This window comes from Adiantum capillus-veneris, chromosome 15 (assembly GCF_014529385.1).
Source record: "Adiantum capillus-veneris isolate H3 chromosome 15, ASM1452938v2, whole genome shotgun sequence".
Classification (NCBI taxonomy): domain Eukaryota; kingdom Viridiplantae; phylum Streptophyta; class Polypodiopsida; order Polypodiales; family Pteridaceae; genus Adiantum; species Adiantum capillus-veneris.
The window spans coordinates 38,078,797-38,150,885 of record NC_140945.1 but is presented as its reverse complement, the minus strand read 5'-3'; the positions used below and the strand labels follow the sequence as shown (position 1 = coordinate 38,150,885).

Sequence of the window (72,089 nt, the reverse complement as noted above, 5' to 3'; positions counted from 1 at the left end):
TTGCTTCTAGCATATTTAAGGGTATGAGTGGTGGCATTTCATCCCCCTCAGGTGTTACCCAGGTTGTCCCCATGTTTCCCCAAGTGTCTATGGTTGATGCTAGGTGGACCCAATCCAAATTGTTTGACTCAATCATCCCAGGTAGTACGTCCATATAAGGAAAATCTTCCCCAACATCAGTGTCCGCTTTACACCTATAACAATACTACAATGGGGCCGAGTGAACTGTGGTGTCAAATCTATGATCAATTATAAACATGTTTCCTAGAGGTGTGCTCTACCAGTTACAAGATCCACTCGAATGACAGAATCTTGGAACTGCAAGTAGACATGGTTTTTAGAACAGTCATGCACCATTTTCGCTTCCCTCATGAAAGGATGTCCTAAGATCATCTCAGATGCCATAGTGTGCTTCGAGAAATCCATAACAATGAAGGTAATTTTTATTTTATGTCCAAAGACCTTGATCTTGAGATCTTCTAGCATCCCAATAGGTTTAACAATAGACCCATTGGCCATCATTACTACTATGGTTGTGGTCCCAAGGTGAGGTCTTCCCATAGTTTCCCAGCAATTTTTAGTCACAATGCTAACCCCAGTGCCACCATCAAGGATTCCCTTCACAGTTAATCCCTTAGTAGTGATTGGTATGGTCGCATTGGATTCATCGCCCTCAAAGTATTGTCCCAACTTGTTAACAGGTATTTCTACAACAAGGTTCTCATCTAGGTTGGGTTGTGGATCTAAGTGTTCCTCCTCTATTGGCATCTCCCTAGCTCCATCCATTTGTGCAAATTGTGGTAGCCCAAACTTCAGTTCTCCATTGAGGAAAGCTCGAAGAGCTAAGAATAGCTCAGGGTCTCCATATAGTTTGGACATGATGGTGATTCTAACTTCGGAAGCCATGAAATCCATCAATTTGGTAATATTTAACGGTACCTTTTGGGCTTCAGTCCTTGACGTGGGGAAGATGGGATCTCCATTTCTTCAATAGGGTCAGGTAGTCCCTCTATAATCATTATTTCCATCAAGAAGTGAGTACGCCCACTTTCCCAGGACTTTAAGTCACTTTCTTCTTGGATGACACTAGGTATGGCTAAGGGTCTATGGACTTGGTGAGGTTGTTGTTGCATAAGGAACACTGTGTCTGTAATCCGGATATGCCTAGGTGCTGGCTCTAGATCCCTTTGGGTATCTTCTACCAAACTCCTTAATTGCTTGACTCGCTCGATCTCCTCTGAAGGGTTTGGATAAGTTCCTATCTTCTTCTTGGATCTTGGCCATTGTGGCTCATGAAGATCTTCCTTGTTGGTTTCTATCTTAGTGGTTGTTTTGGTCTCCATGGTTTCACCTGAATCAGAATCCTCTTCAATGTCGTACATATATACGGGGTCGTCACCAGTACCTATGTTGGTCTTTGAACTGGGGTCTGACTTCACTGCTTTTTGCGATCTCTTCGTTCATGTTTTCTTCCTTTTTTGAGATTGGGCAATTGATGGCGTGTCTCTTTCCTCAAGAATTTAATTTTGTTTTTGGAGCATCGATCGTGTGAGTACATTTACTGGTACCACAGGTGTACTTTGTGATGGCTCCACGATAACGTCAATCAAGTTTAATGGCGTGATCTTCGGCGCATTTGGATTATTTGGACATTGGGCAATCAAATGATCTCTGCCACATCGATTACACATGAGTATCGGCATTGTAGACTTGCTCACTTGATTGGTTTGCATTAGTGTGGCATTTTTTTGTAGCCTGAAGGACACTCACCCACACAATGTGGACCTCCACACTCATAGCATTGAAGAGGGGGTCTCTTAGCAGTGCAATTGATATTTTGGCCTCTTGCAGCAAGAGCAGCTACTTGGTAGACATGTTTGACTTATCCCCAATAGTCCTTCATGTAGTATTGTGGACTTTCTTCAAGCGCATCAATCCCATAGGCAATATTAGGGTCTATATCTTCCTTGCAGCCTTCCAAACAAGCAATAGATAACTCACAACCCACTTGATTCATTGAAGTGATTCTCGGATGTGGTGGTTGCGGTCCTAGCACTGGAGGTGGTAAGGGTGTTGTTTGAACAACATTTGGGGCCCTAGGGACCACATGTTGTGATGTTTGTTCAAGAGGTGGGGCCGACATCAATGCAGGCACTCGAGGTGTGTCTGTCCATGCTAAGGTTGGTCTATTGGCCATCGCGCGCTTAAATACTATGCAATCCTTAGCTTGATGACCATACCTCCCACATGCATTGCAATTCCCATTGAATTTTACTCTAAAAGCAGGGCATTCACTGGTACTATGCGATCCATAGCATACTGAGCACCATTGTTGCTCCCTTCTTGGATACATATGATTGTTTTGTGGAGCACGATTGTCTCTAAGACTCTCTTGAATAGCCTTGGTGAGATCTACTAAAGTCATCTCAGATATCTTTGGCTCCTTAGCAATAGGCTTTAGTGTCATTGGTTGATGCCCCGATGCTTGTGAACAGACACTCTTTCTCCTTGAATCATTAAATTATCCTCCAATTGAATCACATTGGTGGTGACTGCTTTCCAAGTGGCGATACCTCTAATGACTAGGCCGTTGTAGATATCTTCATGTCGTAATTCCCTAATGAATCTATCAAGAAATTGATTATTATTGAAGCGCTCATTTGGATTACAACCAGAATTCAAATGCTTCAAGCGACTAATAAAGTCTCTCACCGACTCTCCTTCCTCTCGTTGGGCTTTCTGGAGTTGAGAGGCTACACCCCAAAGCACTCCCTCTCGTATGTATTCTTTCAAGAACAATCTCCTAAGAGTAGGGTAAATCGTACCAATCCCCAGCCTTCCTACTTAAGGTTAGGCTTAAAGCATTACTCTTATGCAGGTCATTATGTTCTCCTAGAGAATCACATATTTGTTCAAACACTTCGATATGCTTTCTCACATCCCCGTCTCCACTAAATTTTTATGTGAGATTGACTATTTGTACTGCCTTACTTCTAGGCTCTCTATCAGGCGTGTTACGCGTATTCTTAGCAATGGATCGATCGATAGCTTGAGCAAATGTTGCCAAGTCACCTAAGTGAGCAGGCACCATGGGTGAAGGCGCTCCAAAGACTACATGTGGAGTAGGTATGGGCATTGGGCTTGGCGCATAGGAAGCCCTTGGGTTCCACGTTTGGTACGGTGTTGTGCCATGTGGCAGCCCAAAGTTCATATGTGTGGCTCTAGGCATAGCAGACGTCGGATGTGACATGCTAATGCTAGCCGGTATGGTCCCATGGAAATAAGAGCTTGGGTATTGTGGTTGTGGAGTATAGGTTGTTGAAACAATGGGAGGGGTAGGGACTACATGAGTACGAGGACCCATAGGTGCATATGAATGATACACTCTTGTAGGTACTGTTGCAATCATTGAGCTACCATGTAGCGGTGCTTTACTAACAAATGAGGTCCAGGGCGTGTTTCTTGGCATGCCCATCATTGGGGTAGGCATGGTAGCCATGGTGTCATCAAGGGAAAGATGAGCTAGACTTGGAAAAGTAAAGCTATCACTTGTGGGCTCAGATTGCACTGAGACCCTTAGCGAAACAACATATGGAGGATCAATCGGACTTACCGAGGGAGTCTCCATTTGCGATAAGGTTGGTTATTTAGCCTTACCTGTATCCAAGAATCTCATGAGACCCGTTGAAGGCATGTGGATCCCCTTGTTCTTTCTCTCTAGCTCAATAACCCTATGGATGACCTCACAAACTCTTTGTTGTTGATCCTCCACACTAGTAGCACCCATTGTGGATTGTAGTACACCTAACCAACCCACGTGATAGGTGTGACATGTGTATAGGTCGGTTAGAGTTTCTATTTGTAGTTTGTACTCCCAGTTCTCATCTAAGAACGCTCCATCTAGGATTGAGGTGCTAGGGGTGTCTTTTGAACTAGATGCAATGTGGCTCTCTATGGGTTGACCCTTAGTGGTCGCTAATTTAGGAGCACTCGATTGCTCTCCTATCAAGGATATTGACATAGGCGCTTTTGCTTTTAACTCTCTTCATTGCTCTGCCTTGCGTAAGCTCTCAATTTCCTTTTTCCTAGCCGCAATGATATATCGCTCAACCTCTTGTACTTCGGCAAGGCTTCTACCATCAGGTAATATAACCTCGGAGGGGAATAGCTCTGAAGAGTAAGGGGGTGTAGTGAATGGAGTATTCACGTGCACACTCTCTAAGATCATAGGGTCTATGTTGGTCATGAATGGCAAATTCACTTCCCCACCCCCCTCATTACATCGTTAGCTCCATGTTTGAAGCGAGTGGCTCTATTAAAGGTTTCCTTCAAGCGGCTAAGCACGTTGGCCCAGACCATGGACCCATGGCATGCATGTCTTGGCTTGAGCGATCAGAATTAGACATTGGGTAACCCTCCATGACGTCCTAGTCAGAGGAAGAGTCACTAGACGCTATATGCGGATCCTGAGTGGTACTACCTTGGGTTCCTGTCGAGGGCCGAGGGCCTAGAGCCTAAGGTAGAGGAATAATGAGAACCCGCGTAAGTCGAAATGCTCGCTAGTTACTCGGCCTCTAGCACACAACTAGAGCGCAGATGCATGTGCCTTCGGCACCCTACAAGCATCAGCCAAGACCCTCGAAGGTTAACCACCTAATTTTTTAGGCGTTTTGTACCCCGTTTTCAATGGTTTTTGATGTTTTTTAATATTTTTTAATGATCGGTTTTTGGATTAGAGCATGTGATAGCTTGAAACGAGCGTATTGCTCAGAGGGTTGTGGTGTGCTTTACAACACAATGTTCAGTTACCTGAAGCTCCGATGGTCCTCAAAAAGGTCTATTTTTTTACTTAGGCATGAGGCTAAAATAAGTAATTTTAAAGGGTGACTGAGGCCTGAGCCTGAGCGTGGCCTTGGGCTTGGGCGTCGAAAATGTTCCCAACCCCGGTCCTACCTTAAATATTTTTTTATTTTTTATTTTTGGATAAGGTCATCGTGGCCGCGTTGTGCGCGCGAGCATACATACACCTAACCTACCTTACTATCCAAGATCTTTCACTAGGCGAGCAAGCCAAATAGCTTCTTTGCATGCCTCACCCAATGCAACATACTCTGCCTCTGTGGTAGAAATGGATGTACAGTGTTGAAAAATGGATCTCCAGGAAACAACATAACCAGCAAATGTGTAAATCCAACATGTTGTTGATTTACGACTGTCAACACAACCTGCATAATCACTGTCTACAAATCCCTGAATGGCTGACTCTCCACGACCATAGCATAATTGTCTATCTGTAGTGCCACTCAAGTATTTGAGAATCGACTTGACAACATCCCAATGCTTTTTACTAGGATTACACATAAATCTGCTGACAACTCCCACTGCATGTGCAATGTCAGGTCTTGTAGCCACCATGGCATACATGAGACTACCACAATGTTAACCCTCATGGCTCACGGACACCCTATCACCTACGAGAGAGACGCCATATTATTTGTTTGGTAGAGTCAGGGACCGGGCTTGTCGGTCTAATAGGAAAAGGGTAAGAGTGATCATCGAAGAGAGGCGCACTCTAACTAGAACATTCAAGGGTTAGTTGGCTAAGCATGGGCACCCAAGTGTGAAAGGGCGAGCTCATAAAAAAGTCAACTAAACCTAAAAATCATTCATTCTCTCATTTGTGCAATTGAAGAGTGCTCTTGCTCCATCTCCATCTTCTTCTTCTTCATCTCCTTAACTGTGTGTGTGCGTAAGAGAGAGAGAGAGAGAGAGAGAGAGAGAGAGAGAGAGAGAGAGTGCAATCAAGAATTGTGATGAAGGCACGACGGTGGCGAGGTATTTGAGGGCGGCACGGCGGTAGCTCCTTCTTCGCAGCGAGGAATTCTCCACGAAGGCGAGCGCAGGGCGGTGAGTGACACACCCTTGCTCTCTTGAGCTTGCTAGATTAGTCTCGTTGCGTGCTTGCAGCCATTTGTGGCTCGCACACAGTGTACGACAAGTATCTTGCATTGACACGTGCGACAGACGCACATATTTTTGGCGTTGCTGCCGGGGAAATGCCCTACATTAAGCTTGAGTAGCACTCTATGCTGCTTTGTGGTGCATTTTGAAATGTAGGAAAGGTAGAGAAGAAAGGTGTGTGTGTTGAGAAGGAGTTTGTTTTGTTGTAGTGTATTGTTTTTGTTAATACGGTGTTGAAAGGTACTGTGTTTTCTCTGTGATAAGGTGTTAGAATTAAGGTAGTAGATCCATAATGTTAGTTCTGTGTAAAGTACAGTAAGTAGATCTGTTAGCTCATGAGTTGTTGTAGTACTATGTTAGTGTACACCAGTTCTTCATTGTGACAGTCAGAGTGTGTAACATTTTAATGGCCTAGTAACTTGTGTGTAGCGGAAAATAACATGAACATAGTGAGCATTTCATTAGTATAGATTCCTAATGAGCATAACAAGAAGGCTTGGATGGAGAGAGAGAAACAAAAAGCATAACACCTAGTTAGATAGGCATGAACAATACTTCAAAAGAGAGAGAAATTAAGCTATTGACAACAGTTGAGGATCGGATTTACATGGAGCCGGTCCCCCCTCCAAAAGGCTTTGTATTATAGGTTTCCCCCATTAAGGGAGACATTTTACAATACAATTCTTTGTGTTCCTTCAATAACTAGCTAGTGCAATGAAGATGGAAGCTTCAAGCACTAAGCAAAACACTTATAAAACACAACATCAATTCCCTCACGGTCTCAGACCCAAGACCTCACACACCTTCGAAGATGGTGAGAGCTAGCAGGGTATGAGAGCAGATAGAGAGGAAGAAGGAGTAGTCTTACTAGAAAGAAGTATATCTCCTCTCATAATCACTCATAAAATCTTAGCATAGCTTAGTAATTAGCATGATAGAGGAGATGAGCATGCATTGAAGCTTGGCTCTTGGTTGGATTTGCATCCCAAAGCCAAGAGGTGTTGGTGTAGGCCTCCCTTCTCACAAGCTTGGAGTAGATGATGAGCTTTCCATTAAAGCTTGAGAAGGAGAGAGAGATTCTTCTTGATTCACACATGAGATTGTGTGTGTGTGTGTGTAATAATGCCTTCACAAATCAGCCCCCTCTCTCATCTTGGTCGACCCCTCTTGCTAATTCCTCTTGTTGGCTTCCCATTGGACCTTTCCAAGCTTAGCCAATAGGAATTAAGAAGCATAAGTGATAGCCTTGTGACATGTGTCCCCCTTTCCCCTTTTGTGAGAGCTTTAGGTAATTAAATAATGCAACTAAACTCTCATTGGGCCTCTTTGTCTTCTGGCCAATAGGAAGCAGGCAAGCCATTGGGCTGTTGAATGCTCATTGGACCCCTTGGGAGACTGTCCAATAGTCTTGTAGAGAGCTTAATTCTTATTGGTTCTTTTATCAAGTGTTTTTAAATGAATTAAACTAAAATTGCTCTAGCCTAATTCTCATTGGTCCACCTCTATGGCCATCCAATAGGATTTGAGTGCACCTTGGGGGCAACTGGGGTAGGGAGCTCACATGTGTCCCTTATTCCCTTTATGTAAAGGGGCTTGCATGAGTATGTGTGTGTGTGTGTGTGTGTGTGTGTGTGTGTGTGTGTGTGTGTGTGTGTGTGTGTGTTTCTCTCTCATCCCCTACTAAAAGGGCTCGCCCCCATCAATCTAGGCCCACTTGATGACTTTTTTGTACACTCACAAAGCATCCAATTCCACTAAGCTTGACCATTTGGACTTACCTTTGAATTTTGGAACCTTAGCATTTTGGAAGTCTTAATGGGTTAAACCTTAAGGTCTTTGGAGCCCATTGTTGCACATTGCTCTTTTGCAGATGGCCCCTCCTTTGGATCCCTGTTTTCCCTCCTTTGGATCCATACTTTGGTCGGCGGTCTGCCAGCTTAACCAATATTCTAGCTTTTTCTCCCTTGGTACTTCCCCATATTAAATGATCAGTTTAACATGAGAAAATCGTTTAGGAGAATTAGATATTAGTTATTATGACATTACCTCTCTCTTGAAATCATAGTCGTCCTCAACTATGGGGTAGAGAAGATAAAGCATATTCATCAGTCCTTTTTCTAGCAGGTAGAGGATCCCTATCTTACCCTACGACATCGTTCCAGAATGGATGACTAATCCATTTGGCGCTTGAGAGCCCAAGGCTGCCACAAGCATGTCTACACATTAGTCCTATCAATCCTCCATAGGAGAGTGACAAGCTCTACTTGGTGTTTGGGAGACGTCGTCTCCGCAAACTTAATTCTAAGCATGCATACTACTTCACATTTGAGCACAATAAAGAAAAAGAGAGTCTTATAAGACAAAAACTTTGTTCATTTTAAACATTTGTACGTTTGCTTACTCTAGGGAAGCATTGTAAGCATTGACAAGGTTTAGGTTATCCTTTGATTGTATGCCTTGCATCCATCTAGAATCTTCAAAATGATAATTCTTAAACTTAATAAGATACCGTCGGATAGTCTTACCACCTCTTTATACCTTGTCTTCATGTTGGAGAATCGACTCGGACTGCAGAAGCTCTTCTTGGTCCTTGATCTCCGATGTGTCTTCAATAGTTGGTTCTTGAGGTGGCTCTCCTTTGTAAGGCTTTAGTAGGCTCACATGAAAAGCATTGTGTATGAGCCAATGGTTTGGATACTTGAGTTGATAGGCCATTTCATTGATTGGTCTAAGAATCTGGAAGGGACCATAGTACCTTTTTGCTAGCTTAGCATAGTACTTTTGGTGTCTCGTAGGATTCTTGCCTGTTGTGTGCCTTAATCGAGCCTTGGGAAATTTAAGTAAGACACAATCATTTTCTAAAGGCTTGGGCTCTTCTGTGCTTATCAGCAGCAGCTTTTTGCCTTTGTTGTGAGATAGAGAATCTTTTGGAAAGATTCTTGTAGGTCTCTACTATACTCATTTGAAGCAAAAATCTTCCCATGTACCTTAAGTAGCAGGAGACTTTTAGATCTTTACTCAATTACCTCGAAAGGTGCTTTTCCCGTGGAAATATGTACAGTGTTATTGTAGGCATACTCCACTAAGGGTAAGTACTTCTACCATTGGGACCTTTGATCTACTTCCGTTACATAGGCTTTTAGTAGATCAAGAATTGTTAGGTTAGCTATTTCACTTTGGCCATCCGTTTGCGGATGATAGGCCGAAGAGAAGTTTAGCCTTGTCCCTAAATTTTCAAAGAGACCCTTCCAAAAATTATTGGTCATTCTAGGATCTCTATCAACCACTATGGACATTGGCAAGCCATGGTACTTGAAGATTTGTGATATGAAAAGGCTTTCCATTTGATGGGCTTTGATAGTCTTTTTGACAGGTATAAAATGAGCTTGTTTGCTAAACCTGTCTATTATCGTCCATATTCTCGTATTCCCATGGATAGACTTAGGCAATCCAAAGATAAAATCCATGGATATGCTCTCCCATGGTGAATTAGGGATTGGCAAAGGTTGAAGCAATCCAGGTTGCTTCCCTCTATCAAACTTTGTCTTTTGGCATACCACACATTTAAAAACATACTCTTGTATGTTTGCTTTCATGGTAGGCCAATAGAAATATGTTTCAATCCCTTTTAGGGTAGGCTGAATCCCTCTATGCCCCGCATAAGGAGGAGCATGAGATTCATACATTACTTTCTCACGTAGTGAGTTAGTAACGCATAGTCTATTGGCATAGAGAAGATAACCATCTTGTAAAGTAAATGGTTCCTCTTTCTTCCCTAGTACAAGGGCTAAAATCACATCTCTAAAATCGGGATCAATAGCATACTCATCTATCATAGAGGATAGATCATTGTGAGTTGCTATGGAAACCGCATTCACTCTCGGCCGTCTTGAGAGTGCATCGGCTACTTGATTATGCTTGCCAACAATGTGAGCAATATGAAAATGAAATTGCAAAAGGAAATTTTCCCACCTCATTTGTTTGTCAAAGAGCTTGGTCTGCGTCATGAAGTACTTAAGACTTTGGTGACCCGTCCGCAGAATGAAAGGAGTCCCCAATAAATAGTGCTTTCATGAGTCTAAGACATGTAGAACTGCGATGAGTTTTTTTTCATATATGCGTAGAGCTTGCTCAACAGGGTCAACACTTCAACTTTCATAGTCTATGGCGTGCCCTTCTTGGAGAAAAACAACTCCAAGACAATCACCACAAGCGTCACATTGGACCTCAAATGGCTTTGAGAGATCCGGAAGTGTAAGCACAAGTTGATAGATAAGTTTTTCTTTAAGCTTTTTGAAAGCATTGTTCTCCTTGGCAGACCATGTATACCTAACATTTTTCTTTGTTAGGTCATGTAATGGTCCCGCGATTTGTGAGAACTTTTCTATGAAGCGTCTATAGTATGCACAGATACCTATAAAGCTTCTTAGTTCATGAAGATTCCTTGGTTTAGGCCATTCTTTTATTACCTCTAGCTTTGATGGATCCATTTGGATTGCATCTTGAGAGATAATGTGACCTTAATACTGAATCTCTTGTAAAAAAAACTCACTTTTCTTTCGATTAACATAAAGTTTATTCTCTCGTAGAACTTGAAATATTACTTGGAGGTGTTGCTTGTGTTCTTCTAGTGAATTAGAGTAGATGATGATATCATCAAAGAACACTCTAGTAAAGGTTCGGTGAGGTCTGAATAGCTGCTCCATCAAGCGGTTGAATGTGGCTGGTGCATTGGTCAAACCAAAAGGCATGACAATGTATTCATAAAGACCAAATGTAGTGCAAAATTCGGTCTTTACAATGTCTTGATCAACTATCCTTATTTGATGGTAACCACTTTTTAGGTCAATTCTACTGAAGTAGGTGGACCCTTGTAGCTTATCAAATAGGTCTTCTACCCGTAGAACGAGAAACCTATTTTTGATAGTGATCCTATTTAGTGATCTATAGTCGACACACATACGATATGTGCCATCTTTCTTTTGCACTAATAGCACAGGTGAACAAAATGGAGATGAGCTAGGCCTAACCATGCTCTTCTCAACTAACTCATGCACTTGCCGCATAATCTCCTCTTGTTGAGCTTGAGAAACTTCCTGGAAGAAGTTCAATTGCTTGGTCATCATTGCCTCGTTGAGGAGGTAGTTCACAAGGGATGTCGTCAATAAAGACATCTTGAAACCCCTTGAGAAAATTGGATAACTCTAATTCCTTGTGATTGTTTATATTTTTTTTTGCTAAAGCATTAGGCTCATTTTGAGAATCTTTAACAAAAATCATGTACACGGAAATAGAGCTCTTATTGACTTATTGAAAGCTTGCGTATGTACAATGGGTATGGTGTTACCCATCTCTTTGTCTTCTATGTACATATCTTTTTCCATGTACTTAAAGTAGATCTTCCTTTCAGGGAATTTAACATTGGTAGCCATGCAATCAAACCATGGTGCCCCTAGGATTACATCCTCGTGCTTAAGAGGAGAGATAAATAAGTCCTCTTTGTCCACATAGCTTTGGATATGGAGCTTCACTTTCCTGATTAAGGGAGTGACTGAAGCTTCTTGCCCCTTGAAAGCACCATTTGCAGGTAGGACATCTCCCATCTCATATGCTTGGATGCCTAGCTTGGTGGCCAACTCCGTGGATATGAAATTGTGAGTAGAACCAAGGTCAAAAAGAATAAAAGCATCATGTTCTCTTACCTTTCCCCAAGCATGGCATAGAGGAGATCCTTTGTGGTGAGCTTCCTCCTCTTGGATTTTGACCAAGGTAGCTCTAGGAGGCTCATGCAGGTGTTCTTTTGGGAACAAGCGCGGTACGCATGAGGCTTGCTCGCCACACTTGAAACAACTTTTATCCTTGCGATAACGCTCAAGCTCTTCAAGAGAGAGTTTATTTTTGCCTTTGTAAACTCCCTTCTCCTTAGCTTTCTTGTTAGTGGAATTGCCTTTAGGAGAATTTTGGACATTGTCCTTCCCCTTAGGCTCATTGGAACCCTTGTTTTCCATGGGCTTAAGATTTCTCTTAACCCCTATTTGGAAATTGATTCGAGAAGCCACCATAGTATGGTGTATAACCGCAGATATAGTGCGTGGCCTTTGGGAGTTGGCATACTCCGCCATTTCTTCAATTAAGCCCGCACAAAATTGTTGTTTTTGCTCTCCAAAAATCCATCTTTTTGAAGACGGTGGCTTTGAGATGTAAGTCCCAAAACTTGTCTATCTATTTGTGAATGGATTCGTAGGGAGAGAGCTTCAAGCTTCACCATTCGGTGAGTAATTTGTCTTTGGTATCAGTGGCCAAAAATTGCTTCATGATGGAAGCTCTTAAAGCTTTCCATGTTTGTGGAGCTTCATCGTTGGCCCGTACCCTAGACCACCATTGCCTGGCGGACTTTTGAAAGTGCATGGCTACATGGCATAGCTTAGAGGACTCCGTGAAGCCCTCATCTCCAAACGCCGCATCGAATTGTTGGATAAAGGCCAAGACTTTGTCCGTAGCCCCAAAGGTGCCATCGTAGGTAAGGAAAGAGATGCTCTTTCCTCCCTCTTTGAACTTCTTGAGCTTGGATGACCTCTTCCATGCGGCATGGGATTTCCTATGGCCTCTTCGTTTTTGTGGTTCAAAAGTTGCACCATCGCTTTCTTCAAAAGATGAAGAATTTGAGGAAGATGGAGAAGAGGGTGACCTCTTTCTCGCCTTTTTATTGCCTTTGTCCTCCTTGTCTACACCATCGCTTTCTTCATAAGAGGAAGAGGATGAAGAAGATGGAGAAGAGGGTGACCTCTTTCTCGCCCTTTTCTTCTCTTGCTTTCTGTCATCCCTCTTTGAATCATGGTGTGCAGAAGTGTGCGATGGTATTCTCTGTTTAGGAGGTGACAGAGAGGGTTTTGCCCGCCATCTTCATGGAGCCATCTCCATCGAGGTGGCAGGAGACTCAGTTCTTCCTCGTTCTTTTGGTAGGGGTTCTTGAGTTCTCCTTTGGGAAGGAGATGCGTCATCAAGAAGTAGATTTTTGAGCCCTTCATATAGATTCACTTCTTCTTCCCAAATCGGAGAGAGGCCTCTTTTGGGAGTCTAGCAAGGAGGCTTCCTAGGTACTCTCTCGTCATGGTGGGGAGCTTGGATAATCCCATGAGCATGAAGCTACCGTTGCACTTCATTTTGGAGGGATGGATTGCCCATGGCCTGTTGCACCCTAGAAACAAGGTAGTTAACAAGCATAGGGGTATCATTAGTAGTCTGTTCATTAGAAAAATCAAAGCTATCAACATTAATTTCACTCTCTTTACTATTGTTAGCCATTCTAACAAATTTTAGATGTAAACTTTTTTAGGTGTACTTTGGCACTTCAAGCCCTAGTTGATGCTCCTCTTTACCCCTTTAGAAAAGCACTCAAGCTACTGTACCGGTGGCTCGAATACCATTATTTGCAAGGAATAGAAGAGAGGGTCTTTCAACACCAAAACAACACCGGCTCCTGTCAAGCTTCTAGTAGCTCAATAGTGGTTAAGCCGTAGGCAAGCCCCGTAGGACTCCACTATTAATACCATAGCTCTCGACGATGATGCCCTGTTATCTACACAAAGGCAGGCACACTGCAATGCTGAAAAATCCCTATTCTACTTACTCAATTGCAATAAATAATACCAACGATTCATAGCTAGCTTGAAGACCTCCCTTCTTGAGCAAGAAAAGAGGAACCTTGTGCTCTCATACCAATGTAACATTTTAATGGCCTAGTGTAAGAAACTAGGCAACTAGGCTCTACTCGATCCTCCTCCCAACCTCCCTTTATAGGTGGGCTCCTAGCCCCTTGCCCTAGACGGATCCCCTGTCCACACTGCCTAGCCCGGCCCTTGGCCGTAGTCCTTGCCTAGCCTAGTTCTTAGGGTACAGGACCCGTGTCCTGACATTACCTCCCCCTTGGAGAAGCGTTTTCGTCCGCGAAAACACAAGTGATGGTATCTTCATAAGAACACTAATGTTTTCTACCGTAATATCCCACATGGATCCAACGGTTCATTTGAGCGGAACCCGGTTTAGTAAGAGGTTCAAGGAAACCAAGAGTAACATCTTGATTTTCTACATTGTTGTCCATTTATAACCATCTGATGGTACCGGTTCCTATTCAAACGTAGTGTGTAGACTCCATTTAGAACGCTCATGAGCATGGTAAACGAGTTTATCACAACACAGGTGTACCCAAAAGAGTACCTCTTGTCACTTTCCATGAAAGTAACTTGCTGACATAACTCATCAGCCTATTGTAAGTCCTTGACTTGGTTCCAATTTTCATCATCAGTAAACAACTCCACGCTAACGAGTGTTCAAGGTTGAGAACCTGAGTTATACATGAAGAGACTACCTAGTCGGAACATGCGTTAACTGATAGTAAGTGAACTCAAAAAAGAGCAATAAATGCTAATGAATTTGATTGCTTGGTGCTAATGTATGCACTTTGCATATCCTGTAGCCCAACATTGCAATTTGTAATCTGTCAATCCCCTTGGATACTGACAGTACTAAGGTGTGGTCCCTCACACTGTGTAATCTGTCTATCCCCTTGGATAACTGACAGTACTGAGGTGTGGTCCCTCACGGTTTACAGACACTCATCCCAAATGACTGGTAAATGGGAATCACAATATCGTGTAACATTGTTGAGGAATCAACAATGTCCGGAGTAACCATCGTGGTTAACTTGATAAATCCACAAACACCCAAACCGAGCCATGACCTCTATTGGGGATTTCGTAGACCCAAAAGTAATATCATAGAGATACTGCACATAGAGTGCAAAATGCTTCATAAGCAACAACCTGAGGAATATGCATGCCGTTCCAAATCAGCCTTTGCTAAACACTAGGGCCCATAACACCTAGTGTGCATGCATTTAGCAAAAACTAACCCGAACCTGTATATCCATAATGATCTTTGCCAATACTTATGACAATTGTGATGCGCCTAGCACGCATTAAAAGGAATGTAAATAGTTCTGAAAAGAAACTAAATACTTTCATTTGCAATCTTTTGCAAGCTTTGCTTAAACGTCTGAACCATAATAGAAGGTGAAACAGTGATCACTTCTAGATACAAACAATGAAACTTTTTCATTTGCTATATGTATAAACAACCATCTGTAATGTTGTTTAGCAATACTTGTACCTTAACAAGTCATTCTAAGTATCCGACAATTTCTAGCCACGAAATTGCTCATGATACGTCGTGCTAAAAGTGATCTAGAAAAGAGATGTGACCAACACCTAGGGACTGTGTCGTGACACATATTTGAAATAGGGGGCGCCAGTGTCAGTCCCAGAGACTCATATTCGCCACATGTGGAATATGTCTCAACTAAGGATGTCTGAAAAAGAACATCCTACAAGTACAAGATGTACTTGTGTGTGGAGGTAGCTCTAAACACTTTACGACAAGAGTGAGAGGGACACTCATTCATTGCTCCACACTGGCTAAACCGAACTCCTTGAGTTCCTAGACCATGTTGTATCCCATGTGACAACATGTGCCAAATTGAACCCTACAAGTAGGTTCGTAGCAGCATAAGACATAAAGATAGATTGGACACTTGGCCCAAAATACTGTGTGCCAACATGCCCTTGGCATGACTCTGTAACATTCAAGCGTACTTCTACGTCTTGAAAAACCAAGCAAAGCATACTAAAAATGGAATAACACCAAATCAATAGATGCATACCTGGAGATTTGAACGTAATGTTCACTTACCCGTATTCAAATGGAGAGGAGCACGTCCCCTACCTCAAAAAACAAATAGCATTGCACTGGGAAGCCTGGGTGTTGCCTTTGCAATCCAAGCTCTTGGACTAGAATCTACGTAGTCAAACCCCTTGATAAGACTCTTTGTAGAAACTGCTCAGCTAGCAGATAACGGTAACCAACATAGTCAACCGTGTATAGGTTGATTGGAATCAACTTGAAAAGTGTGTTCGTCTACTACCACGTTGTAGATTGCGGGATTCTTTCCTTGAAAGTAGAACTGGGAGAGATCAATCGTGATCCTCAATGCAGATCAAACTATGATCCGTAATGCCTATGGGTTGATGTAGCAATTACTCGTTGTTGGGTCTTACCCCAAAACCGTATGTCCATAGATGCTTCGTAGTGCTATAGAGAGAGCAGGAGATGCACACGAGTGAACTACCGATCCCTTACAGCCATGTTGTCACCCCTGATTGCTGTGTCTATACTTCGTGGTAGAGATCAGCCTGTGTGAGGTTAAGATTATCAAAAAAACTCAACTTGAGTGTCGCGCTGAAAACAAGTAGTGCAGAAATGACACCCTAAACATCCAGAATGACAAGACTCTTGCTTGTCCATTAACGTCGATGTGTACTTCCGTGGGTATATCTTGAAAATAATCACCCAAAGAATGCCAGTAGTTGGGTCTTACCCTTGTCCGGACATTGGCGCTTAGCCTATTTGGCTCATAGCCCTTATGCAAAATAGTGTTCAATCGATGAACCGATGAAGACTAATTTGAGTAGCATCTTAAGCATGTGCTAGCTGTGAGTTGAATATGTATCAAAAGCTTGTTATATTATTCCCTTAAAGAGAGAGAGAGAAAGAGAGAAGAAGAGCATGCTGGGTTGAGGAACTTTCCTTAAGGTTGTAGAGTGTGTACCCAAGCTGTGTGCCCTGATGCATCTTATGCCTGACTTGCAGCTTATCGGATAAGCAATCCACAATTTTCTGGTATGACTCGCTCATTGAGAGAGGTAATAGAAAAATATAAAACTCATTCCGACCCACCTACCTTGTAGGGGTCGTGTTTGTATGAGGATGACTTGGCATTGGCACTTTGCCTGGGAATCAAGTCTAATTTTTTTGTTCTTTTTAGTGATGTTGTGTTAACAGCAACCAAACAAAAACACCTTAAAGAATCCATCACTTAGTCTGTCCTAGACCGAGTTGCGAGTGTGATAGCGGAAGCGTAATCCATGAATTGGTGGAATTCATGCCACCCGGTTAGCATGCCGTGCATGCAGAATTGTCAGCCCTTGGCTACTATAACGGCCTCAAGCAGGAGAGCCGAAACCATAAGTGCCTTGCAGAGTCTGCCTTGGGAGCAACGTTTTCCAATGAAAACATGAAAAACAAACAAATTTAAAATCAGGCTCACCTGGTTATCCCGTTGTAACCAGTCATCCTGAAATTTTGATGGAGAAGAACTCGTTCCATAACGGCTCATAGCCTAGTCTGCTACACGAGAGAGAGTTGTCGCGTGTATATATATACGTCTCTTGTATCATATACATCCATCTGGCATGTAATGAAAGAACCTGCTTAGCTTGAGTATGGTTGTCCTTGACTAGATAAGACCATCATCGATCCGTGAACTTTCCTGTTTGGATCTTGCTTTCGTAGAAGTTTTCTAGCAAAGGCTAGCCATAGGTCATGCCAATCTCCTTGAGATACTGGAGAGGTTAGTTGTACACAAGTTGTGCTTGATTTGGATACTTATCAATGATAATTGTCACAAGCCGTGCTCATTAGCACCCTGGTACAGAGCCTTGCTCATTGCAATACCAGTTACAGTCTGATTGACCAAGACTGCGAGGCACTTTGGCACCCTGCAGAAACTATGATGGTAATCAACTTGATAGAAACAAAATTGAAAGAGGGTACCTTGGTGCAATAGATTATCTACTCCTGCCATTAAGTGCCATGCCTGATGCGCAATAGAAGTTGACATAATGACCATGGGCATACTTGACCCATAGGTAGTCTCGCAGGGAAACATAGCCAAGATTAGCATAATTACATGTTTCTGCAATACAATTGCACACAGAAAATTGTGAAAAGTGCAAGAACGTGAAAACGCAAACCTGATAATTTCAACCTGTAAGAGAGCCATGCTCGTTGCCAACTGTGGTAGAAATGCCCGACTGGACTCCGTCTGAGTCATAACTGTGGATTCCAACAGGCAGTGAAACCCCTTGGTCGATGCACATAACTCAATGCAAGCCTTGCTTGCCGTAAATGTTGTACAAGCAGAAAAAGAACATTGCATCTGTGCATGTGGAACCGCAAATTTACCAATCTCATTAAGTATTTCTGTCGAATGCCCGTGTTGGCCACATACCCTGTGCTTTCTAGCTTTCTTGAACGTAAATTCTTTTTTTTTTAATGGCACAATTATGTCTGCCTTGCATGCCCTTGCATGCTTGCGGCCTTATGCAGGAAAACAGTAGTACTCCTGTTGAAGCTCAACCCAACTTTGAAGACAAGAGTAGGGCCATTTCCCTTGGGAAGCCTCGTGAACAAGCCTCCTGAACTGGCCCCTTCACCATCGTAGCTACACTGTGCACGAATAATCCATCCCACCTGTGTAGCATGGTGACGGAAATTGAAGGCTCATGAATGATGCTGATTCGCCTTTGCCCAATTTTTGGTGTCTGCTGCTACTCGCATGTGGTCAATTTGCGATGTTTGCTGCTACTCGCATACCTTCGATGCTCGCATGCTCTTTCCATGGCTATGTCCACATGGGTTGGGCCCCGTAGAGTGCCCTTAGGGAACCCTTAGGGTGCCCACCATGTGTAAGCCATCGTGAAGAAACGCATGGCGATGGCGGGTCTGCAGCGCAGGGAAGGAGAGAACCATAGCGTCGCTTGCAGACCACGAGGGCTTAAGCCCGTATGTCGAAAAAACTCCCCAATCGCAGCGCGAACCTTGTGAGCCAAACTGCCCGCGTTTCTGTGGTGGTCGACCCCGAGCTTGTGTTCCTTGCAAGCGAGTATTCCCACCGCTGGTATACCAACAGTCAGCCCCTTCGGCCTTGCAGGGGAAGTTTCCTGCGGCATAACCCAGTAGGCCACCGCCAAGCATATCCGTGTACTCGAAACCCTCTCCACGGCTTGCCTCTTGACAAGCTTAAGGGAGGAAACCCAGCTGAGCAGCCCATGCCTCTTCCATGCTCGATGAGAGAGAGAGAGAGAGAGAGAGAGAGAGAGAGAGAGAGAGAGAGAGAGAGAGAGAGAGAGAGACGTTGCCTGCTTCATGCAACCTTCCCCCCTCCTCCATGGCTCCTTCTCCCCTTGCTCTGATACCCGTGTAAGAAACTAGGCAACTAGGCTCTACTGGATCCTCCTCCCAGTAGGTGGGCTCCTAGCCCCTTGCCCTAGACGGTTCCCCTGTCCACACTGCCTAGCCCGGCCCTTGGCCGTAGTCCTTGCCTAGCCTAGTTCTTAAGGTACAGGACCCGTCACCTAACACCTAGTAACTTGTGTGTAGCTGAAAACAACATGAACATAGTGAGCATTTCATTAGTATAGATTCCTAATGAGCATAACAAGAATGCTTGGGTGGAGAGAGCAACAAAAAGCATAACACCTAGTTAGATAGGCATGAACAATACTTCAAAAGAGAGACAATTAGGCTATTGACAACAGTTGAGGACCCTATTTACATGGAGCCGGTCCTCCCTCCAAAAGGCTTTGTATTATAGGTCTCCCCCATCAAGGGAGACATTTTACAATACAATTCTTTGTGTTCCTTAAATAACTAGCTAGTGCAATGAAGATGGAAGCTTTAAGCACTAAGCAAAACACTTATAAAACACAACATTAATTCCCTCACGGTCTCAAACCCAAGACCTCACACACCTTCAAAGATGGTGAGAGTTAGCAGGGTATGAGAGTAGATAGAGAGGAAGAAGGAGTAGTCTTACGAGAAATAAGTATATCTCCTCTCATAATCACTCATAAAATCTTAGCATAGCTTAGTAATTAGCATGGTAGAGGAGATGAGCATGCATTGAAGCTTGGCTCTTGGTTGGATTTGCATCCCAAAGCCAAGAGTTGTTGGTGTAGGCCTCCCTTCTCACAAGCTTGGAGTAGATGATGAGCTTTCCAATAAAGCTTGAGAGAGAGAGAGAGAGAGAGAGAGAGAGAGAGAGAGAGAGAGAGTCTTCTTGCTTCACACATGAGATAGTGTGAGTGTGTGTGTGTGTGTGTGTGTGATAATGCCTTTACAAATCAGTCCCCCTTTCTCATCTTGGTTCACCCCTCTTGCTAATTCCTCCTGTTGGCTTCCCATTCAACCTTTCCAAGCTTAGCCAATAGGAATTAAGAAGCATAAGTGATATCCTTGTGACATGTGTCCCCCTTGAGAGCTTTAGGTAATTAAATAATGCAACTAAACTCTCATTGGACCTCTTTGTCTTCTGGCCAATAGGAAGCAGGCAAGCCATTGGGCTGTTGAATGCTCATTGGACCCCTTGGGAGACTGTCCAATAGTCTTCTAGAGAGCTTAATTCTTATTGGTTCACTTATCAAGTGTTTTTAAATGAATTAAACTAAAAGTACTCTTGCCTAATGCTCATTGGTCCACCTCTATGGCCATCCAATAGGATTTAAGTGCACCTTGGGGGCAACTGGGCTAGGGAGTTGACATGTGTCCCTTATTCCCTTTATGTAAAGGGGCTTGCATGAGTGTGTGTGTGTGTGTGTGTGTGTGTGTGTGTGTGTTTCTCTCTCATCCCCTACTAAAAGGGTTCACCCCCATCAATCTAGGACCACTTGAAGACTTTTTTGTACACTCACAAAGCATCCAATTTCACTAAGCTTGACCATTTGGACTTACCTTTGAATTTTGGAACCTTAGCATTTTGGAACTCTTAATGGGCTGAACCTTAAGGTCTTTGGAGCCCATTGTTGCACATTGCTCTTTTGCAAATGGTCCCCCCTTTGGATCCCTATTTTCCCTCCTTTGGATCCCTATTGTGGTCGGTCTGCCAGCTTAACCAATATTCTAGCTTTTTCTCCCTTAGTACTTTCCCATATTAAATGATGAATTTAACATGAGAAAATCATTTAGGAGAATTAGATATTAGTTATTATGACAGAGTGCTATTGCCTTGGCTAACAATCCAGTGTTTCATTCCAAAACAAAACACATTGATGTGCGTTATCACTTCAATCGTGAATGCCTAGCAAACAAGATCCTTGACTTACTGAAGATTCCTGCATCAGAGAGAACACAGCGGATGCACTCAGTAAAAGTCTATCCAGCCACCATCAGTTTCAGCATTGTCGTGAGTTGATCGACATTCTTATAGTCTCCCACATTCTTATAGTCTCCCACATTGGCCATCAAGTTGGAGAATGTTAGGTTTAATGGCCATGTGGCTGACCGCCCATCACTAACCCTAAGTGTACACCTGTACACTTGTGTGAGCCACTAACACAAAGTAGAGTGCGTATTGTGCCTAAGTGCATAAAATAGAGAATAAAGAAAGGGAGCATACAGTGTGTGTCAGCTCTTCCCCTCCAAACTATGTGTGGTTATGGTGGTGTGCGTGTGAGTGTGTGTGTATATTCATCTTCCTCTTCCGTTGTGCTCCCGGTTGCTCTCCTTCAGCATTGTGACTCCCTGATGACTTGTGGGGGTGACACCAAAATAGAAATGAAGAAGTTGTTACACTGTAGTGTGATATGCAGTGGGTTTCAACCAATCGAACCACTTTATTCGTGTTGTGGTGCGATAAAACTTTTTGTCACAATACAATGCAAAACAAGCTAGGAAGGTCTTGTAGGCACATCTCAATCTTGCATTCTTGCATGACATTCATTTTCCGCTTCACAACTCAACATGGAGGATACTCTTATCAAGGGTCTACGATTATTTTGTGTTGTGGTGCAACAACTAATTTGTTGCGCCATGACAGGAGACATTGAAGGAGGTTTAGCAGGCATACATCCTTCAAGCATTGTGGCACAAAATTTGTTTGTCATGCCACAACACCACATGGAGGGTGGTCTTCTTAGGGTCTATAGCCCTTTTGCATTGTGGCATGACAAAGTAAAACATGAGAGAATGGAGGGGGTCTACTTGGTACACCTCCTCCTTGCATTGTGGCACGACATTTGTTTCATGCCACAATGTGATACGAGGGTGGTTTTCTTAGGTTTTGTAGTTGTTTTGCATTATGGCGCAACAACTACTTTGTCGCTTTACAATGTGAGAGACTAGAGGGAATCCAACAAGCATAGTTCCTCTTGTGTTGTGGTGCAATGTTTGTTTATCGCACCATAATGTGACTAGAAAGGTGGTCTTCATAAGGTCTGTAGCTATTTCGCGTTGTGGTGCGACTAATTTGTTGCACCACAATGCAAGAGAATGGAGGGAGTCTATGAGGTATATCTTCTTCTCGGGTTCTTTCACGACAAAGTAGTTGTCGTGCCACATGACATGGAGGATACTTTTCTTAGGATCTACATTGTGGCACGATAATTAATTTGTTACGCCACAACATGAGACAATGAAAGTGTTCTAGAAGACATACTTCTTAATCACGTTGTGGTGCGACATTTTTTTATCGCCACAACTCGACGTAGAGAGTAATCTCCCTATTTTCTACAAATGTATTGCGTTGTGACACAAAAACCATATTGTCGTGTCACAACACAAAACAGAATAGACTTTTCTTAGCGCTATACTCTTTCGTGTTGTCATGCAACAAAAATTAACAATACCTTTGGCATCATCACCAAGGATAATAAAATGCAATATCGAGGCACAAAAAAAGAAACAAGATGATATAAATAACGCTTAGGTTCAAAGAAAAATTTAAATTGACTTCTTCATTAGGCTTTTAAAACAAGTGCAAAAGGTGACGAATGCACTAGCTTGCTTCTCTTTTCTTACTATTCCCCTTCTTCCTTTGTCTTTGGTGGTTTCTTGTCCTCCACATTTGCACTGCTCGCCTCCATAGCCTTTGTCTTGTGAGATGCTTTGATCTTTTTCTTTAGCTCCTCCTCAATTGCTTTTGCCTTAGATATCATTTTTTGAACCTCCCTCAAATGAGCCATCACCTTCTCTGAAAGCATCCCTTTTCCCTTCTTCTTGTCCGTCATTTTTGCTTTGCGTGCAAATTTGTGCAAGACTAGGATTGCGCATTTAGGGTGCTTTATATGAGGGATGAAGATCGATTCATTTATAAGTTGCTATTTTGGCTACATAACTCACCCTGGTCAGACACGTGTCATATGGTATCGTTGAGCGTATCTCAAGCTATGTGCCACATTTAATACATCGATATTACCGCAATTATTAGGGCTACTGACACGATATGATGGAATTTAAGAGACATCTATAAATATGAGATTCTTCCTTCACCTTCTTGTACTCTCTTGCTGTATCCAAAGATTACCTACTCAGTGCCCTCCCGTTCATGGGTTTTTTTGACACGCATGGATCCCTTTTAGATTGAGGATATAAGAGGAGCTACATTACTCTAATGAGGCACTCAAGGACAAGCTCTTCTATTTTATTTACCGAATTGGCCTTCAATAATAGGAGTAGTATATAAAGCCAATTCTTAATCCTATCTTCTCATTGCAAGAGTGGGTGGCTTCTGCACGACATTTCCTTGCATATTTTCTTCACACCTGCCAGCAAACAGATGGTCAGCAACATGTTTGAGTTCAAGGATTCTCAATATTTTTTATCTGAAGGACATCAGTTTGGACCATTCTAAGAAAGATGTTTTCTATAGAAGCATTCCCAAGCTACCAATGCATTTACGTAGGAACAATATCAAATGTCATGTATACATAATTGCAAGTGTCGTGTGACGGAGTACTATGCCAGACTCATACTAATTTTGAATGTGAATCTAAATGACCACCAAGATATCGCAAAGGAGACAAAGAGTAGTCAGCCTTCAGTCACACAGGTGATGAGTTGGTGTCACCACCAAGTGGTGCTTTATGTGTTTCAAACGGTGTATAAGTTTCAGAGGGTGTACAACTCTCAAAGGGAGCTTTGCCAATAAATGGCATTCCCACCCTCCCCATCGATGATCATCATTACATAATGCTTAATGTCGTAATGGCATTCCCACCCTCCCCATCGATGATCATCATTACAAAATGCTTAATGACTCATGAAACTGTTTGACTTGAGAGAGGACTATTGTCTTGCTATAGTTGCCTAGAATCTAGAAGAGGATGATAATATAATCAACCCTATCAATGACAAGTATTCTATCAAGGATGCCCTCGTAACAGCAGGTGAGTTTTTTGAACCAACAGAGGCAATAGCAATGGTATACAAGGATGTAGCGACATGTGCCGCGACTCTCCTAAGGGAGATAGAGTTCAATGTGGTGCTTAAAAGGCTTAGAATCACTAAATTGGGGAGAAGCCCCCCTCCATCAATGTCATTGGTGTCCTCCTCATCCTCTGTGAAGGAGGGCTATGTTGACCTATGGAACAATGCAGTAGTTGAAGAAGATAAAAATCATAAGGTATACTTTTATGCAAACGATTCTTTTCTTTATTGTTGGTAGTGCAAATATGAAGACATTCATATGTATAGACCAATACTTGGTATTAATATTGGGTAGCTCGTTGTGTAAGATGATAATCTCATTCCTTGTCCAAGGGAACAAGGCAAGGGAAACATGGGGAAGAATTCCTCCCTTAGATAGTACTTGGAAAATTTGAGCTATCCTAATTTTCTATGCTTCCATTCTAACTTCTTTGATAATAAAACTGAATTTCCTCTTTTTGCATTGAAGACACTTTCAAAATATTTAGAACGTGTGGCTGTTAGGCGAAACATAAACAAGGTCATGTTGCTAGAGAAGCAGGAAACAATATCAATGTTTGGTCTTGGCCCTAGCATCTATGGACTCCACAATCACTAGTTGTTTTTCTCTCTTTGAGTTACTATGTAAGCTCCTTGTTGCCTCAATTTGTTGAGCACATTGCACAACTTTCTAGTATAAGCGCGCATTCTCGCTGCATGCAATCTCTCTCTCTCTCTCTCTCTCTCTCTCTCTCTCTCTCTCTCTCTCTCTCTCTCTCTCTCTCTCTCTCTCTCTCTCTCTCTCTCTCTCTCTCTCTCTGCAAAATAACATTTCTTGCAATCGACTACCTAGTGTAATACAGGCTATTGTGGCCATCTCCCAGATAGTTCACCAAAGAGATTTTGTCCTTGAAAGGTAGAGTGGATTTTGTGATGGGATACTTAGGATACATTCTGTTGTCCATCCAAAGATCCACATTTTTCATGCCTTGTGATCTAAAGTTCTCCTTTGAAGCTTCAGAAATGGTGTTTTGTTTGTTTTTCTTACAGAGGGGCTCATACTCTCATGAGAGATCTATGTGCATATGATACAAATCTCTCTAATTCCTCATAGAAGTTCTTTATGGAGAAGCTACAAGCTTCGACTGAGATATGACTAATCAAAACTATTCACAGGTGAGGTGCGGGCAATGGAAGAACATTTAATATTTGTGCGCAGGACGAAATGGGGGGAAAGAATGAGCTAAGAAATTAGAAATTTGTTTTCAAAAATGCTAAAGATTGAGATATTCGGTATCAAATTCTTAGCCTCTGCAAACAATGAAGTGCTATCATGATTGAATCTTTTTGAGTTCTTTTATAAATCGACATTGCAACAATGAAAGAGATATTTGTATTTTTGAAAAACATGTATGAAAAAGAATTTTCCATTATCTCTTTCTATGATGACATGGCATTTCTTACAAGGCCCAATTTTGAGTTTAAACTTTTTCTAATGCCAAAGGAGCATAGCTCAGTTTGTTTAGCCTTCGTGATGTAACTCCAAGATAAAGGGCTCAAGGATCATGGAGTGTGTTTGATGGGTGCCATCCACTACCCCATTGGGAAAGTTGTTCCAACGTTATGGCCCCATGTGAGTGTGGATAGAGTTCTCCCTACTTCCTTCCACCTGATGGTATGCAAAACAAGTGTTACACAAATCTGTGAGGTACATTGAAGGCATCTTAAATTAAAACATCGACAACCCACCAACTCAGCCTCCATATGGAACTTGAACTCATAGTCTCATGGATCCAAGACATACACGCTAACTTCACCTGCACTTACATAATCATGACGTTTCCACAACATGTTATTCAAGCTAAGCATGGACTTCTCTCTAGTCTATGTTTAACTATTTAGCCAAGTTTAGCATGCAGAAAAATCAAGGGTCAAAGGGGACTAGGTTTGTGTGGTATGTGCAGCATGGATCCCTTTGCTCCCCTTAATACATATAGTTGTCACTTAAGCTGAGGTTAGAACATTTGAACCTTATCACTATCGCAATATCTCAGGTGGATGTGCCAATATGGACAAGCATATTGATGTGCCAACCTTTTTTTTTGGAGACAATATAGAGATTTGTAGGCCTCTTTTTTGTCATCAATCTGTTACAACCTTCTAGCATAACACTTTAATGAGCACTAGCAACTCCTAAGCATAACAGTTATGGGTTGCACCCTCTCTCCCTCCACTAATTGCTACCTACCCAGAGGAGGTAACAATTATGGGTTGCACCCCCCCTCCCTCCACTATTTTTAAGGTACAGTTTGACTTTAGGCCTCTTACCCCCTCCCCTCTCCATGTGTGCATAAAGAAGAAGTCCCATCAACATCATTTCTTTCCAATCTAAAAAATCACCATTCCTATGTGGGGGCACCTTAATCTTGGACCTTTTTGACCACAAGAGTAATCACAAAGTGTGAGTGGCTGAATGATCCCAGTACCAATGTTTTCTCAGCCAAATTATATCTCATAACATAGAGCTTAATCTTGTAGAGAGGAGGCATTTCAGCTCCTTAAGAACAACAATAGGACCCCTTTCGTAATGTGTGTCTACATATGCAATTATGTGCACAAAAGCGAATGGATTTCTACTCTTAAACAAATTCACAATTACAATGGATACTAAGCTCTTTTCTAACCTTTAATCTTCACTTGTACATTTACTCACATACAATCTCAAAGTTTTGTGAATGATTTATAACCTTTCTTAGTGAATAACATACATTGCAAAGTATTCATCTGCATTGCAGATCTTTGTATGCATTATTAATTGAATACCGGATTGACAGTTTGACATGTCTTATCGTTCCTATCTTCCATACCCTTTACTCGCTGCAATGCCAAAAGACCTATACCTTTGCAACAATGGTCCTCTAAAAAGATTTACACATACACCTTGTGTGTGTGCGCGCGCACACGCGCTTCGATACATATGCACGTGCACACACACACATTATACATGTATGTGTGAATTTAAACAGGTATAATGTGTATGAATTTAAAAAAATAAATACACAAACAAATATTAAGTATATACTCACATACAACTAAATAAATAAGTAAATATATCCCTAGTTTGGTAACATAACATGACATAAAAGTGTCCTTTTAGGGTTTTGAAAAAAAAAATCAATACTCCTTGTACATGTGTGAAGTTTCAAGCGTCCTTACATGAGCTTAATGCTAAGAACCCATTCTGCATGGGAGAAATAAGCATCATTCATGTTTCTTGAGTCCTAGGTCATGACAAGCTTCCAAAGCCAATGTAGTGCTGCATTTTACTAAAAAACGACATATTTTCATGGTTAACCCTATGTGATATTACATAGAGCATTTTTCACAACCAATCTATTTTTTCGTTAACTTCAATGAGTTTCTAATGTAAATATAAAGTTGCTATAGCCCCATATTTTTTTAAATTGTGTATACAATTAAGTACGAAAAAGCTATATTTTTTGTATGCTACATATCATGTCATCGATGTTTATACGTATATATACTTAATATAAATACATCTTCATAATTAAACTTCATACTAATACCCACAAAGCATCAGAACGTGTTTTCTAATGCCAATTCTGGACATAACTACAAAACCCAAAGACTACACGAACAAAAAATTGGCCTCCACATTGCAACCATCCCTCTCTTTGAAAAGTAAATACTTCCACATTGCGGCCATCTCAATCTCTTTGAAAAGTAGGTACTTATTAGTCAAATTGATATTGTATGCTTAGGTTTAGACCTAGCCTACAAGTTGACCATGTTCATTAAAGAAATTGAACACTATTGAACATAATACATTTCTAATTCAAAGTGAGTCTTATTTTCATGAAATGGAATTTTTTTCTCGACTTTGTGTTGTTGGCTATTGGGGGTATTAGGTGCTCCAAGACTCAAAGAAAGATGTACTACATAGTGATGAGTCTATACATAATCAAACTTGCCTCCCTATTGCATATACATAGCCAAAAAATTGATCAAACTATAAAATTCATCTATAAATCAACATGGCATGATTTTCAAAAATAGACCATAACTTAAAATACAAAAGAGTATTCATGCATTAGAAGCATTTGGAAACCTTTATAATGATGAAGGTTACTTTTGTAGCTAAAACTCACTTAGCAGCTTATTAGGGTGGTCTATGGTCAATTTTATGAAAAATGTGTAAAAACAACACACGTTTTTTTAGCACAATTTAGATTGGAGAGCGCTTTTGAAAGACAATTCTAAAGCTAGAATCCATAGCCCAAAGAAATTCCCGAGTTTTTTCAGCTCACAAGCTATCTTTGTGGATATCAAACACTCTAAGACCTTTTTGGCATCCCTTGTAATAATTTTAAGAAATTGATTGGTTAAGAGGACATAAAATTGTTCTATTACCAATCTACTTATACACACACTCTACAATATATCAAATATAAAGTGGAATGGCTTGCCAAGGTGCAGGTTTTTACAATCAGTATGACGACTACAAAGCTCCAACAAGAACAGCCAAAGGGTTGCTTCTCGATGCATATATCGCAAAGCGTATTGGTTTTTTCATGTCAAAAAACCCATAAGAAACAATCGACACGAGCCGATCACATGCCATGTTTATTCTGTGGATGAAAATTCATTGTCCTTCAAAGAGATTCTGGAGCAATATTTCTTAGAATCAATCTCAATAATTGGCATCAGTGATTAATCCCTTGACGTCGTCCATCAGAGAAACTAAGGTAAGTCCCAAGGAATGGGACTAGCAATAGATTTTAGAAGAAATCCTCAAAAAAAAAATCATTCACAAGACTCTCCAAAGTGATGCTTGGGAAAATTTTCAACACACCCCCAAAAGCTAACTTGAAAGGTGTACACCCCATAGCCATTTTGAATGCTGTGTGGTGAAGCCCAAAGAAACGCGGGAAGTTTTATATCCCAATCTTTGCAATCTTCTCCTGTTTCAGTGTATGTCGAAGGCCACCTTAGAAAACTCTACTGGCTTTTGAGTTTTCCATAGGACCGAATTTGTAGAACCAAAACTCCATGAGTGATAATTCCAAGGCTACTGCCAATCACCACTGTCATGTACTTAAGGAAATTTATGTCTTCTTTTTGCAATGACAGCAAAACTGGCACCGACAAATCGCCCACAGGAAAACTCAAAAAGGATACTGGATATGGGAGCGCCTGCTTGAATGCTTGTAAACAATCTTGCTGCAACATCGACCACAGAAATCAAAAAGTTTTTCACAGAAGGGCTCCAAATGAGAGCACAAAGCAACAAGAGAGTAAAAATAAGTATGTACCTGAAGAGCCAAGTAGATTCATGAGACTCGTCAGCAAGCTTAATTGTCCCGTTTGCTTGCTCTGAATGAAAAACGACCGCAAGAAACAAGCGGCAGTCTGAGATAGCAGATCCACTCAACAAAACGAAGGAGTGGACCCTAAATTTTTCACTCGCACGTACATAAAATAAAAAGCCTTATGGACACAAAAAGGTTTCAGAAACCATATTACACAGCCAATGGTGCTCTTACCTATATGAGTGCCTCTCTGAATGTGATGCTCCTAATTAATACCCATTTGCATTTTACATGCAGAAATGCCTACATACTCCATTGAGGGATGAAGGCACTGAGCACTTGCAATGGCCCTTTAAGGGTGATTTCCCATCTGAAATGATGATCACATACCCACTGGTGGCTGCTGTGATGCCTTGTTACTAACCCATTGTGGCATTGCGAGCATGTATAGTTTGTCAAAGTGCAGTGGAAGGCATGATGACCAGGGAGCACGTGGGAGAGAGGGGAGAAGAGAGAGAAAAGCGCTAGAGAAAGAAGACGGGGAGAGAGTGTGGCACAAGTCCTGGGCACAAACTCTGCAAACAAGAGAGTGCAAGGCTCTGAATCATTACAATCTGCCAGAATGGGGGTGCAAACCGCAACACCCAATATAGGGGAGCAACAAAAAAGCCGGACCCCCATCTCAAATAACCCATGTCAACTAAATGGGAATATGAAGGGTCGCGCACAACAAAAAGGCCACAAGTGGCACCCCGGACAAAATCAGGAAAAAATCCCCCATGATGGCTAGACTGTAGAAAAGCCTCACAAAGCCGGGCACAGCCACAAAGAAGCCCTCACTCACACGATCTAGACAGGAAAATCCAGGAGATGACCTCCAAAACTCTTAACATAGTTACCCTGGTTGATAACAGGTTGCCAGATTGGTGAGTATGGTTCTGCGCAGTGCATAATCAATGCAGCATCGTTGACTACATAAAAGACGATGCCAATGCTGCCCAAGGCTTGAGTAGATGACCCGTAGTTGATAGCATCAAGCTGATCAATATAAGATTGAAGATACTGGTGATATATTGAGCAAAATCAAATCCTTCTTAAAAATATCACGAACTGATCACAATCAAGAAACACTTTTTATATATACCTAGATGAATCCAAGATAAGCCCGGATTGAAGGATTCACCTTTAAAGGGAAGTGCAAGGAATAGACTCATGGTAGTCATCACAAGAAATTATAACCATCAGCTCCATCATGCACAAAACTGACTAAGCACTAATGGTATCAGTGCCCAATAGTGGGTGTAAAACCAGGTACTCATATATGCTCCCACACACACCACACACACATGCGCGCGAGAATACATCAATACAAAGATCTGCCTACTGAGTTTCTATCATAGCTCTAGAGATGCAAGGCAGAATCAGCCAAAACGAAACTAAACGAACAGTAAATAGGAAAGCTTAGCACAAAAACAAGGTAGTTGAAAGGGGCATACACACCGCAGAAGATAGAAAGAGTTAACACAATATCAACCAGTTGTAACTAGGAGGAAAATTTCACGTGTAAAGTCTGCATATCCGCTATACAACTAAAAAAATACAACCAGATAAACCCAGGATAACACTCATCAACAAACTAGGATGCCTCTTGAGTGGTAAAAACACCAGATTCATTACAAGTCAGATATCTTCCTCCCAAGGGCCAGTTGAACTCTCTAGAGCTTTATTGAAAATTACAGGACTCCTGTCTACAGCTTCATGGACCTTCCATGTCAAATCATACACATCAGAGACAGGACTTCAAAGACCTGCTTCTTCAAGTCCAAAACTTACCATCGAGTCAAAATCACGCAGATAAATCTAAGTTGTATGTAAAGGTTATGGCTTATGAGGGTAAGGATTGGTTTGTCTTGTCAGACAAGCATTGGAAGCCTTGTGATATACATGCTACCAAAATCAAAGAGTGTGCAGCCTCAAGTTACAAAGAAAATGTCATCTTAAAAAAAGGATCAAATTTTACATAGTGCAATGTGCATGGATAGGTGCTTGAACAGCTATTCTCAAAGGGTCCATACATTTTGTTTATCTTGTAACATAATGCGCATGCATACCTGATAATTCTTCACTATTTGTGGTACTCGCGAAAAGAAAAAAATTGCATGCTGACAAGCCTACAAGAGAAATCCATAAATTAGTTGGAATAGAGCTGGTAACTTTCTGGCAGTTTCAGCCTTATCTGTCACATATCATGATTTCAAAGCTGGGCAGTACTCACATACAGAGCTTCCAGTAGCGAAGGGTTGAGGCCACCTGAAAGGATGGTAGGAGCAAAGGCACAATAGCTACACTTAATTAAGCAAAGACGGCATCAGAATTTGCAGAGACTCCCATCTTTTTACATCGTATCTACGCTATGGAAAATGAGTTACAGTATACGAACAATCATTCAGAATATCAATTCAGCAGGATACAGAGCAGCCCTCACCCAACTGCTGACCCCTAGATTAGGAGTCAAATTGTATATGAGACCCACAATGATGAGAGCTGCAACATAGCACTACCTCACTCAATTTGTTCAACAACAAAGAGCCTCTAAAGTATCAAAGCAAAAATGAGAGGACTCTACCTTGTATAAGCAAAAATGAAAGTTCACCATATGTTGAAAATGGAAGCTTTTTGTATATACAAAAAGCTAAAGCAAGCGTGTAGCCAACAACCTCAAGCTCAAATGCCGTAGAGCTAAGACCCTTGACACTCCTGCCTTTTATGATAAGATAGATCTGCAAGAAGAGTAAATAGCTTACATTCAACTCTTCAACAATGCCTTTAGTCCAGTTGAATTGTACGCTAACAACAGGAGATAATATGCATAGCCCTAAGTAAAGGGGTGGTCTTGCCTTCAAGATTTTAAAAGTTCAATCCACTAGCCACATATCTACATAAGACTGCGATAAACATAGTGTAATATTTTTAGCTACAGCTACAGTTAAATGAAAATGATTTTTGTGCACACAGGATGGATATATGAATTTATTGGTACCAATTAATTATGAACAGGTAAATTTCCCAGTGCAATGTGCCATTTGGGAATTTATCCCGTTCTGGATAATATGATAAGTAGAGCAATAGCCGGACGCAAAGCAGAACCGATCAGAACAAGCGCATGAATAAGATTGTGTCCCTAAAGGGCTCAGAAAAGTCATAATTTAATATTTTTCCGTGGCCGGCCGAACACAATGTAAATGCATCCCGACGAGAGTAGACAGGTTGAGTCAAGAGAGGCATGAAAACGACCGAGCTAATTACGCTCCAGTTTGGTCAGAACATAGGATTTTTACGTGAGTTTTTAAGTTAAAAGGTTAAAAACCTTATAAACTCATTGGCAGACAGTTTGAACGTGGCCAAAATTTAATAAACCTTAAAAAAACTCAGCTCTAGCGTCAAAAAAAACTATAGATCAGCGTGGAAACATTTTACGAACTCTCTCTCCCTCCCCCATGCAACACCAGGTGTCCAAAACACTCGCCCAAGCATAAATAGTTGCTAGCGCTTCCTCTTCGAGGGTGTTCTACAGAAGCTAACAGGCACAGAGAGCTTCCTCTCTCTCAGCATCCCGTTCAGCCCATTCTCTCTCTCAGCAACAAACTCGTGCGCAGAGCATAGTTACAGGGAATGGCCATTTTCAAGTCCCCGTTCCCAGTTCCCATCCCAATTTCCCGTTCCGGATCCCCGAGTCGTGTTTCAAACATGAGTATCCGAAGCAGGGAATTGCATTTTATGCATGTTGTCGTTCCCCGTTCCGATTTCCCGTTCCGGGTAGCTATGGCGCAGAGCTCTTGTGAGAGCCGTGCGAGGTTCACACAGCTCTCGACTAAGACCGCAGATGATACACGAAGCTTGAGTGTGTCTCTGCGGGGAAAAGTCGCACGTAGACAAGCAAGAATACCGGCTGTCCGCTCAGTTTTCCGCGTTGTAGCGAGCTCCAGAGGCATTTTCCGCCAAGAAGATCACAGTGCAAGACAGATTAGCCATTCGTGGCTACAAGTATGACGAATTTTAGCAATTTAGCTTATGAATCAATGCATCCTAATGCATCAAAACATATTCGGTATATGAACGGTGATTTCCGTTTCGGGTTCATGTGCTTGTAAAAGTTTAAGAATTAATAAGAAATCTCCTTCAAGAGGGTGGCCCATCCCATCTTTTGGTCCCTAGTGTTGCGTTCGTCTTCTGCGTCACTACTTCTTTATCTTTATCTGGGTATTCCCCTGTGAGAAAGCTTCATTAATTTGAAAAGTATTAAGTGCACGCTTCCGTTCTGTGACAATGGCATCAGAGCAAGGTCCTCTCGTTTCCTTTCTTAACAAGAGACGGTACGGTCCTCGGCAAAAAAATACCCATCATGGCAGGACAAGCAAAAGAGCTTGAGCGGCTCAGGCAGCAAATGGCAGAATTGCAAGCTGCTCTTGCTCAGCCAGAAGTGCAAAAAGTGCTTTGAGACCCTTGAAAAAGGGAAAGCGAAGATGGTGGAAGAGCCACCTCAGAATCCCCCAGTACGAACTCAGGGAATACCTCAGATTGGGGCCCCAACACGGCCTCAGAGGGGCCTTGCAGTAGGAACCTTCCGACAGCATGAAGAAAAAGAAGAAGAAGAAATCTCTTCGCCGACTTACTCGCCAAATTACTCTTTCATGAAGAACTTGGATAATATCATTCCCAGGAACTCGAGTTGCCCCCAGACGAGGTTGTAGATCAACCATCAAAAGCAAAAAAGCAAGACAAGGATCATAAAAAGAAACGACACACAATTCCGGTGGACAAAGATCCCCAAGCCATCGCCAAGAAGCGGTCCCGACACCACAAGGAAAAAAAAAAGACGTTCTTCAAAGCTGGAGATAAAGACGTTAAATTCGAATGCTATGATGGAAAGAGGATCAATACGAAGGCTCTCGCTTTTATTCGACAATTCGAGGTGGCCTTTGCAGAAGGTGATTTCTCAGAACGCTCTAAACTCCGCCATGTTAGCATGTATCTAAAAGATACGGCTAGCAACTCGTTGCTTATCACAATTCTCGCAAACCCAAAGATTGGGAGGAGTTCAAAAAGGAGTTTTATGCTCAGTTCCTTCCTCCCGACTTTGTTGATGATGTGAAGAAAGAATGGGATTGGCTCTCTCGATGGCCCCAAAGTAAATGCCATAACAAGTAAACATCATCAAGAGTTTGCATCTCTACCCGAGATGTATCCTGATGACTCCGATTTTGGTGAAATCTAGCAACAGCTACAAACTGGTACGGAAATCTTTCCCTACTCTATTAAGGATGGTTACCTTTATTTCCATGAGGCTCTTTGTGTGGCGCATCCACTTAGAACAAAGGTAATGGATGAAGCACATGCTTCTCCTTACGTAGGCCACAAAGGCATAATGTCTACAACACAGGCCCTAGAAAGATATTTTATTGGCCAACACTACGCACTGACATAGACAAATATGTCAGAGAATGTGTACCATGCCAAAAAGCCAAGTATGATTGCCATAAGACCCCTTGCTTGCTTCAGCCCCTTCCACCCTGGGAAAGTATTGCCATGGATTTTATAATCGATTTACCACGCACTCCGAATGGAAATGATGCAATCTGGACTATTATAGACAAATTCAGTAAGCATGCTCATTTCATTCCAGTAAGAAAACCATTAAAGCTGATCACATGGCCAAGATCTTTCTGGACCATATTTTTAAGCATCATGGTATACCTAAAACGATTATCAGTGATCGCGACCCACGAATGACCAGTAATTTTTAGCGAGCACTTTCTACGAACTTAGGGACTAAGCTGAATTTCTCTTCAGCTTATCATCCTCATACAGATGGACAAAGCGACATCGCTATCTCCACATTCCTAGACATTTTGAAGTGCTATGTCTCAGATAACCAAAGAGAATGGGAGAAGTATCTACCTCTCGCAGAGTCTGCCTATAAAAACACCATACATTCCTCTACAGGGAAAGCTCCTTTTGAGGTTATTTATGGCAAACCACATCTTCCTCCAATCCTTCTCACTAAGGAAAAGATATTTGCAGCTAATGAATTTGTTCGAGATCTGGATACCCTTTACACGCAAGTGAAACGCGCTATCCTTAGATCTCAAGAAAAGCATAAGAAAGCAGCAGATAAACATCGTCGTGATCTCAAGCTAACTGAAGGACAATTTGTTCTTCTTAAGTTTGATAAAGCGCGACTTAAGAAACAGGCCAATCAGAAAGGGAAGGTTATAAAACTTTTCAACAGATATTATGGCCCATTTAAGATTACAGAACAGATAAACGACATAGTATTTAGATTGGATCTCCCAGGAGAATTGGAAAATCCATAATACTTTTCACATGAGCCTTCTACGACCTTTCGTTGGCCAAATTCCTGCAGAACCAGTTACAGAACATCCTCCTGAGGTAGACCTTCCCTTCCCGACTGCAGGTGAAACTCTCGGCCGTCGGCCGTTTTACACTGGCCACACAATGTCCGGCCATTTGTGACTTCAAAAAGAGGGTCCTAAAAGTTAAAGAAAAATCAAGGGAAAGAAATCAACAACTAAGGTTAGTGATTGCCACAGCCTCATGACATACTCCCCTCTTGAAATCGCAAACGTCCTCGATTGTATGCCAGATATACATGCCATAGATGATTTAGTGTGATTAGCACTCTTTTATCATCACATGTATCCGTAGGAAAGGTCATGAGACATATCTGTAAGGCCACCAGGAATGGGTACTTCTGATGCGTCTCATCGGATTGGTGACAGGGAGCATCGGAAAGAAGTATCCGACCATCTAGGAACCGACATCTCTGATGCGTCATAGGATGGGTGACATAGAGCATCGTGAAGGAGATTGTACCGTAAGTTCGGTAGGAAAGGACTAGGTGATGGGTATTCCTGATTCGTCACAAGGTGGGTGACGGGTGCGGTGCATCGGAAAGGGAATATCCATAGTCGGGAGGAAATTCCGAACTGTGTTAGAATTGTGCACAAGGAAAAAGCAAGCACTTGAATGAAGATGGTTTCAAAGGAAACTTTGAGGAAAAACAAATGCTTTCTAAGAAAGCGGGATTGCTTTTCGGGAAAGCAAATGCTTTCCCGCGAGGAAGTCTATGTCTGCATTTTAATTGTGCATGTGATTGCATCTAGGGACGCCTGGGAAGTGCTGTGAAAGCATTGTTTTTAACTTATAAGGTTTTATTGAGTTTTTGGACAGATTCAGACCATTTTTAAAGGTGACCGACCGCCCACTTAATAAGTGGGCAGCATCTGATAAATAAGGCAACAGATCAGCCAGTGTTTTCTCTCTCTCTTTTTCTGGCAGAACGGGAAAAAAAAAAAAATGAAAAAAAAATGAAAAAAAAAATCTCTACGGGAGCAGCTATTTGTGCCCGTGGGTAGGAGCTATAAAAGCATCACATGCCCTCACTCAGAGGGGAGGACCAATCTTTGCAAGGAGGAGATGCTGCAGCAGATTTCAGTCGTAAAGAAGACGTTGCCGGTGATGCCCGTGGCTGCCCCAAGTGTACCAGATGTCGCCAAGACCCAGTGCGCGAGTTCCTTCGCGAAGAAGTGCCTACGAAGCGTGTTTCCATCGTGAGAAGTTGCTGTTTTTCTCTGTTTTCAGCCCATAAACGTCGTAGACGGGGCTGATTTACGAGAAGGAACCTGAGAACACACCTCTTTTGTGTGTAGGATTGGAAGAGAGGATTTTCTATGCAGAGATCTCTTTCGAGGAATTGCTTTTCGAGAATCGAGTTGCGTTTCGAGCGTCGAGACTTTGAAGGTAACGATTTTCATGTTCTGATCTTTGAGTATTTGATTGCAGGTGTACTTCCTCTTCGTGAGGGAGTAGGAGCAGAGGAAGGCATGAGCCTCTGCAGGAGAAAAGAGCTCTGAGGAACTAGAGCCAGATCAGCCCAAGGGTTTCGTACCCGAGTTTGGGAAGTAGATCCACGGATCGGAGAGAGGTAGTCTCTCAAGTTGTGATCCGGAAGTTGGGATTCCCAAGTAAGGACTTCGTGTCCGGGAAAGCAGAGTTGTTCTGCGGGAAGAGGACTCTGGAAACAGAGTTGGAAAAGAGAGTTGCAAGGATGTCATTCCCTGAGTCTGGAAGGTGAGATCCAGAGGCGAGAACCTTGATTCTCGAGGAATTGGAATAAGGAACGGAAGTTCCTTGGAATAGGGTTTTGCCCTAGGGATCGGAAGCTAAGGCTTCCGGGAACCATCAATTCTTATTCTAGAACGAACGTGGTAATACGTTCGGTTCAAGTGCTTGTATAGACTTCTCCTCAGTAATAAAGATACTATTACGGGGGGGGGACCAGCCCATCTTCAGGTCCCAAGTACTGTGTCGATCTTCTCACTCTCTATCTCTCTCTCTATTTATTTCTCTCTATATCCTCAGGCTTCAGTAATAAGTGATAAATCCTATTTATCCAAATGTATTTTATATTGTTATGCGCTCCCGTTTGTGACACAGCAAGTAATTGGTGGTTAGCCAAGATTCTGGAAGGTTCACAAGCCAGAACTTGGGAAAGCTTCAAATCTGAATTTTATGAACAATTTCTTCCACCTGACTTCGAGCAGGACATACGGAAGGAATGGGACTGGCTTGCCCAGAAGGAACATGAAAGAGTAATGACCTATGTGGACAAGTATTGGTCAGTTCTTCTAAAGGTCACTCCCTTCATGAAGATTGCCGACGAGGAAAAGAAACGAAAGTTCGAAGCAGGTCTCCAACCGCAGCTTCGAAAGAGTATGAAAGTCTATCCGCATGATAATTTTCAGAGGATGATGGAGTCAGCAATCATTGCTAAGGATTTGCACTCAACTCAGATGCCCAGAAAAATGGAGCATAGCACTTACCGTGCAAGACAAAGAGGGGTCTACGATGACCAAGGGGGCCAAGGAAGAAAACGTCCTCCATCTAGGGACGATGATCACTCTAAGAAGCCAGAGGGCAATGGCAAGCGAACTAAGTATCTTTCTCCTACTCAACTTCAAACTTTCAGAGAGGAAGGAAGATGCTTCTACTGTGGCGAGAAAGGACATATGAAACCGGATTGCCTCCTAAAGCAGCAACGGCAAGAACAAGCCTCTACGAGGCAAGAGAAAGCAAGGAAGGAACCCGCACCACCAAGCTCGAACTCAATTCCAGATGTTCAAGGAAACACAGAAACGGAGAAAGGGAAGCGTCAACTTCTGAAGGGCTGGGGGTCTTTGAACAACCAGCGAGTACTGATTCTTTATGATCCAGGATCCACGGATAACTTCATCTCCCTAGATACTGCCGAACGCTTGTGCCTCACACCGGCTCAGCTTGGCACACCGGTTACATCCAGATCGGCATTCGAGGGGTTGACAACCAATGCAACTCCCGTGCAAGGACAGCTCAATCTTCGGATTGGCGAGTACAAGGACCGCGAATCATTTTTGATGGCACCCATCGAGGGATGTGATATCATCTTGGGTATGCCATGGCACTTCCACATGACACCTATTCCCGATTATGCGGAAAAGACCCTCACTTTTGATCATGGGGGTAAGAAAATAAAGATTCATGCTGATGTAGGAGATTGGCAGTTCCCAATTGTAAGCCATATCTCCATTAAGAAAGAAATGAAGAAGTGTGTTTCTGCTTACTTGATTTTTGCACGTGAGAAGGATAAAACTAGTAGGGACTCTCTCTCTAGTCTGGAAATTAAGCGTCTTCAATTTATTGAAAAGTACAAAGATTGTTTCACGGAAACACTTCCTGATGAACTCCCTCCGGTACGCCCGGAAGATCACCGCATAGATCTCATACCGGGTAGCTCGCCTCCCAATCAACCCCCTTATCGGGTGAGTCTTGCTCAGCAAGAGGAAATTCTGAAGCAAGTCAACGAGCTTCTAGAGAAAGGGTTAGTACGGCCCAGTGCTTCACCCTACTGCTCTCCAGTTTTACTGGTGCAGAAGAAAGATGGCACGTTTCGAATGTGCATAGACTATAGGTCTTTAAACAAGATCACGATCAAGAATCGCTTTCCGATCCCTCGGATTGATGATATACTTGATAAGTTGCAGGGTGCAAGTGTCTTTAGTCGCATAGACTTAACGAGTGGGTATCATCAGATACGGATCGCCCCTGAGGATGTCCATAAGACTGCTTTCCGCACAACCTTTGGACTATATGAATTTTTGGTAATGCCTTTCGGCTTGACCAATGCTCCTGCGACGTTCAATCGCATGATGGACCGCATTTTCAGCCCGTATCGAGTTTTTACGGGAGTATTCTTTGACGACATACTCATCTTCTCTAAGTCAGAAGAGGAACATCGGAAGCACTTGGACTTAGTGTTTCAAGAATTGCGAAAGCATGAGTTGCATGTGAATGCAAAGAAGAGCGAGTTCTTCCTCTCAGAGATACACTATCTCGGCCATATAGTCTCTCACAATCAAGTGAGTATGGATCCTGCCAAGATCCGAGTGGTAGAAGAATGGCATATTCCCACTACAGTACATGATGTACATAGCTTCCTGGGATTATGTTCGTATTATCGAAGATTTGTCCGAGGATTTGCTCATGTAGCAGGACCACTTCATGATTTGACAAAGAAGAAGATTCCGCTCACATGGGGATCGAGACAACAAGGAGCTTTTGATCGACTCAAGTACTTGCTAAGCCATGGACCTATTTTGATAGTGCCTGACTTAAGGAAACCATTTGAGGTTCACTGCGATGCTTCAGGCGATTGCATCGGAGCAGTGTTAAACCAAGAAGGCCATGCAGTGGCCTACGAAAGCAGACGGCTTAAGGATGCAGAGTTGCATGCATCAATCTACGAAAAGGAACTCACGGCTGTGATTCACGCCTTATCCAACTGGAAGCACTATCTTCTAGGAGCGGATTTTGTGATCAAGACTGATCACCAGAGTTTGCGGTATTTTCTTACGCAAAGGAAACTATCTGAGAAGCAGATGAGATGGGCAAACTTTTTGTCTATGTTTCACTTCCAGATCCTTCACACGGCTGGGAGTAAGAATGTGGTCGCGGACGCATTGTCTAGGCGGCCAAGGGTGAACGCTATCACTTTGGTGTATCACCAAGAATTAGAAGCACTACACGATTTGTATCCAAATGACCCAGACTTCTCCACCATTTGGGGAAAGCTACATCGTGGAGAGAATGAGTTTCCCTATTCCATTCGGGACGGTTATCTCTACCACCTTCAGGCCATATGTGTGGCGGAACCATTAAGAAAGAAGATCATGGATGAAGCACACGCTTCGCCTTACGCGGGTCATCGGGGTATTCTCCCTACGACCTTAGCAATGGAAAGATATTTCTTTTGGCCTAGCCTTAAAGCAGACATTGATAAATATGTCAAGGAATGCTTGGTTTGCCAAAAAGTGAAGTATGATCGGCATAAGACGCCTGGGTTGCTACAACCATTACCTGTGCCTAATGAACCTTGGGAAAGTATTGCCATGGACTTTATCATGGACCTCCCTAGAACTCAGACTGGAAATGACGCGATCTGGACCATTGTGGACAGGTTTAGCAAGCAAGTACACTTTATACCAGTCAAGAAAACAATCAAAGCAGATCATATGGCTAGGGTCTTTCTGGCACAGATCTTTAAGCATCATGGAATGCCTAAGTCTATTGTGAGTGATCAAGATCCTCGCATGACAGGAAATTTTTGGCGTGCCTTGATGGATAATCTTGGTGCGAAGCTGAATTTTCATCTACCTACCATCCTCAAACGGACGGGCAAAGTGAGATAGCCAATTCCACAGTATTGGATATGTTAAAAGCTTATGTGTCAGACCGGCAATCTGACTGGGAGAAATATTTGCCTCTTGTCGAGTATGCGTATAACAATACCATACACTCATCGACGGGGAAAGCACCTTTTGAAATTCTCTATGGTAAGCCTTTGCTTCCACCGATCCTTTTAACTAAGGATAAGATCTTTGTAGCAGATGAATTTGTCAGGGATTTGGACACAGTCTACGGGCAAGTTAGGAGAGTTATTCTACGCTCTCAGGAAAAGCATAAGAAAGCTGCAGACAAGCACAGGAGGAATCTAGACTTAACAGTCGGACAGTTAGTCTTACTCAAGTTTGAGAAGGCAAGACTTAAGAAACCAACGTCTCATAAGGGTAAGGTGGTAAAACTTTCTACCCGTTATTATGGGCCGTTTAAGATCACCTCCCGATTAGAGCTACCACCTAATTAGAAGATCCATAATGCTTTCCATGTCAATTTACTCCGGCCGTATGTGGGACCGCCTCCGAGCCAGCCTAGTGCTGAGGAACCTCCTGAGGTTGAGGAAACAGAAGAAATACTCCAACCGGAGCAGATAGTAAGTCATCAGGAGCGGCCTCTCAAATCCGGAAAGATAACACGGAAGTATTTGGTTAAGTTGAAGAACTATTCGAATCTAGATGCTCAGTGGATGACGCAAGAGGAATAGCAGCTTATCCCGAGATACTGGAGGTATATGTCCAAGCACTACAGTTGAGGTCAACTGTTTAGAAGCCAGAGGGATGTTGCTAATTGGACTATTTTCTTATTTTTAAAGATTAATCTCTTTTTTAGGATATTTTATTGTGTGCACTAAGAACTGTTAAAAGATTGTAGCTACAGGAACTGCCATCAAGAACGGACAACTCTGATGTGTCATTTGATGGGTGACGGTAAGCATCGCGAAGGAGTTTCCGTAAGTTCGGTGGAAAGGGCCGGGTTACGAGTGCCCCTGATGCGTCACATGATGGGTGACGGGTGCATCAGTAAGGGGGCATCCCGTAGGCTAAGGAGGAAATCCGAACTGAGTAAGAAAATACGCGTAAGAACGCAAGCACAAGAATAAAGATGGGTTCAATGAAGCTTTTTACGAAAAGCGGGAACATTCGCGGGAGGGCAGATGTTTTCCCGTGAGGAGTCTGTGTCTGCATTGCATCTGTGCCGTGTCCTGCACCCGGGGACGCCTGGAATGTGTTCGTGTAGCATTGTTTTCACTAACTGAGTGAGTTTTTAAAGTTTGAACAGGTTCACACTTTATTTTATAAAGTGGCCGGTCACTTAAAAAGGTTCACACTTTATTTTATAAAGTGGCCGGTCACTTTTAAGTGACCAGCCCTTTTATTAATAAAATAAAGCAAGGCTCTCAAAAACCAGCGCTAATAGGTTACGCAGGCTGAAAATCAACGATCTCTCTCTCTCTGCTCTCTCTAGAAAGCGCAGATTCAGCGATCTTTCTCTCTCCTCTCTCTAGGGCACCAGGGTTCCGCTTTTTCGGCCTCTATTCCCGCCGGGTGCCAGGCCCTATAAAGTAGCAGCCAGCATTCAGTTTTTGGACACGCCGGAAGCAGCAGAAGAAGCCAGCGCTGGGATTCTGGAGCAGAGGTTGGCGACGTAAATTGAGAGTGTTCGTGTGACGACTGAGTGCGGAGGTCGCTTTTCCAAGCAAGGAGCGACAGGTATAAGGTGTTGATACACATTGAGAATTGTTGCTTTGTGTGGTTTGTTTTGCAGGAATCTCCCGTCTTACGGGAAAGCCCCTCACGAGAAGTACGGCTTCACGCCTAAGTCCCTTACGGGAAAGTACGGCTTCGCGCCTAAGCCCCTTACGGGAAGGAACGGCCTTGTGCTCAAGCCCTTTACGGGAAAGCACGACCTTCGGGTCTAAGATTACAGAACGGAGGGGTTTCCTCGGGTTCTCGTGCTTGTATAAGAATTCTCCCTGAATAAAGAATACTCTTGACGGGGGGGACCAGCCCATCTTCTGGTCCCCAATACTGTGTCGATCTTCTCCCTTCTCTCACCTTTGCAAAGTCTTTTATTTTTTTCAGATTTCTAAGTGCTCATGTACGCTCCCGTTTTGTGACAGCACTGAATCCGTATGTACATTTGATGTGCTAGCTCCATCATTACCCCTCCTTTGAGCACGTTGAGTTGGGGCATACGTAGGCTGTAACCCAAAGGCCTCGAGGTAAAGTTGCAATACATTTGGTGACTCCAAAAGTTCACACTCTTCCATCCACTTTGCATCCATAGGTGGATAGTTCTTGAACATCACCAAATAGCGTCTTACAACCTGTCCTTTAACTTTTCTTTCCTTATGTGCCAAAATCTGCTCAGGTACCAAGATCTCATCAAGTTCCTCAACTTCTGGATGATCTTCATCTGGCACATCACCCACAAAGGGTCTTAGTGAACTCACGTGAAATGCATTAGGAATCTTCCAAGTGTCAGGCAATTTCAGCCTACACGCAACATTGATGATCTTCTCAAGTACTTGAAAAGGCCCATAGTAATGCATGTTGAGCTTCGGAAACAACCTTTCCTTGCCCTTCATCTTCTTTAACCTTGCCTTTTCAAACCGTAAGAGTACCCAATCACAAGGTGAAAACAACAATTCACGACGGTGACAATCAACAGCCCTTTTCTGCTTTGCCTGAGTCGTCTCCAAGGCAAGTTTGATCTTCTTATACATTTGATCCATGTTTTCTACATATTGATCTGTCTCTAAAAATTTGTCCTTTGTGTGCAAAATGGGAAGAACCTTTTAGCCACCCTCAACAATCTCAAAAGGTGCCTTGCCTGTTGACGAATGCACCGTATTGTTGTACGCATACTCAAGCATGGGTAGATATTGTTCCCACTTGCACTTATTATCTACCACATAACAATTCAGCAAATCTAAGACAATAGAATTAGTCTCTTCTGACTGCCCATCAGTCTGTGGATGAAATGAGGATGAAAACTTGAACGTGGTGCCATGTTTTTGAACAAGCCTCTCCAAAAAAGGCTTGTCATACAAGGGTCACGATCACTGACAATAGATTGTGGCATACCGTGGTACTTGAAAACATTGTACATAAACAATCGTGCCATCTGGTCAGATTTTATCTTCTTCCTGACAGGAATAACATGGGCCTGCTTGCTGAACCTACCAATAATGGTCCATATACCATCATTCCCTGTCGGCATTCTTGGAAGATCAAAGATAAAATCCATAGCAATGCTTTCCCATGGCTTATCTAGAATAGGCAGTCACTGTAATAACCCTGGTGCCTTTCGTGAGAGTGCGCGTGTGCGGAAGCGTGAGAGAGAGAGAGAGAGAGAGAGAGAGAGAGAGAGAGAGAGAGAGAGAACACAAACGCTAGGTGTGGGGAGGAGGGGGCAATCAGTCCCCCACTGACTACCAGAGTTGAAGACCCGTACAATGTAATGTCAGACTATGATATGTGTACCCCCCGTGGTCCCATATATATGAGTGCCCAAGGTGGGCGTCCAACTCAAGTGGGCGGCCGGCCTTAAACTCGTGCAGCCGGACAAGGTACAACCTAGACTATGGGTGGCCAGCCCGGAGACACTAGCCATACAAGGAAGTGCCCTAGACCTATGTGAAGCAACAGAGTGGTGTAAATCTAACACCCCCTCTCTAACACCTGATGTTGAACAAAGCCCATGAAGCCAAAGATGTGAGGCAAATGATGAAGATGTCTGCTACCATGTCCACTGAAGGACACTCCATTAGTGTAGCAGCAGTTTGGGGTGTCACCACCTCTGAGCGATCTCCATGGTAAAGTGCCGTCACAAGCAGTGTAGCAAACTGTTGTACTCGCCGATACAGCGTGAAGATATTGCATGAAGGTCCTGACCTAACAAGATCTCTGGTGTCTGTAGTCAAACCGTCTGGAGAAAATGGAGAAGCTCAGGAACCCTCATGAGAACGACCGGAAGCCTGCTAATGCATGAACCTGTAACGCAGTGTAGCCAGGTGGCTAAGCCGTGTAAAACTCCAGGAGGCCAGATATAGAAATCTACGCCATAAACATCCTCCTAAACAAGGAAAGCCAAACTAAGCAGTTTGCACTGTAGAAGCTACCGTAAGCCGCATCAGTCACAGAGAGACCGCACGGACCACCACCACATGGTGTCCTGCCAATAGGTAGGGTAATCCAAGATGAGGGGAAAGCCAGACGCAACAGTCTGCGCTGGGAAGGGCCTCTTCGAAGAGGTGTGTCACTGGTCAGACCAAGCTGTCTGCACCGTAATCATCTTGTATGAAGAAGGAAAGCCAGATTGAGAAGTCTGCGCTATGAAGATCCTCTGAGAAGAGGAAAGGCCAGACTAATCTTTCTGCGCCGTCTTCCCTGTATGTTCTGCCTCCAATCCTCCGGTGTCAACCAAAACAGAATCCGCGCCAACGCCACCAAACCGCAACTCGGTGTGACTCTCAATGTGAATGAGCTGGGAGTGGCGTACTACCCAAGTCCGGGGATAAGTCTGTTGTAAGGTTACGGAGGGTGAGTGTAAGCAACTCTGAAGGTAGCAATCCAAATGATCAGGAGTGTAGAAGAGCAACTGCACTACCATCCAAGCCAAGCTCCGGGTGACTCCGGATGTAGTCGCGGGATGCCTGATCTCGTGGGTAAACTCTCGAAGAGAGTCCAAAGCACTGAAGTCCCACTCCAGTCTGTAGATCCAAGCAATGAACCTGTCCAAGAAGAGATCCAAGATCCTCTCCCTAAGTCCATGTAGATACTCCTGGTAAGCAAGTGATATGACGTGTCAAGATCAAGTGGTAAGTGTTTGTCCACCCAAGATGGTGGTATCTTCTCCGAAAATGTCGGAATCCCATATACCATGAGCATGGCCATATCTCATGTAAACTCCTCAGATGAAAGGTGTGTCCATAGCAAAGCACAAGTCACCACCCCCTCTGGAGTGCGCAACTGCCGAATGATGGCTGGAATGAATGGATCTCCCAAGGATCGATGGACAAGATCTCAAGTCGCCGAAGAAGGTACCGTCTCCAATGCTGTAGCAAACCAAGATAACCGCTCAAAGATCTCCCAAGGATCGATGGACAAGATCTCAAGTCGCCGAAGAAGGTACCGTCTCCAATGCTGTAGCAGTCCAAGATAACCACTGGATGGTGTCATGACAAGCAAGGGAGTGAACAACCGCACAAGAGGCAACAGCCTACTGTCCGCCCAAAAAACGCTGCAAAGGGGGCTGAAAACGTTGTTGTAACAGAGAATTCAGAGTGCCTGTACACCACCGATCGGTACGGGAGCGTCCCAGAGGTTGCGGGTGATAGATCCTCGCACTTCTCAACCATCGGAGGGCTGAAAACAGAGAAAAAACAGCAAGTAAATAATGCCAGAAAAGTGCCAATTTCGTGTAGATACCTGACCAAGAGTGTAGATCTGCAAGTGCCAGGCAGTGTAGGCCTCTCCCGTAGGTGCCAAAGCTCAGCGTTTTGCTTAAAACGCAGCAGCTAAACTGTTGCAACTACTCAAAACCGCAGCAAGGTCCAAAAAACACAAGCTGTCCCAAAAACGCAGATCTGGGCAAAAAAATGCAGGGCAGATCTGGTGCTGATTTGGTGCGATCTTGTTGCAGGGAGGGGCGCCAAGGGTAGGAGATGCAGATCTTTGCTTGCAATTGCAAAACGGCCAGCAGCATGCAAATACGCTAGGTCAGGTGAAAAACACTAGGCAACTTGGTGATGTTCCCGCGACGGAAAGTTGCAGAGATGCTAGCGCTAGCTTACAATAGAGAGATCGTTGGCTGATCTGGTCCGTTGAGAGGAGAGCCTGATGCAAAAGCGCCCTCGACGCTGGCGACTGATACCATATGAGTGCGCGTGTGCAGGAGAGAGAGAGAGAGAGAGAGAGAGAGAGAGAGAGAGAGAGAGAGAGAGAGAGAGAGAGAGAGAGAGAGAGAAGAAGAAGAAGAAGAGGATTTTAACGTCGTAGGAAACTATCCCAAGAGACCTTAAAGATCTGTCCGACGAGAGTTGAACTTGAGAGAGAGAGAGAGAGAGAGAGAGAGAGAGAGAGAGAGAGAGAGAGAGAACACAAATGCTAGGTGTGGGGAAGAGGGGGCGATCAGCCCCCCACTGACTACTAGAGCAGAAGACCCGTACAATGTAATGTCAGAATAGAATGTGTACCCCCCCTAGCCCCATATATATGAGTGCCCAAGGTGGGCGCCCAGCTCAAGTGGCAGTCGGTCCCAAACTCGTGCGGCTGGACAAGGTACAACCTAGACTATGGGTGGCCAGCCCGGAGACACTAGCCATATAAGAAAGTGCCCTAGACCTGTGTGAAGCAACAGAGTGGTGTAAATCTAACACCTTTTGCCTGTCAAACTTGACCTTTTGGCAAATCACGCATGCTCGCACAAAGGCATCCACATCTCTCCTCAAAGTAGGCCAATAAAAGAATGTCTCCAACACTTTTACTGTCGCATCTATACCACGATGCCCTACATACGGTGGGACATGGCTTTCTACCATAACTTTATGTGGCAGTGGCCTAGTGACACATAACCTGCCATGCATCATCTTAAAACCATCCTTGAGGAGGTAGTGCCCATCTTGCAACAGTTCAAAGATCCTTGCAAAATCTTCATCAATAGCATATTGTTCCTTCATGTCATCAAGCTCATGATGATAAGAAATTGACACAGCTGAAATTTGTGGCTTTCTTGATAACGCATCAGCCACAACATTCTTCTTGCCTTCCACATGCAAGATTTGAAAGTGGAACATAGAGAGAATGTTTGCCCATCACATGTGCTTTTCGGATAACTTTGACTGCGTCAAGAAGTATCGCAAGGTATGATGATCTGTCCAGACAACAAAATCAGACCTAACAGGTAGTGCTTCCAACTAGAAAGTGCATGAATCATGACCAGTAGCTCTTTCTCATAGATTTGCATCATCTTTTTGTCCCTTGCAAGATTCCGCCCTCGTAAGCTATTACCCGACCATCTTGCATTAACACTGCCCCAATACTAATGCCACACGTGTCACACTGGACCACAAATGACTTCCTGAGGTCTGGTAAGACAATTATTGGATCCAAAGTCATCTTTTCCTCTAAGAGATTAGAGGTTGAAATCTCTTTTTGTGTCCACTTGAACGTGACCTCTTTCTTTTGCAAAGCATGTAGGGGTGAAGCAATCTCGGCAAAGTTCCTGATAAACCTTCTGTAGTAAGAGCATAAGCCCAAGAAGCTATGTAGATCATGCACAGTCTTCAAATCTGGCCATGTCCTAATTGCTTCAACCTTGGCTAGATCCATTCGGGCACCATCCTTTGACACTATGTGGCCAAGAAAGTGAATCTCTTCCAAGAAGAACTCACTTTTCTTAGGATTGACAAGCAACCTGTGACTGCGTAGCTCTTCGAACACAACAGTCAAGTGACGCCTATGCTCCTCTTCATTCTTTAAGTAGACTATCATGTCGTCAAAGAATGTGTCGACAAACTTTTGATGTGGGCGGAAAATCTCATCCATCATCCTCTTGAACGTACCAGGAGCATTTGTAAGACCGAACGGCATCACTAAGAACTCATACAAACCAGTCTTGTGCACATCCTCTGGCCTGATACGAATCTGATGGTACCCACTCTTAAGGTCTATCCAGCTGAAAATTGCAGCACCCTCTAGTCTGTCAAGAATATCATCAATCCTTGGAATAGGAAACCTATTTTTGATGGTATTCTTATTCAACGCACGATAATCAATACACATGCGCCAAGAGCCATCCTTTGCACTAGAAGCACTGGGGAGCAAAAGGGTGAAGAACTAGGTTGAATCAGCCCTTTCTCTAGGAGCTCCTCTACTTGGCCCATAATCTCTTTCTGTTGAGCCGCACTAACCCTGTAGGGAGGCCTATTTGGTGGGCTACAACCCGGCACCAAATCTATTGCATGATCCTCAGGCCTCTCTGGCAGAACCGAGACGGTAATGGGTCAGTAAAGCAATCATTAAACTCTCGCAAATACTGACCTTCCTTTTTCTAACACAGATAAATTTGACTGACAATTATCTGAAACATCACGTGCAAAAATCAAGTACGCAGAAAGATGATTCTTAATTACAGAAGTGATAGCCAAAGCAGATATAATAGAAATGGACTCCCTTTAAAGCTTTACATCAAGGATGTGAGTTTTGCCCCTATGTTGAAGGGTGATCTTTTTGTTGAAGACATCTAGTATACATGGCATCCACGGGATTTCCTCCAGCACTCCATTTAGACTGAACATCCACGGGATTCCCAACAGCGCATCGCACCCTTCCAATGGCATGATATAAAATTCCTCTGTGTCCACATGGATATGCAGACGCAGCTTTCCAATCATAGGCGTAACACACTCTGAGTGACCAGGACATGCCAACCCTGCCTCTGCTGTGTACCCCATCTCTTCAGCTTTCATGCCCAGCCTGATGGCCAACTTTTGTGAGATAAAGTTTGCTTTAGCACCTGGATCAAAAGAAGATAAGTGTTGTCTTGTCTCTGACTTTACCCCACGCTCTACATAACTCACTGGCATCTGAACTTGGCATATCACCCACCATATCTGGCACTAGAACTGCCGTGGGTTAGGGCTTCTTGCCTTTCCTGTCTTCTTTATCATCCAAATCAGTTGGTCGTCTTCTTTGTGGACAATCTGTAGCAAAGTGACTAGGCTGCTCGCATATGAAACGTTTCTTCTCAGCCATTAAAGCCTTCTTCTCTTCGAACGACTTGCGCATAAAAGGATTCCTTTTCTTTTTCTTGGACTGTCCTTCGAACGTCTCGGCTGAGTCCTTGTCTTTGTTTGCCTTTGCTAACCCCTGGGACGCTTCAGGAGACACGTTTACAACGGGCTTCTTTGCTGAATTTTTCTTTTGTTGACCCCCTTTCAGGTTGCCTGGAAACCCATTGTCCTCTCCCTTCAACAAGGCAAGACTAGTGTTAGCACCTTCCATAAGCTGAGTGATGGTAGCCACTCTCTTCTTTGTACGGTAATCTCGAAGCCCTTTAAGCAGTCCACAACAATACTTTTCAATCTTCTCTGTCAGTGGCACAAACCTGTAGGAGGTTACTGAGGGTAACGCTTTACAAAACCTCCGATTGTACTCCTGTAGGCTCTTGCAAGTAGCCACAGTGAGTTGGTGCCTAACATAGGCTTCAAATTCATTTGACAGCCACGCAGATGCAAACATTTGCTTGAAGTATACCCATGTGGCGGGTATTGCACCACCTTCTTTGTATGCAATCGGCTTTTCTAGTGCTCCCAATTGTCATAGGGAATTGTCTGCAACATGGGCGATGTAATAGGGATCATCAACGTGGCTTGGCCATTGACATTTTGCGTCACTGATGCCATATGTGGCTGCTGGTCGAAAAAACCAGCCATGCCAAAACTGCCATGTGGCACCCCAAACTGGCCCTGGTTGCACTGAAACCCTTGCTGCATGCCAATATTCCTGGTTGCACTGAAACCCTTGCTACATGCCAATATTTCCATACATGGGGTTTGGCATCATGCCTTGCATACCCCCAACATTGTTCCTGGCATATATTGCTGGTTTCCAGGCGCATAACCAGCCATGCTCTGAAACACTGATCCATCCCCAAAATACCCAGGATGTACCGTGGGTGGTGGAAAAACCTATTGTATAGCATGGAAACTGGTTCCCTGTCCATTTAATGCAACATGCGGACTCTGAAAGGTGGCTAGCTAAACTTGTAACGCCTGTGGAATAGGCGTCCTAACCACCTGTTCGTGGACAAAAGGAACTTGTCTTGGAGCCCCACGTGACTCTGCAACATGTGAGTGCTCCCCGCCCTGCTAGGATGCACAAGGGACCTGGGCTTGAGCCTCAACAGGCTCTGTTGCACATGAGACAGTTGCCTTCTCTACTGTGGCACTGGCGGCGCTTGCAGATATTCCATAAACGTGGGATTTTGCACCAACCGAGAGAACACATTCACAACAACAACCAATTCTGTCCTAAAACAATCCTCGCATATACCCTTGACCTTGTGGAGCATTCAAATCAACAAAAGGTACAGACAAGGGTGGCCGTGAACTCTTGCCAACCTCGAACATCGGAGGAATAGCATGTCTGTCCTGTGAAGAGCAACCCTCTTCCTTGGCGTCGTTTGTCCTATCATCCATAGTGTAATTCCAAGTTCCTGTGCTCTATCTTCATCGCAAACCAACCAAGGCTCACTCTTTAAGGAAAAAGTGATTCTGTCCCGGCGACGGAACCATGAAAAACCGACCCGTAGGGCGGTCGACTTTAGCTTTCACCAATTCTTTACTTGATAAACTTTACTTGACTTTACAACACAGAGGAAAACTTCACGAATAAACCTGTGACTGGAATTAACACTTTTCACAAACCACGGCTTGGTAGCTAGAGCGCTCTCGGGCAGACAGTGACACCCTGTAGGCCCCAAAGACTGGCGCCCCTTTTGGTATTTCTTTATTTTTATAAAACTTGGGAGATAACCTGTAAGTCCTACGAGCTGTCCCCCTTTTACCGGGCTGAAAATGGCCTACTCTAGCCCAATATCGGTAGCATAACCGCAATAGGAGGCTTCACAGGCAAAATCCCCATGCCAAAGGTGACTTCCCAACGCATACGAACACTTTCCGAAACCTGGCGAGAATCTGCAGTACGCTGAATTCTCTATGCTCTGCCTTGAAAATGCACCAGATCGCCTATACAGTGATCCCAATGCTTCTCGGAAGCTCCTGGAGTATTAGGGATCAATTAGGGTCAAAACTTTAAACCTGCAAAAATACACAGCAGGCTGTATTTTACTGTTTTGGGCTCCGTTTCGTGTGCCGGTCGCATCCGTAGCAAGCCCTCAAGCTCCCGCACCTATAGGACTACTTGCCCTTTGAATCGGACGAGATTTCTTGCATGAAAACTCTCTGAATTCACCTATACCTGCGGGGGATTAGAAATTAGCTAATCCAGTACATGTGTAAGAGGCTCTTGCCTCGGCAATCGCGCATGAACCCACACAACTGTACATACAGATGAAAAGCCCTTGAGCGGGGCATCACCTTTCTGTATTCATAGGGGGAGAGATGCACGAGAGCAGAATCATCACGCTACATAAGACAAGGAAGAAGGCAAGCTTTCCATTAAAGTTGTGATCACCTGCACCCACTACTCACACACACTGTGGATCCCTTATGAGCCAAAAATCAGCCTCTTCTCTCAATTTGGGCGCCCCCTCTTCTTGCAAATCTGGCAATTCGATATGGAGCCGCCATGTGTCCACTTTGCCTCTTTTGAGTTAAATTCATAGTATCACCGACTTATTAAGTGCAGCGAGGGGCTAAAGACTTTGAACTGAGCCTAGACACCCTTTTACTGCTCGGATTTCACTGCCGACTAGTCCGACCATCTCTTGGCGACCTGCCCTTCCCGACAGCGGGTCAAACTCTCAACCGTTCATCGTTTCACACCAGCCACACAATGTCCGGCCATTTGTGACTTCAAAAAGAGGGTCCCAAAAATTAAAGAAAAATTGTAACAGACTTAGACACTCCAAGTCAAGAATCAATCACAACAGCACCAAATAACCACTTCAAACAATTCACAGATCACAATAGATTTGCACTTGCCCGGCGGAGTTCCGTGCCTAGAGATATTGGCCCCAAAGACTGGCGCCCCTTTCGGTATTTCTTTTTGTATTAATCAGTTCAAAGTACAAAAGAGTGGGTCGGGATTCACTCTCAGACTCTGCGTCCAGATGCTCTGAGAAGTGAATGCCCAAACCACTTATTTAAAGTTACAAGGGATGCCCAAAAGCAGAGCCCCAAAAGCTTCTAAATCAAAAGCTAAAAACTTCTCTCTCTCAAACCCTCTGTGGGCTTTTTTTTTAAATAAAGCAATTGGACTCTCTCTCTCTCTTTCTCTGCCCAATTGCGTAGCCCAAAAAGCAACTTTTGCAGCGCAAAATCTGCCGCAATTTCAGGGATTTCTGTACCCTTGCCCACGTGGCAGATTTTTAGGGTTTCAGCCAATTAGGGTTTCAGCCAGCAGTTAGGGTTTCCGGCAGAAATTAGGGTTTCTATTGTCGGTAACCACGTCATCACTTTGTGACAAAAATCAAGGGGAAAAAACAACAACTAAGGTTAGTGGTTGCCACAACCTCATGAAAGAACACCATTCTGCAAAACATGGTTAGAAAAAGATATAACAAGAGTCCCATTTTGCTTGAGAGCTCTCCAATTCTCTTTCGACCAGGCCAGAAATTACGATGACATAAAGCGATCCTTTAGCTTCATTTGGAAGTCAACCCAACTGTAAAACAGAGGTTCACCATTCGTGGCATGCTCAAGGTGCACGGCCATATGTGCCTCTTGCAAGGCTTGAAACCAATTAATGGCATCTCTCGACAAATACATGGCAACTGTCAAAATTTTATGTTACTGCTTTTCATGTACTAGCGAAGTACGCGTTAGATTGATGCAACCAAGAACAAATCACAGATGCATCCATCTTGGCATCATACCTACTGAACGTCAACTTTTTAGTGACTGGATTGTTGGAGTCCTCATCTCTACCTTGTCTATGTGATGTCTCCACGGCTTCTTTGGGTGGGTCCGCCTGTGAGGTGAGGACTTGGTAGACTAACTCTTGCATGCGTAGGTTTCTTTGCGCCTCATGCCCTAGCTCCATATGTCACGAGGACGTGGCAGTTATTAACCATGTCACAGAGATGTGGCAGCTGCTAACCTTGGTTGTTGGTTTCTTTCCAATGGGGTTTATTTTATTTGTTTTGAGACCCTCTTTTTGAAGTAACAACCGGTCGGACATTGTATGGCCAGTGTGAACGGTAGTTTCACCCGCAGACGGGAAGTGGTCGGCACTGGAATTCGTATGGTAAGAGGATGTCTAGGCTCAGAGCAAGATCATATAGGTTCCCCCGTCGCACTTAGCAAGTTGGTGGATACTAGGAAGTAAACTCAATTAAGGCGTAAAGTCAAGGTGGGACTACCAACAAAAAGTATCCGACAGCTGGGCCACATTGCACTTTTGGATGCGGTCCCAATGAGGATAGATGGTCAGAAGACCAGTGGGAGCCCAACGGAAGCATCTCCTAAAATTTAGGGAACTGCTATTTTGGGCCGCGAAATGTGTTCATGTCATTACCTCCGGTATGACTAGGGGAACATTTTACAACTCTGCCGTGAAGTCAACTGACGCGTCGGTTGGGATATTTTTAAGCGGCGAACCCGAAACGGAAAAATGCTTGTAAATGCGCCAAGTGTCACATTTTCATGCACTTGCCTCTTCCAGAAAAATGGGCGCTGAATTTTTAAGCTGGGAAGGCCTCATTTCAGCATTTGTCACAGGTTAAGAGCTATGGAGTGCTTCCTTTCCCTCTCATGTACAGTGTGGTGCTAGGAGTGATGCCCTACACACTACACACTGCTCTCTCTCTCCCCTACGTGCAGTTATGTGATGCCCCACAAGAGGGCTCCTCATTTGACTCATGTACAGTTGTGTGGGTTCATGCTTTCGTGCTGAGGCAAGAGCCTCCTTGAGCAGGAACAGGGGTAGCTAGCTGCTACTCCAAAGCAGGCACTGGTGAGGGTCATAACCTCACCATACAGGTGCAAAATCAGCGCTGTGTATGCGCTGTAATTTGACTGTTTTTCAGCCATACGGACGCCAGGACACTTGGGAATCGTGCCCCACTGGCAGAGGACAATAAGGGGACTGTTTGGGGCTGAAAACAGGGCAAAAACCAGTAAATACAGCGTGCTGAATTTACTGTTTTTGGGCAGGAATCAGAGGGTATATGCCAGTGCAAGTGAGTTCTAGCAGGGGAATTGGTTTCGCGCAAGTTTTGGGGCTGTTATGCTGCCGAAATTTGGCCAAATCAAATGGTATCTAGGTGGATACACATGAAGGATTCCCAGGACCTTACCTTGTAATTTACCCTCCTAAAGAATAAAGAAATACCGAAAGGGGCGCCAATTTTGGGGCCTACAGGTTGTCGGTGTCTGCTCGGAGCATTCTAGCTTTCGAGCTGTGTGTATTCAAGTGTTAATTCCCGTCGCAGGTTCTCTTTGCAAAGTGCTCTATGTGTGTGTTTAAAGTAAAGAATATCGGGTGAAAGCCAACGCCTACCGCCCTACGGGCCGGTTTCACCATAGCTACCCTCTTTTCTTCAGCAGCTATACGTAGAGCTCTGCGTTCCCGTTCCCGCTCTAGCTCCATAGCTACGTTCGTTTCTTTGGCAACTATACAATGAGCATTGCGTTCCCGTTCATGCTCTAGCTCCATAGGTACCCTCTTTTCTTCGGTAACTATATGATGAGCTTCGCGTTTCCTTTCTAGAGCCATTCTTTCCCTTATGGTTGCGACCCGTTGAGCTTCCCTTTCCCTTTCAAGTTCAGCCCGTTGAGTCTCTTGCTGTAGCATCATCTCCACCATTGATTTCAACAAAGCCTCCATTGAGTTTGGTGCAATCTGTGGCATAGATAGGAATGGAAGAGGATTCCGAAATGGTGATCCCGATCTTCTCCAATTCCACGCTCATCACCTTCAAGCAAAGTATCCATTCTGCTTCTGGTGATGACCATGCACTAAGTACTGAGGTACTTGGGGTTCCTGGATACTTGGTGTATTTGGGTTCTTGGGGTACTTGAGGTTCTTGGTGTTGTCCCACTTTTATTGGGCTGAAAATGGCCTACTCTAGCCCAATTTCGGTAACATAACAACTGTAGAAGGCTTCACAGACAATTTTCCCATGCCATAGGTAACTTTTCCGGAGCATTAGAGCACTTTTCTAAACCTGGCAAGAAATTACAGCACGCTGAATTCTCTATTTTCGGCCTCTCAAATGCACCAGAAAACACCTGTATGGCGATACCCTAGCTTCCCCGAAGCTCCTGGACTGTTAGGCAACAAAAACGGCCAAAACCATAACCTGCAAAAATACACAGCAGGTTGTATTCCCCTGTTTTGGGCTCCATTTCGCGTGCCAATCGCATCTGTAGCAAGCACTTGAGTTGCGGTACCTTTACAAGAGGCTCTTGCCTCTGCAATCGCACATAAACCCACACAATTGTGCATACAGATGAGTAGCCCTTGAGTTAGGCATCACGTTTCTGTATTCAAAAGGGGAAAGAGGTGCACGACAGCGGAATCAACGTGTTGCATAGAACAGAGGAAAAGGCAAGCTTTCCATTAAAGTTAAACCTGCACCCACTACTCACACATACTCTGTAGGCACTTCACAATGAAGAAGAAGGCAGCCAAAATCAGCCTTTTCTCTCAAAATTGGGCACCCCTAACTGATGTGGCCTTGCAGATCGCTCATGGGTCGCCAAGTGTCCAGTTTGCCTCATTTGAGTTAATTTCCTAGTACCCACCAACTTAAATAGTGTCGCATGGGGCCTAAATGACTTTGAGCTGAGCCTAGCCAACCTTTTACTACTCAAATTTCAGTGTCGATTGGCCTGACCAACTCGTGGTGACCTGGCCTTCACTATTGAGGGTGCAAATTTCGTTCATCGGCCCTCACACACTGGCCATACAATGTCCAATCATTTGTGACTTCAAAAAGAGGGTCCCAAAAATCTAATAAAAAATCAAGGGAAAGAAACCAACGACTAAGATTAGTTACTAGATCCTTGGTATTGTGTGCAATATGCGTTTATAGGCTTTTCTCTTACCCAAGCTCAACTCCCTCTTGCGGGTGCATCCCTTGGCCGCCTTGCGCTCACACCAAGGTTGCTTTTTCTCACCTCACGTTGATTAGCCTACTGCAATGTGCAGGCTCCGCTATCGATGAGTGGAAAAGAGGAACGAGGGGAGGCTAGACAAGCCCTTATCTTTTGGGTTACCACCCACTCTTCAAAAACACAAATTACAAAGATTGCCACGCCCAAGTGATCTTGGGTTACGAGCAATCTTAAACAAGCAAAAAAAATTAATGTGGTCCTTTACATTCTTTTTCTCAAGTGATCTTACCGAACACCACTAAAGAGCTTTGTACCTATGTACTGTGCAGCAGAGTGAGTTATGGTGAGTTGACAGCGAAAGTGATTTATGGTGATAACTCAAGATGAATGCTCGGTGCGTACTCAAGGTTCCTTTTACTTCATGAGAGAAATGTGCAATAGACTAGAGATAAGAGAGAGAGAGAGAGAGAGAGAGAGAGAGAGAGAGAGAGAGAGAGATGTGAGTGAAGGTTCTGTGAGTGATAAAGAGAGAGAATACTAACACCATATGGGATCCCAAACCCCCCTCCAAGGGTCCCCCCTCTCTGTCGCTAGAGAGGTATTTGCTTTAGATTGCACAAATGTTGATACAATGGATCTAGATGCTGAGGTGCTGATGGGATCTTGCGGTAGATACTTGGATTTGCGAGGCCGAGGGCTAAAAAATGAAGACGCCTCATCGGAACTGTCAAAATGCTTCCGATGTGTCACAAAGTGATGACGTGGCATGGCCTAAGGGATGGAATCTGGATAGAAAAGGGGCCAGGACCCTAGTGAAGGTAAAAGTTTGACCAACTTATGGATCTCAGCCGAGAGGCCCAATTTTTTAGAAAACTTTTTTATGAGTTGTTCCAACTTATGGCACCATGGCCGAGAACCCTTTTTTATATAAAGTTGGACCCAAATAGCGCAGCAGCTGATAATGTGGCAGGCTGTACAAACGGCCCGCATTTTGCGACGTGATTTGTGCTGACGGCAGGTAACATGGCAATGTTTACAGACAACCCATGGGGCGCTAGATTTTGGGGTGCCAGATGCTTTGTAATAATAGATAAGGGGTGTCAGTCTTTGGGGCCAGTATCTCTCGACGCGGAACTCCGTCGTGCTGTGTCGTCTCTTTCTCTTAGTTTTGTTCAGTTCTTTCAGTTTCTCTCACGCGTGTTGCGCTAGATCTTTGGCTTGGGGTGTCCAAGTCTATTACAGAGTTCTCTACTCAGATGCACTAGCCCTAAGTCAGGTGCCCCACATGGTACTTCTTTTATATTAACAAGTCGCTAAGTACAGTTGTCAGGTACTCACTCTACGACTGTGCAACCATGCATTGATCTACCATAGTGGCTCCCTAGGCCTCACTTAAAAAGGCACGAGGGCCAAAAGCAAATCTGCTAAAAACAGGCGCCCCCCCAAGAGCTCAGACGACGTAAAAGTCAATTGCTTTCAATAACTCTAGCCGAAAATCAGTTAGCAGCCATATTACCACGTTAGCACTCGTAAGACGCAATATGAATTACAAAGCGTTTTACAACCATAAATCTAGTGCAATTTGCGGTGGGATTTTTGGGCTCGCTCTCTAGTCAACGATTTAGATTTTTTATCTTCATGAGGAAATTGCTATGAGCACATGTTGAGTCACTTGTCTTTCACACAATGCAGATTATGCCTTGATGTTTACGAGAGAGCAGACTCAGAATCTACAAAGGCGGCTATGTTTACTCTCATTGGCATGAGGCTAGACTATCATAGCAGAGATGTCTTCTATTGAGAGCAATAATACCTTTTAACTTATTCCACATCCATATCATAAGAAGGTAAGTGGTGAGAAAAAAATTTCAAAGTCAAGTTGCAAGTGACAACACTCTAGACAGGTCTAAAGCTGGTCTTGTTGCTTGAGGTTTGATGCTGCTTGGAAACCCAGTTTCGCTGGAAACCAAATACTCAAGTGGGGAAAGCTTCTCCACCATGCAAAAGCACCTGTCGTTCTTGCAGGACAGTACTGCAGCTTCAATTAGTTAGAATGGACATCATCTTGATGCAATGGTGGGAGGTGTCATTTGTCAGTGATGAAAAATCAACCTGATGTCGATGCACAATTCCAGGGTGATATGATTTGCCGTTATCGTAATGTAGGGGCATTTTGAAACATTTAAAAGAAAATCTGGGCATGCCTTTGTCTAAGAATCATGCCCTGCAAAATCCATTTTTAAGCATAGCATCAAAATGTGTCGCTTGTGTGTGTGTGTGTGTGTGTGTGTGTGTGTGTGTGAGAGAGAGAGAGAGAGAGAGAGAGAGAGAGGACATTCATGATGGGTTTGTGACATGGGCGCTGGGTGCAGTTTGCAGCATCACATCAACATCGACTACATTTGGACTGAGCTGCTACATACTCTTCGCAGCCAGTGGGATACGTCATTGGGCTCCTCCAAGGCGGTGGAGCAGCATAGATACTCTTTTCTTAGGACATGGGGAGATCTTCAGTCCTTTTTCATTTTGGATCATGGCCACATCACATGGCATTATGCACCCCCTCAGAGGTTTATTCTGCACTCATCGTACAAAGTATTCATAGACACAACGTGTATTTCTCGTCTTGTACGTCCTCAGGATGATCAGAGGACGATAGGCAATTGAGCATCTCGAGAGGCCTTTGGTACACAGTAGACAGCCAATCCCCCCCCGCCCCCCACCCACACACACACACAGAGAGAGAGAGAGAGAGAGAGAGAGAGAGAGAGAGAGAGAGAGAGAGAGAGAGACCTGTGGGACTTTGACAATCGAGGAAGCTGCTACGATGGCATATCCAAGCACCTGAGAGAAGAGAGGAAGGAGACAGGTTTGAGAGGGCAACTGAAAGTCCCGTAGTGAGGCAACGAAGCAGGTGAAGTTCATGCCCAACAATTCCAGCTCCATTTTCGACGTTGCACGCAACTGAAGGTTCGGCCTCAGTAAGTACTCGAGTCTCGACCGCTATTGTGATCGGGACGTTATTTTAAAAACAGTTTTTTTTTTTTTAAAAAGGGAAAATTACCAAAATACTCCTCTGATTTCTGGAAATTCCCAAAATACCCCTCAAATTTCAAATATTACCAAAATACCCTTGTATCTATTTTGATTGGATTGTCTAATCTTTATTCTTTTTCAACAATTAAGATCCGTTTTTGAGTGCTTAGCATGTAATTTGTCACAAATTACTCCGCAAAAAAGGGCAATTAAGTTTAAAAATAATGAAGAAATTCATCTCCAAAGCTACGTAACAGACCCAAATTCTAGTTTTAGCATCTTGTATTGATAGACAATCAGTCTTCTTATGAAAAGCTAGAATTTTTTTTGTCTTTCAAGAAATTTAATCTCACAACTAGGCGTATTTTGGGAATTTTGGAAAAATTGAAGGGAATTTTGGGAATTTGTGACAAACTATCGGGTGTGTTTTGGGAATTTTTGAAATTTGAGGGGTATTTTGGGAATTTCCACAAATTAGAGGGGTAATTGTCTAGCTTCTTATTGGTGCATCAAGTTATTGGTCGTTCATTTCATTGAGTGGATACCCATGTCACCTACTTATACAAGGCACACGAAAGTCCTAGCCAAAAATCGACTAAAAGAGAGGCAACTTAGAACCAGCAGTAGCAACAAAACCCATAGTCCTCAAAACCAAGTAGCCAGCGAGCATCAACAAGCATCGCATCTTCTCCTATCGCTACCCACAACAGGCGAGCGGGCCTCTTCTCACTGTTGTCTCCCACCTAAGACCGCTACGATTCTGTATGCTGCACTCTGTCCACAAGCATGCTCGCAATACGGTTTTGTTTCATTGTCCAGATCCACAAGCCCCTGATTATGCCTCCGCTTTTAGCTCCCATACCTTTCCCAAAGTGAGTATCTTTGTATATTTCACTTAATGAAAATGGTCCAAAAACTGAAGAGACCTAGTACTTAGTTAAAAGGGTAGGTGGGAGAGGGGGAATGGAAAGCTTTGGTTGAGACCCTGCCTCGAGCATGTATAAGAGAACGAGAGGCAAGTCGGTTGTGAATACTCTAGAGGAAGCCGCCGGCATTCAAAACCGCCCACCGACAAGACATCCAAAATCCTTTGTTGCTACTCTCTTGCTGCCACGCGTTGCAAACTCTCTCTCTCTCTCTCTCTCTCTCTCTACAATTTGGGAGGGAAGGAAAGAGGGGGGGGGGGGGATGAGCCCCTTTATGTGAGTGGGCTAGGCACCATGGTCGGCTCATCGTTGCTTAAAAAGAGGAATTAAAGACAATTTTTTTAAGTTAAAGGGTGTGAAAAGGGGAGGTGGCAATGTGTTGGTGGATGAGGAGAGGTAGCACAAGTGGGAGTTAGAGTAGATGGCGACTTGTAGAAGGTTTTTCGGCTAGCGTGCAAGAAGGAAGAAAGTTCCCAAAGCCCAGGGGCACCTCTATTACTACAATTTTTGCAGGATTTGGTGGAGGGCAACTGTGAAGTGTTCCTATAAGCAAGGGTCAATCCCATAGATTCCAAACCGAGCCCAAGGAATTTTTTTTAGATGTGTCAAGTTGTTCCCTCTATAACATAGGAGTTTGACACTCATTTGATAGAGCTTTCAACAAACTTGGAATTAGAGCAAGCTTATCGATAAAATTTGGCGAGGAAGCTTCGAATTATTCTTGAGCATATAGGATTCGCCTTTGAGATCGCTTGGTAAAGCCTTCGTTACTTTGAATCTCTTGCTAACTTCTCTTTGAGCCTTTATCTCCCACTTTCCTTCCCTTAAACCAAGACCGCTTCTTCCAAAGCTCTTTCACAGCATTCCGATGTTGAATTGGAATCCCAGAGAGAGAGAGAGAGAGAGAGAGAGAGAGAGAGAGAGAGAGAGAGAGCGAATAAAACACGCTATGATGATTGATTGTATTAATTTTTGTGAAGCTTACATATATAGAGCAAAGCTGGCCATGCAAATTGGCTCTAAACTAAACTATCATCTGCATGCTATAAGAGGAGTATCCCACGAGCTAACACCATCAATCGAACGAGGGCTTGAACCCAACAATCCCCCCTCAAGCCCGAACTAGACAGGCCACTCTCATAATACCTCGAGTTTTTGGTATACTCGGCAACCGTGAGTTTTAGGTTCTCTCACAACCAAGGATTTCTGGTGTATCCATAACCTGGTGCTATGATAGTAACCCCCCCCCCCCCCCCCCCCCCCCCCCCCGCCCTTGAACAGATAGGGTGTAGGTCAAAAATTTAGCTACCAGTGAGTCACTACAACACTAAATGAAGATATCGACGCGTATATATCGACGGCCATGCTTTTCCACGCGTATATCGACGACATTAGCGGGCGTCGCTATATACGTCGATATACGCGTGGAAAGGCCTTTATTTGCCACGCGTATATCGACGTGTATAACGACGCAAAAAAAAATTGGGGGGGAAAAGCGAAACCCGCGCGCAGGAGCCATTTTCGCCTGCTCGGGTCTTGGCCAAAACTTGCTGCGTAGGTATTATGTCCATCTCCACCCTCCCCAACCTCTCTCTCTCTCTCTCTCTCTCTCTCTCTCTCTCTCTCTTTCCTACACACACACACACACACCGTTCTCTCTCTCTCTCTCTCTCTCTCTCTCTCTCTCTCTCTCTTTTCTACACACACACACACACACACACACACGATGTAGAGAGAGAGAGGGAGCTCTCTATTTTCTACACACACACACACACAATGTAGAGAGAGAGAGAGAGGGAGGGAGGGAGAGAGAGAGAGAGAGAACGGTGTGTGTGTGTGTGAGAGAGAGAGAGAGAGAGAGAGAGAGAGAGAGAGAGAGAGAGAGAGAGCGGTGTGTGTGTGTGTGTGTGTAGAGAGGAAAGAGAGAGAGAGAGAGAGAGAGAGAGAGAGAGAGAGAGAGAGCGGTGTGTGTGTGTGTGTGTGTAGAGAGGAAAGAGAGAGAGAGAGAGAGAGAGAGAGAGAGAGAGAGAAATGTGTGTGTGTGTGTGTGTGTGTGTGTAGGAAAGACAGAGAGAGAGAGAGAGAGAGAGAGAGAGAATTAATGTATGCTTAGGAAATTAAAAATAAAGAAAAAAAAAATAAAGAGAGAAATGAAATGAAATGTTATATTAACGTCTTCGAAAGGCCAAAGTGACCTATGAGACATGAGACAAGAAAGTTACAATGTGATGGATCTGATACAAAGTCAGAGTAAGAAGATGACAAAATAAAATATTATGGAATCCTAAACTATTGGGTGTGGACTAAACGGCTAAACGAGCTAGTTGGGATAGGTAGATCTCCTCCGTGGTCAGTACTCTGACCGGGCGTTGTGAATGTCGAGCCAAAGTGACCTAGCTAGATCCTTTGATGCAGCCTTTGTGGATGTTGTGTAGTTCTCCGCAGTCGTGGGCGTCTAGATCTCCCTAGATCAATCGCTCGTTCGATCATTAGAGAGATAGGGAAGTAGAGAGAGAGAGAGAGAGAGAGAGAGAGAGAGATAGGGAAGTGGAGCTTGAGGAGTTATGGCAGAGAAATAGGAAAATAGAGAAATAGAGAGAGATAGAAAAATAGGGAAATAGAGAGAGAAAGAGAGATAGCGAGAGCGAGATCGAGAGAGAGAGAGAGAGAGAGAGAGAGAGAGAGAGAGAGAGAGAGAGAGAGAGATAGCGAGAGCAAGAGCGAGAGAGAAAGAATGAGAGATAGGGTACGTAGACAGAGAAGAAACTATGGAACTAAAAGAGGCAAAGGGGTTTTGCCTGCTACATGCATTGCCATGTACACCTGGGAGTGCACGTATGTGTCTACCCATATAGGATTTGACCAATAAAGACGAGATTTTGACCCAGTGGTCCTGATCTCCGTACACCTCTGGACCGAGGTGTACGGAGATTGGGCAAGACTAGAGAATGCGAGGTAGTTTACATTGTGAGGAGTATAATATATATATATATATATATATATATATATATATATATATATATATATATATATATATATATATTAAAACAACATTCATAATCATTGTAGATGGCAACGTCATCAACTAACATGGAGAAAAAGATTGCATGCTCGTGCACACTCTGCAAGTATCAAATCCTGCGCAAGCGTAGGATATGTAATGAGCATGTGCACAAGTATCAACTCCTGCACAAGCATGAGCATGGCTTGGACTACAACAAGATTCATGCATGTCCAAATGATTGCATTCTTTTTCGCAATGAATTCGCAGATTGTCTGTCGTATCCTAAGTGCGGAGCAATGAGCTACAAACAAGATGCAGTTGGCGAGACAGTGCCAGCTAAAGTGTTGTGGCATTTCCCTATTATTCCTAGGATTAAAAAACATGTTTCGTTGTGGTTCCATTGCAAAGTTGATGTGGTGGCATTCTACGAATAGATCCACTGACGCAACATTTAGGGTGCCCGCTGATTCGAAGGCTTGGAGGCACATTGAAGATACTTGGCCACATTTTAAGAGTGAACCACGCAATTTGCGTTTGGGCATGGCAATGGATGGAGTCAATCCATTTGGCTTGAGAAGCTCGTCATGGAGCACTTGGCCTGTGTGCCTTATCAATTACAACCTCCCGCCGTGGCTTGCTATCAAGAAGGGTCATTTGATTTTAAGCTTGATTGTACCTGGTAAGTTCAAGGCAAAAAACATGGATGTTTATCTAGCTCCACTAGTTGACGAGCTCTAGGAGTTATGGCATGGGATCGACATAGCAGATGCGGTTGAACCAGTAGGACAACAGCATGCAAGGATCCATGGACTTCTTATGTGGACTATGCATGATTGGCTAGGATACGGAGAAGCTTCTGGTAACAGTTATTGATTTACAAAATTCTTGCTATTCGCAAGCCCTTTGCCTTGGCCTGATTCATGCTTTGATATATGCAGGACTAACAACTTCGGGATACAATGCATATCCAATTTTCGGGCAGTCTTTGGATGTGCGCTATTCTACCTCTCTTCGAAAGACAATTTATCAAGGCCACCACTGTTATCTTCTAGATGGCCATCACTTGCGCGAAGGCCAGCTTGGTCGCGTCGAATGTCGTCCTATGCATGTACAAGAGTGGCGTCGCCGATGGGAGCAACATGAGGGGCAACCTGTTCCAGGAATGAAACGTTTGTCCATTCTCCATACGTTGCCGTACTGGGGTGATCTACTAATTAACCATTTGCTGGATCCAATGCATATATTCAAGAATGTGGGAGAGCTCCTCTGGAAGACAATCATGGAAATGAAAAACAATCGAGCTTCACGAGATGATTTGCAGTCGGTTGGAAAGATGCCAGAGCTGTGGCCTTTCACCAATGCAGCTGGTCAGACAAAACTTCCAAGAGAGCCATGGGTATTGCTAAAAAACGAAGAGCGACAAGTGAAAAGGGTGATTTCAGAGTTCAAGACGCCAACAGGATATATGCGATGTCTCAAGACAACATTCACCCGTGACGATCAACTGTCAGGGTTGAAATCGCACGACTGGCATAAGTTCTTGCAATTCATTCTTCCAATTGCGATCAAGGGGTGTTTAACGGAGGAAGTGCGGACCTGCATATACAAGATTTCAGAGCTAGTGCGGTGGATCTCTTCCAAGGAGATATGGAAGGAATCTACTGCAGTCGCAAGGGCTAACTCCATTGAGGCAATTTGCATGATTGAGAAGTATCTACCCACGAGCTACCTAACTATCCAAATGCACTTGCTCGTCCATGTAGTAGATGAGGTTGCAGTGGCAGGTACAGTCCACAACCGTTGGATATTCTTTCTAGAGCGGTTCATGAAAACACTTAAGGGTTTTGTTCGCCAAAAAGCGCGTCCAGAGGGGAGCATGGCAGAAGGATGGTTGGTGCAAGAGTCTCGAGTATTGACGATCGAATTTCTATCCGTTTCTGACCCAGAAATGCCTCAACTGTGGAGCGATGAGGAGGATGCAAGACTGGTGGGAGAAGAGCCGCAAGGGCAAGGGGTGCCGAAGAAAATGAACCTGGCCATGCGAGAAAAGATCATGAAGTTTTGTATACTAAATTCAACGCCGATGCAAAAATGGCTTGAAAGGTACGAAGAAGAGGTAGAGAGACGCAATCTAGAGCGACAGGATTTCACGCGAATTCGAACGACTAGAGGCTTACCCTTGCCAGACTATCTCGCTCCTCTATCTGAATTCCCTACAATGGCATGGTTGGACAAGACAGTGAGAGCAGCTCGACAGATCGGAGAACCCATATCTCTAGAAGAGGAAGAGTTGGCTATTGGATGTGACTGGAAGTATCATACATACATGGCACTGTGGTCGCATGGAAAGCATTTCAGAACACAACAAATTGACAGCAGAAGAAACACGTTTGACAGTGGGGTAATGGTTAGTTTCATGCAAAAGAGCAGGGCCAGTTCTAGAGACACGAATGAGAGCACTAGCAACCTCGATTACTGTGGTCTGGTGTCAGATATCCTGAAAGTAAGCTTCAGGCGGTTTGAGATGTTTTTGTTGGATATGAAGTGGTTCAAGGTGATTACTTCTGGTCGCAATGCAACGGTACGCAGAGATGGAAACAAACTTGTGCAAATAGATTCTACAAAGATTTGGACAGATGTGAGCGACACATTTGCTCTCCCCGAACATTGCGAGCAAGTGGTCTTTGTACCGAACCCTCGAGAGCGACAATGGTGGTTTGTGGTTCAGGTTGCTCCAAGAAATAAACAAGTATTTGAAGGGCAAGATCTCCTAGAGGAAAGTCACTCAGACGACGTCCATACTACTCTGACATTAGATGAGATGGACGAAGGTATGGCAGAAGAAGCTGACAGATATACGAGGGATGACGCAGACGAGCCAGAATTGACACTTGTACATGAAGATGCAATGGATGAAGACAATCTGCCAGAACGAGTTGGGGCATAGTTATGTTTGCAATTAGAGATAGACGATGATACGGTGCAAGATCTTATCGATGATGCCTCACTCCTCGAGGCCTAGGCCTGTAAGTGTTTGTGTGAATACTTTGATTTAAAGTTAAGCTTAAAGTTAATTTAAACAAATGTGTTCTGACGCTTTATTTTACTTTCTTTGTGCAGGACTTTAGTATGGCAGACGAGATTCCAGATCCCGCTTCCATGAGTGCAGCTGCATTCATGGGCTTCGTTACACGGATGACGCCTGCTTAGATGGCAGAGGCTTCTCAGTACTGGGTAGCCAGAGGCACGGGTACTACGCCTCTGGGATTCACACCCGCGCGTCCGACGCCTGGGGGGGGACGCCTATGGGTACGACGCCTTCTTCTCCCATCACGGCCGCTTCGACACCTAGGGGTGGGGCAAAGGCGGGTACGTCCTCATCTCCGCAGCACAGGCGCACTCGCCGATCTCGACGATCGTCAGGTGGAGGTGGTGGTTGCTGTGGAGGAGGGTCCACAGATGCTTCGACCCCTCCTCGCTCACAACCCCCGTCCTACCCAGGCACACCTCTTGGCACACCTCGGACACCTTGGGGGGCACACGATCCTAATGCCTCCAAGCTCTATACTGTACGGGGAGATGGTTCTGTTGACATGGATAGAGTCGGGACTGAGATGCGACAGCGGATTTGCTAGCTCGTGGAGCTGCAGTTTTCGACCAGCATTCTGACGTCTTGGGATCAGCAAGAAAAGGAAAAAGTCACTTACATAGTGGATACCATCCTGAGAGAGTACCAGGCTGCTCCGGGTTCTTCCGTTGTTCTGGTGCGGTGGATCAAGGGTGTTGCACGGGACACCTTGAAACATCGACGAGATGTAGCTTGGAAGGCTTTCAGGAATGGCTCGCCGAAGCCTTCGGGCATCCCACACGAGACGTGGCTGCAGATCAGGGAGGATGAGCGGACAACGGCCACGCGGTTCAGACAGCAGCGTGAGGCCGCGCAGGTACGACAGATGACTAGGGGGACATCTCATCTTGGAAGCGGAGGCTTCGACACCTTTCGCTATGAGTTTGTGAGTTTCTAATCCAATCTTAACTATGGAGTTTTCTAAAACGCGATGAATCATGTATTCTTATTACTTTGATTTTTGTATAAACGTAGAATCTTACGATGCATCGAGCTCCGACACGCGAGGAGGATTCAGATGGATATCGCAGAGGTATCTATGAAATACTGAATGATCTTGAAGCTTCAGGAGAGCCTGTAGACTGGGAGGCCTTACAGTCTCGCTGATCGCTTGAGGTGAGACGTTAATATGTGTAAGTTGATTTAATTAAGTCTGTATATGTGAAGTAATATCAATACTAATTTTGTGAGTTGTCCTATGTGCAGGTTGCGACGCCTAGTCATTAGTGGACCAGATTTCATATATATGCTTTGTGAGACACAGACACGCTTCTGTGTCTCTTTTTTGTACAAACAGTTAGTGTTCAGACATTTATTGTTTCCCTTATGGTTATGATTATTGTCATTGTCATTGTATAGACAGTTATTGTTTCTCTTTCTGGTTATGCTTATGGTTATTGTTAATTTTGTTTATGGTTATGGTTATTTGCATTATGGTTTTGATCAAAGTGGTTATAGCCGGTTATGGTTATGCTTTTAAGTTATAGTTATGGTTCGTTATGGTTATGCTTTTAAGTTATGGTTATGCTTTTCAGTTGGTACGGTTGTCTTTCATTGGCCTTAAATCTCATGTGAGATCCTACATGGATAGCATGTAGGAGGCGTATACATGATATGGTTTTTTTTTTAAAGTTTATGTAAAAACAAAGGGAACTCTGCCGAAATTTCTGCGCGCGGGAGCATGGTTGATATTTTGGTGCTGCTCGCTTTCTTGGGCAGAGGGCAGGAAGTCTGGTTGTGGCTGTGTCCATCTTTTAAGTGCGCACATGCCAAGCTACCTGCCCTCTGCCCAAGAATTTTTTTTTCTGTTATGGTCGTCGCTATGTGTGTGGCAATCTGCGTCGCTATACGCGTCGCAAATAGCGATTGGTTTCACAGCGACGCGTATAGCGACGCGCCGCGTCGATATCAGCGTCGATGACACCTTATTTTGTTGTAGTGAGTGGAGTTTTTGGTTTACTGCCAAACCTTGGGTTTAAGGTGTACCCAGGTAACCTCACAAGAAGCAGAACAAAATAGGACTTCAGAACAAAAACAGATAATTTGGGAGGTCTTACCACTCATGTGTGGCAGTGTCTATAGCCCGTACAAATTATTTTGACTAAAAACATGAAAAGAGTTGAACTAAAAAGCTTCATTGTCAACATAATATATTGGAGATTTGGTGTGTCCCTCAATCACATGAATTTGATTTTTACACTTTTGAAAGCATCTATTCGAAGGATGATTTGTTTTACCACAGTGAACACAAGGATTCTACTTGAAACAGTCTTTTGTCTGATGATTGTTGTGCCCACAAATGGCAAAAGATCTGGTACCAATGGATGGTCGAGATGAAGTTGAGGTGGAAGCACAATTAGTGATTGCATAGGCAATGGAAGTATCAGAAAGATTAATGGGAGATACTGCATTGGAGACTGTATATGCACTAAGAATAATAGGAGAATTGGTACGGGATACCCTTCTTTCTTCTTCCTACAATGAATTGATGATACCATCCAAAAAGGGCAACATATCTTTCTCCTTTAAAACAATAACAATCTGATGAAATTTGTAAGGAAAACTTTTTAACAAAATGGCTATGAGATCTTCTTCTGGTATTAGGACTTCGACATAAACAAGTCGAGTTTTAATACAGCCGGTTAACTAAAGATGTAATATTTTCATCAGCACGCATAGAGAGAGAGTACAACTCCATCTTTAGACTCATCATTGAATACTTAGCTTTAGCACCAAAAACCTTTTCTAGCTATATCCAGGCAGTGTTGGAAGATTGCATGTCATCCAGATAATGAATAAAATCATCTTTGAGAGATGTCAGAATAATGCCTAATGCTTGCTCGTCCTTTCGTTGATGCTCAGTAGATAACGCTTAGGTAACTTCAGTGGATGTGCCTACTTTGTCGGTTGATAGCGTCTTGACGACGCTCCACAAATTCTTGCACATCAGATATCCCTTCACTTTGATTTGCCAAGTGTGCAAGCCAGATCCGTTGAATTTATCCACCTTTGATGCCATATTCGATATGTCAATGATAACTTGGTCCTGTTTGCTATGCTTGCGAAGGCAAGTAATAACCGTTGACCTTGGTTAATAGAATTTCAAATTGCCTTTTAACACATCAGTGGATCCGTAGCATAAAATAACCAAACCTTCAACACCGCTTTGAAGAGTCGACAACAATTGAATTTCATTCAATAGCCCATTTGCATCAGCTTAAGCTTGAACATAAGCCTCCAAAATCACTTATGAGCACCGAGCACCGAGCACGGAATTGGAGGGTGTGATTGTCCACTTGCTTAAAGGTCTAAATTAAGTTGGACATGGTAGAACACAAAATAAAAACAAAAACGAGCTCTATATGTAGCAATGGCGCAGAACGACAGACAAAGCAAATATGTGCTCCGGGCAGGCTGTAGAGGCCGAATTGGCAGACGATCTTGTGTCGAAGGTTTCTCCTTAGGCCAAGGTGAATTCTACTGCTGCCGATTATGGGCAAAAACATGCAGGTCAATCTCCTCCCTTCTCTCCGCATAATCAGCTGCTCTCGCGTTACTGAACCAAGCCGAGGTTGATGAAGGCAAGGCTCTGATACCAGATGTTAGGCTGCAGCGATTAGGGAGGATGATGGCGTGGCATGGCTTGTGCAGGTGCAAAAACGAGAGAGAGAGAGAGAGAGAGAGAGAGAGAGAGAGAGAGAGAGAGAGAGAGAGAGAGAGAGAGAGAGAGAGAGAGAGTCGATAGTTAGCAAGCAAAAAAACAAGCTATGATGATTGATTGTACTAATTTTTATGAAGCTTACATATATGGAGCAAAACTGGCCATGCAAACTGGCTCTAAACTAAAGTGTCCTCTGCATGCTATAGAGGGAGTATCCCACGGGCTGACACCATCAATCAAACGAGGGCTTGAACCCAACATGCACTTGTGCCCGTTCGGTTACAAGGAGATATGTCGCTATAGATCTCTAAGATCCATTGGCTACCCCATCCTGAGAGAAGGCTTGCTTGTAGTTATAGACGATATCACCACCCGATTCACCCTTTTTTGTTGCAACTTTGACATGGTGTGAGAGCCACGTGTGCTCTTGAGTCAGACTGGTCATCTGCGTAAGTTTTGGTGCTAAATTTTCGTTAGGAAAAGAGAGGATTTGCTTCTTCTTTTTTTTGTGTGTTTTCACTCATTTGGGGCTAATTTTGGCTACAGTGGGCAGATTTGAAGGCTTCCCTTTCTCCACCTTGACCTAGCCTCATCAGATGTCCAAATTCTCTCTCACGATGGAGAGGAGTGATGATTCTGATGGCTAAATTCATGATGAGAATGTACAACCTGAGGTAGCACCCGGTGGTGGAGAACCACTCATCAATGAGGAGTGGGGAGATTGGTCTAGTTCTACTCCGGTATAGGTGATTAGCCAATCAAGATACTTACCGTCCCTACCTTTCCGTTGGATCCAATACAAGGAAGAAGCTAGGCTCCAAATCTTTGGTTGGTTCTTCCAACAACAACAATAAGGGTAAGAAGAAAAGCAACAACAATCCAAAGAAGAGTGATGTAAATAAGGATGCCTTCAAAACTGATTGGCATTGCAATTATTCTGGGGAAGAACACCATTATTGGAGAAAGTATCCAAAGCAAGTTCAAGATGCTTCAACTTCTATAGTGGCGACAGTGTAGTCACTAGCCTTTGTTCATTTAGAGATTCTACCCTTAGAGGACTCTCTAGGGACATCGGAGGTTGAGACAGATCTCGCGGTTCAAGATGGTTGTCATTGGATTCTTAATAGTGGTGATTCATGGCAAATGAGACCTTCAAAGGATCTTTTGTCCAACATGTGGCAACAATGTGGTACTATTTTCATTGGTGACAAGTCTAAACATCCTATTCACGGTGATGGTTCCATGGATTTGATTCCAGATTGTAGAGGGTGTTTGCATGCCTCTAAGGTCTTTATGCTCTAAAGCTAGGTTTTCATGTATATGCACGAGGTGTGCAAGCTATACATGGAGGTGATTTTCATAGAAGATGCATTTGGGACAAGACTCCGATAAGGAGTTCAAAGGGGATAGAATAGAGAACGGTCTCTA

At 43.7% G+C, this 72,089-nt stretch overlaps 1 protein-coding gene across 2 annotated transcripts; it reads right to left on the bottom strand.

The window, feature by feature from the left end:
• Window positions 1–28,842: 28,842 nt before the first annotated feature.
• Window positions 28,843–59,902, bottom strand: LOC147440536 (mannose-P-dolichol utilization defect 1 protein homolog 2-like). Of its 2 annotated transcripts, none has more exons than XM_086530254.1 (8): window positions 59,701–59,902; window positions 31,993–32,146; window positions 31,838–31,910; window positions 31,642–31,708; window positions 31,478–31,537; window positions 29,370–29,466; window positions 29,236–29,277; window positions 28,843–29,141 (listed from the first exon to the last, which is right to left on the bottom strand). In XM_086530254.1, the coding sequence occupies exons 1-8, from the start codon at window positions 59,851–59,853 to the stop codon at window positions 29,056–29,058; spliced, it is 732 nt and encodes a 243-aa protein (XP_086386380.1). In that variant the 5' UTR covers window positions 59,854–59,902; the 3' UTR covers window positions 28,843–29,055. The 2 variants fall into 2 exon arrangements, with proteins under 2 accessions (XP_086386380.1, XP_086386381.1); XM_086530255.1 differs by having other exon boundaries at window positions 29,370–29,430; window positions 59,701–59,901.
• Between the last annotated feature and the right edge of the window lie 12,187 nt (window positions 59,903–72,089).

Bases quoted from the DNA above. Each gene is read 5' to 3' on its own strand.
- LOC147440536 (XM_086530254.1), bottom strand. From the start codon at position 59,853: ATGGAGCTGGAATTGTTGGGCATGAACTTCACCTGCTTCGTTGCCTCA. The intron at 31,911-31,992 runs GTAGAGTCCTCT...GCTATGTTGCAG, and splicing joins TTCATTTTTGCTTATACAAG to CTCTCATCATTGTGGGTCTC. The intron at 29,142-29,235 runs GTATCCTTTTTG...AGTACATGACAG, and splicing joins AGCAGGCGCTCCCATATCCA to TGGTGATTGGCAGTAGCCTT.